Source organism: Schistocerca nitens, chromosome 1, assembly GCF_023898315.1.
Source record: "Schistocerca nitens isolate TAMUIC-IGC-003100 chromosome 1, iqSchNite1.1, whole genome shotgun sequence".
NCBI lineage: Eukaryota > Metazoa > Arthropoda > Insecta > Orthoptera > Acrididae > Schistocerca > Schistocerca nitens.
The window spans coordinates 211,022,877-211,094,965 of NC_064614.1; positions in this window are offsets into that span (position 1 = coordinate 211,022,877).

A 72,089-nucleotide genomic window follows, 5' to 3' on the forward strand; every position below is an offset into this window, starting at 1 on the left:
AAAATATTTTTAGTGAACTTGTATGCAGCCTCGCTGATAACAGATACCGCGCTACCGGCATCACACACAGTACTAACATTGTGATTGGTAATTTTGATTGTTATAAGAAGGTGAGCAGATGGTTTAGTCTGTGTCTCCTTTTCTTCTAATAGAATGTCCCTAATGTCCTCAAAGTCCACGAAATTTATTGTTATGGCGGCGGGTGGGTTTTTCAAACAACTGCTTTCGCCAGCTGCCGGAGGTACAAGTCACTGTTTACCTCACTTGATGCTCTGGTTATCGTTTGGCCTGGAAAAACATACGTCAACGATCTGTAATTGTCTCACTTGGTTGAATTGTCCTGCATTTTTCCACTGCTGCTTATTGTTTTGATTGTATTGACCCGATGTCTGATACAAGTTTGAACGGTTTTGGCTGTGCCAGGAGTTACCTTTGTTTGAATGATTACATTGCTGACTGCATACATGCCTTTTACCGTTGTATTGTTTGTCATTATACTTATTGTCATTACCGTACTGATTTTGATTAAATTACCGGTGGTCTGGAATCTGAAAATGTTGACGATTTTGATAGCTGTTTTGATTCTTGTTATGGTATTCTCGGTTGTATCTGAATTTCTTTTCTTGTGAAACCTATTGTATGACCCGTAGTTTCTGCTATGATTACGAGAAAACACGTTGTCATAACTGTCACACTTTTATGCTGCTTCTTTGACAGTCAATTTACTGTCACTGTCAAGCTCTAATTCTTGTAATAAATTAACAAATTCCTCAATGTTGTTTTTAAATCTGCTCGCAGTGATACTATGGCTTAAATTATCAAAACAGATTCTGATCAATTCAGGGGGCTGGGTGTATCTAGTGCGTCTGAGTATGTCTTGAACGTATAGCATGAGGTTGGAAAGATATGAGTGTTCGGAGTTTTGAAAATTTTACCTACATCCCTTGCACAACGTTGGTAAATGTGGTACACGCATGATAGGGTGCAGGCACACTTTGCTACTAAAATAAGAGAACATATAACTTGCTAGTGTGCTCCAAGAATGATAGTTCTAACAGGGCCTGTCCCTTGGCCTCTAAGATCACGTGACATGAATCCTCTTTATTTTCTCCCTCTGCAGTCATCTCAGAGGGAAGTGTATGGTATTCCCATTGATACAGTGTACTGTATACGACTTCGTGTGTTGTTGTTGTTGTTGTCATCAGTCCAGTGACTGGTTTGATGCAGCTCTCCATGCAACTCTATCCTGTGCTAGCCTCTTCATCTCGAGTAACTACCGCAACCTACGTCCCTCTGAATTTCCTTAGTGTATTCATCTCTTGGTCTCCCTCTACAACTTCTACTTTTCACGTTCACCTCAAATACTAAATTGGTGATCCCTTGATGCCTCAGAACGTGTCCTACCAACCGATCCCTACTTCTAGTCAAGTTGTACCACAAATTTCTCTTCTCCATAATTCTATTCAGGATCTCCTCATTAGTTATGTTATCTGCCCATCTAATCTTCAGCATTCTTCTGTAGCTCCACATTTCGAAAGCTTATATTCTCTTCTTGTCTAAACTGTTTATCGTCCATGTTTCACTTCCATACATAGCTACACTCCATACGACTTCATACACAATGGACTACAGAGTTGTGTCACAACTGTCATTGTACGAAAGCTGGACAGGAACAGAAACGATTAGCAAACAAGTTAACACAGCAAACATAAGATCTGCTTAACTTGTATTTCTCTAAACGTACGAACAGTCATTACAAGTAATAAAGCAAGAAATAGAGTTCAGCTATACAATAGCAACAAGGATGAGGCTCTCTGAACCAAGGTATGAACGATGGTGTCGGAGCCGCGACTAGGTGGCATCTGAATAGTGTCACATCGTAAGAGGCTCCAGGTGGGAGTGGGATGTGTGGCTGCCACCGTCCATCATATATCGTGTTGGCAGAGGGCGATCGTGATATGGAGCTGCTGGAGGCGTGGGCCAGCGGGTGCGCACTACTGCGTACACCAGATCCCGCACAACAGCTGTCGGCATCTGACGGAAACATGTGATTCCGTTGCCAACTTGGATGCCCATGGGGTGGTACTGATGCATGATGTCACAAGGTTGATGAACTGCAGCAACGACTTTTACACTTTTGTCAACATTTACAAGATCATCCAGGGGTACTTGAAAAAATTTATAACTCACTACAGAGACGAGTGCAGAATTGGACCCAAACGTGGACACAGTGAGTGAAACAATACGCTGTTTAAGTAAGCCACCGATAAAACATCAAATACTTTTATCATAACTATGATTTTTTGTTGGATCAATGGCGCCCAAGAACCTCATATTTGCAACTACCTTGTTTGTAGATACATGAGTAATAGAAAGTTTTTACTTCCGATTCCATATACTTTCAGACACATTAGGTTTAGCTATTAATTGTGGTATCCCCTGTGCATGAGCGTCAAACTGATACTCTTTTTGTAACAATGCTATAGTATGTCAAACAACATTTTTGTAAATAAACGAAAATTTTAACTTTCTAACAATTAAATCACGGGATTTGGTTCCCAACTGTGTTTTACATTTCTAGTTTGTAACAGGTCTGATAGTGGATGGACCCTTTGTCGGCCTCTACAGTTAAGGAGTCAGCTCAGGTGATTGCTGTGCGGGGGACCAGGATTCGATTCCCAGCACTGTGAGAATGATTCGTTGGTGGGGTGATTGGTAAGGGTGCATTCAGCCCTCTGAGACGAACTGAGGAGCTACTTGACTGATTATTAGCGGTTCCACATTCAAGAAATCGGACAACGACCGAGGGAGTGGTGTGGTGAACATATGCCACTCCATACCGCATCCGATGACGTCACTGGAAGGTTACGACACGGTCGTCGGTCGGAACTGTATGTTCTCTTCATCAGTCGTATCAGCACAAATGTTGTAGAGAGGGTCACACTTAAAATCGTTATGCCTCTCGTACCAGTTAATCATCTCTAGTTGAATGTCTTGTGAGGTGGCAAAATTGCCTCGACATTTGGCTACACTGCATTTTATCGGAAATATGAATGCAGCTATGTGTTTTTGCATCAGTTGTGGTGAGAAGCTCGTATCGTTGAGTTGTTACAGAAATGGAGCAGTTTGCATTAGACCAGTGAACTGATATTGTGCAGTGTTACATGAAGTCAGGCGCCGTCAAGAGGTGTGAAGAAATGTTTCAGGAAAAGTATCCTCGTAAGAAACTTCCCACGACCAGGGCTGTAGGATCTGTGCAGAATGTGCAGGCGAATAGGTGACCGAGAGCCTTGAAACTATAGACACAATTCGCTTGGACATTACAAGAAGTCCCCGCAAGTCTGTGAGGAGGTTATTGCAGCGGATTGGTGAATCTCGTACATCACGTCATCGTGTGCCAAAAGATATGAAATTAAAAGCCTATCGTGCGAGTGGGGTGCAGGAGTTGAAATTTGAGGATTAGGAAAAAAAGTGGACTATTGTAACTGCTCTTAACATCAGTTGCTAATTATTACTTTGGCTCCCTTACTTTCGTGTCAGATGAGACCAGGTTTCATTTTTTAGTTTATGTAAACTCCCAAAATTTCAGATACTGCTTGCAGGACAACCCACGTATTCTGCATGAAGAACTTCTCCACTCAGAGGAGATAGGTGTTTGGTGTTTGTTATCTGGCATGCGCATTATTGTCCCCATATTTTTAAATTACACTTTAAACAGTGCCAGATATCTTTGACTCTTTCTATGCACAATTAACAGATGCGGAGAAGCTGTATGGAGTAGTACAATAAGATGGAGAAAAGGCTCGCACATCCAACCAGAGTATGGCGCACATCACCAACATATTCCCTTGAAGACGGACTTGTCAATAGAGGCCTCTGGCCCACGGGAGGCACGCTGAAAAGCTAAGTGTATACTGAAAATTCTCGCACGTTAGGCGATCTTAAACGGAACATTACTAGAGACATGAAGAACATCATGCCCGCACAATTAAAGCATGTTGCTTCTACCGTCATCACACGAAGTCAACGATACCTCGATGCCAACGTCACCTCTTCCAGCACCTCTTATAAGCAGATAAGTACATGTTTTGTAACGTTACTATTATTTGTTCTTTCTTAGTTAGTTCATTGTTACGTGCATCCCAGGGCTGAGGCGTACCGACTTGATTTGGGACGCTCTGTATATAAAATCTATCTGTAAATCGCATAAACTCTGTTCTTTGTACTTCGGTGTAAACAGTTATATTACATGAGTGTAATGGGAACTTGTGGAACTAGTCCAGCTTAGTAACTGACATATGAGGGAATGAATCTAAAGACCGAAGCGCCGCCACTATGTGTAGGTAGGAGTGGTATTATTCCACGTTTGATGATGACGCGCGTAGGGCCTCTAAGCACTAATATTTTTACAGCAGTACGGCAAAAAAAGCCTCTCAAGGAGCGATATCATTTTTTTTTAAAATCAGAAATGGTGCCAAGTGAAGACAATTTATATTGTTACTAGTATAGATTCCATTTCGGAAAGGAACAGTACATGCAGGAAACGCCGAATACGTAAAATGTTAAAACGCTGTTCAGTTCACTTTATTTAGCGCGAGATGCTTTACTGAAAACTACTAATCTGCAACTTCCAATAATTATGGACACAGAACAATTACTCTTTCTGGAACGAGACGTCATAGGTGGTATTGCTCGTGATTGATAACATACCGATAGTTCCAGTCAATATAGAACAGCGAATAAGAAACAAAAGTACTTGCATTGTTTTGGAAAATTCGTTTGTTGAACCTTGAGAGCGTTGCTTTGGCGACGTGGATTGCAAAGTATTTCCAGCATGACGGAATCCCCTCACCCCCACATTTTACCAGACGATTGAGGAGACCTCTCATCGGCACTGACCCTAATCGCTGGATTGGTCGTGGAAGCAGAACTATCTGGCCCCCAAGATCGCCAGACCTTACGCCACTAAATTTTTATTTATACGGATGGATGGAGTCTGAGGTGTACAAACTAAAGATTAATAGGCGATATGGACTGCTGGGTCGCTTCACGGACACTGCTGCCTTCATTGGGGAACTTGCAGAGGTAATCAGACAAGCAAAACAGCATGTTCTTCCAAAGAGTGCACGAAAGTCAGTGAAGTTGAGGGTGGGATATCCGAACATTTATTGTGAACTGTACAAGATCTGTATTTGTAGCGTGTACGGTAATGCTTTGAGATGAAACTGTTAAAAATACCAATTTTCAATTTTTATTTTTTAAAACGAGTGTGGTAATGTTTACTAACTGTTGTATGTGTGTACATGTGTACACTTGGCAACATAAATTAAAGTTGTTCCGTCTCGGAAACCATTTTCAATAGGGCATATGTACGTATGAAGTTTTTTGCTTCCAATGATCGTTGCTGTCATATCCCTGGTCCTTCTGGGACACCCTGTGTACGTGTAAATATACTCCCCCGCATCACATCGTTGTCTCGCTCTTTTCTTATGTTGTGGAATCCTGCTAACAACTTCAATGATGCGTCGACCATCCATTCAAGAGCCTACACGTCCTTCCTACTTCCATTTAATCCTACAATTTATCTTTCTCCGCCAGCATTTTTCTTGATCCATTCATTCTTTTTATTGTGTTTACAGATAAAATACGACTTCTCTTTGCCAATAGCCGAAATATAATGAGGTGATAAAGTTCATGGAATGGCGATATGCACATGTAAAGATGGCGGTAGCATCGCACACACAAGACACAAAAGGGCAGTACATTGGTGGTGCTGTCATTTGTACTCAAATGATTCTTGTGAAAAAGTGTCCGACGTGATTATGGCTCCACGACGTGAGTTAAGAGACTTCGAAAGCGGAATGGTAGTTGGAGCTAGACACATGGAACATCCCATTTCGGAAATCATCAGAAAATCCTTTAGAGGCATTACCTTTCACCACGGACAACGCAGAACCCTACCGCCTTCACTCAAAGACCGAGAGCAGCGGTGTTTGCGTAGAGTTGTCAGTGCTAACAGACAACCAAGCGAACGCCTTTGTTAACAGCATGACATGGCATGAAGCGCCTCTCCTGGGCTCGGGACAGTATCGGCTGAACCAGAGACTACTGGGGAACCGCAACCTGTTCGGATGAGTCCAGATTTCAGTTGGCAAAAGCTGATGGTAAGGTTCGAGTGTGGCGCAGACCCCACAAAACTTTGGACCCATACCATCAACAAGGCACTGTGCAAGCTGCTAATGTCTCCATAACGGTGTGGGCTGCGTTCCCATGGAACGGAGTGGATCCTCTGGTCCAAATGCACCTATCAGTGATTGGAAATGGTTATGTTCAGCTACTTGGAGATCATGTACAGCCGTTCGTAGACTTCATGTTCCCAGACCCATTGATTTCACAGCGTATCTCTTGAAACAGGAATACTAAAGCATTACATGTAAGCTTGGATGCCACTGCAGTGCTGCCATCGGTTTCCCTCCAAATATATGAAACTCTTCCATGGAAGGATCAGCGCGTCTTGATGCTGGATGACAACCTTGATTTCATCATTCTTGTTAAATATGATTGAAGCATAAAGTATATGCGAGAAGTATTCCTCGCGTATAATTCGCTCATCATACTCTACTGGACTGGTTGAGTGAGAAATTCACTGCCAGGTTTCAAGCCAACTGATTTAAGAAACTCATAGTTCGGCACGTGTTATCACTTTGCGGTTAGGCAGCGAAGTGGCGTGCTGTGGATTGCTCTCACTGATTTTATACAGTACGCCCGGCCTGCCTTAGATAGAATCGTACAATGATTTCCTCACCGCAAAAGTCAACAAGTTGTTTATTCTGGTCCACAATACGCAACTCCAAAATGTCCAATGTCTGAACTGTCACTGGAAGGTATACTGCATTGGTGCGAGTCTCAACAATCTTATACCTGTTGCAGATGAGGGAAAGAATCTGTAGAGTACGAATCAGACTGTCGTTAAGATAGAAATTCGGCCCCGTGTTAAACTCGACACAGATTGTACAGACAGGCAGAATGTCCACAGTGTGATCTGTCTTGTAAAATTTACTAGGATACTTTTTAAAAACATGTCCTTTTCTGAAACGCTATAGGTGCCCTATTGAACCTTTCTTGTTAAAGTCAGTCGTTGCCTTCACAGTCCTTATTTCAGATTTAAGTGTACTGATGATAGCACGTAGCTCAATACCTTTTCCAGACTCTTTTAAGACTTTATTTAAACAGTCAGTATCGTATCCCCCAAGTTCTATTTCCACAATGTCATTTTCACCATTAATATCCAGATGCAGTTTGTTGTTAGCCTCGGTGCTACTTGGGATGCTGTTGTACGTCTCCAGTCCAATCAATGCAATACTCCATTCACCACTGCTCAAATAAATTGGCGGGAAGTTATTTGCACGCAATACAGATGATCGTTCTTTTAAGTCAAAGTGTACGACATTGCATTTGAAACTCAACTGCTGAAGGAATATGTAAAGCTCCTTCTTATATATTCTTCTTCTTTGTAAAAGTCAAGAGAAACATGATGCGTAGATTATCACAGAGGTATTTATTGAAGCCCTGAGTAGTTTTTCTGGGAGTTGCAGGTCATCAACTTAAGTAGACCAGTATTTGTGAATGACCGATCGGGTAGGGATGTTAAGGGACTCTTTCTTTATCCATGAACAGACCAAGTCCGTTCCTGTACTATTTCAAGCACAGTGCATGGGGCGATGGCTATGGCTTCCATGATGCAGCTAAGTCTCCTTGCTTCTTCTAACTGCGCTTGGGAATTCTGCGCGTTCTTGACTGTTCGAACAATAGTTGAAGCACCACCAGCGAGGGACCCTACCTCCGAGAGAGCGGAGAGCGCAGGGACGAGAAGAAAACCACCAGAAGTCTTGGATATTGGTAGCATTCGAGGTGCTTTAACCGATCCTATTCTTCTTTCCGCTCCTTTCTCCTTCACAGCGTTTTTAGCTGCATACATCGCTGTCAGGACACGAGTCTAGAATACCACCACCTTCTCTTGTGGGTGTCCTAGCACACATGTTATGTAACTGCTGTGGTTTGGACTGCTCACCCCATTATACAGTAAATCAGTAGCATCAATACAACTATTTTGTGCTCCAGGAAAACCATGCCATTTGACTAACGCACTATTTCCTCCACGTCTTACGACTCTCTCCACGAGACATACATGTGGCTCTGGCTTTTCTGCAACTCTTCGGTGTAGAAATAATCTTAAATTTCTTCGCCATTACTATCTTTCAAGATATAAGTTCTAGAATCCGTTCTTTGCACGTTGGAAACAGTAAATACCTCTGTTGACTAGTTTGGCGGGTATAATTTCTCAAACGCTGTCTTGTGTTTTGAGATATGTACTAAATCGCATACATTAAATATCTGTTGAGGGGATCCAGCATTTTAAAACGACAGTACACTGTATCAATATATACACTGAAGAGGCAAAGAAACTAGTACACCAACGTAAAATCGTGTAGGGCCCCTGCGAGCACACAGAAGTGCCGCCACACAACATGGCATGGACTCGACTAATATGTGAACTAGTGTTGGAAGGAAATGACACCAGGAATCCTGCAGAGCTGTCCATAAACCCGTAAAAGTACGTCGGGGTTGAGATATCTTCTGAATAGCTGGTTGTAAGGCATCCCAGATATGCCCAATAATGTTCATGTCTAGCGTGTTAGATGGCCAGCGGAAATGTTTAAACTCGGATGAGTGTTTCTGGATCCACTCTGTAACAGTTCTGGACGTGTAGGATGTCGCATTGTCCTGCTGGTATTGTGGAAAAGCACAATGGACGTGAATGGATGTTGGTGATCAGACAGGATAATTACATATGTGTCACCTGTCAGAGTCATATCTAGACATATCGGGGGTCCTGTATCACTCCAACTGCACATGCCCCATATCACTACAGAGCCTCCACAGCTTGAAAAGTCCCCTGTTGACTTGTAGGGTCGATGGATTCATGAGGCTGTCTCTATACCCATACATTTCCATTCTCTCGAAACAATTTGAAATGAGACTCGTCCGACCAGGCTACATGTTTCCAGTCATCAACAGTCCAATATCAGTGTTGATGGGCCCAGGCAAGGCGTAAAGCTTTGTGTCATGCAGTCATCAAGGTTACATGAGTGGGCCTTGGCTCCGTATCGATAGTTTCATTGAATGGTTCACACGCTGACACATGTTGATAGCCCAGCATTGAAATCTTCAGCAATTTGCGAAAGGGTTGCACTTCTGCTTGCCCCCTTTCTATCAGCAATTTATCGTAGATCTCTGGAAGAACGTAAAGTACCTAGCGACTGGAAGAAAGCGCAGGTCGTTCCCATTTTCAAGAAGGGTCAAAAATCAGATGCGAATAATTATAGGCCTATTTCGCTTACGTCAATCTGTTGTAGAATAATGGAACATGTTTTATGTTCTCGTATTATGACGTTCTTAGATAATACAAATCTCCTTCATCATAACCAACATGGATTCCGCAAACAGAGATCATGTGAAACTCAGCTCGCCCTATTTGTCCAAGAAATTCACAGTGCCGTAGACACTGGCGAGCAGATTGATGCCGTATTCCTGGACTTCAGGAAGGCATTTGATACGGTTCCGCACTTACGTTTAGTGAAAAAAATACGAGCTTACGGAATATCGGACCAGGTTTGTGATTGGATTCAGGATTTCCTAGAAGAAAGAACACAACATGTCATTCTTAACGGTTCAAAATCTGCAGATGTAGAGGTAATTTCGGGAGTACCGCAAGGAAGCGTGATAGGACCTTTATTGTTTACAATATACATAAATGACTTAGTTGACAACATCGGTAGCTCCGTGAGGCTATTTGCAGATGACACGGTTGTCTACAAGAAAGTAGCAACTTCAGAAGACTCGTACGTACTCCAGGAAGACCTGCAGAGGATTAATGAATGGTGCGACAGCTGGCAGCTTTCCCTAAACGTAGATAAATGTAATATAATGCGCATACACAGGGGCAGAAATCCATTCCAGTACGATTATGCCATAGGTGGTAAATCATTGGAAGCGGTAACGACCGTAAAATACTTAGGAGTTACTATCCGGAGCGATCTGAAGTGGAATGATCACATAAAACAAATAGTGGGAAAAGCAGGCGCCAGGTTGAGATTCATAGGAAGAATTCTAAGAAAATGTGACTCATCGACGAAAGAAGTAGCTTACAAAACGCTTGTTCGTCCGATTCTTGAGTATTGCTCATCAGTATGGGACCCTTACCAGGTTGGATTAATAGAAGAGATAGACATGATCCAGCGAAAAGCAGCGCGATTCGTCATGGGGGCATTTAGTCAGCGCGAGAGCGTTACGGAGATGCTGAACAAGCTCCAGTGGCGGACACTTCAAGAAAGGCGTTACGCAATACGGAGAGGTTTATTATCGAAATTACGAGAGAGCACATTCCGGGAAGAGATGGGCAACATATTACTACCGCTCACATATATCTCGCGTAATGATCACAACGAAAAGATCCGAGAAATTAGAGCAAATACGGAGACTTACAAGCAGTCGTTCTTCCCACGCACAATTCGTGAATGGAACAGGGAAGGGGGGATCAGATAGTGGTACAATAAGTACCCTCCGCCACACACCGTAAGGTGGCTCGCGGAGTATAGATGTAGATGTAGATGTCACACTGAACGGTTCTCTTCAGTCGACGTTGGTCCCATTCTTGCAGGATATATTTCTCGTCGCAGCGATGTTGGAGCTTTGTTGTTTTAACGGATTCCTGATATTCAAGCTACACTCGTGAAATGGTCGTACAGGAAAATTCTCACTACATCGCTACATGAGAAGCTGGGTCCCATCGCTTGTGCGCCGAGTATAACACCACGTTCAGAATCACTTAAATCTTGCTAACTTGCTATTGTAGCAGCAGTAACCAATCTAACAACTGCCCCAGGCACTTGTTGTGTTACATCAGGTGTTGTCGACCTTAGTGCCATTTTCTGTCTGTTTACATTCTCTATATTTGAATATGCCTATACCAGTTTCTTTGGCGCTTCAGTGTATATATCCATTAAACGTAACTGCATCATTCAGTTGACAGTGACTGGTGAGAAGGTGTTGGAGGCAATTGTCTGCTACTGGTTGAATATACACTCCTGGAAATTGAAATAAGAACACCGTGAATTCATTGTCCCAGGAAGGGGAAACTTTATTGACACATTCCTGGGGTCAGATACATCACATGATCACACTGACAGAACCACAGGCACATAGACACAGGCAACAGAGCATGCACAATGTCGGCACTAGTACAGTGTATATTCACCTTTCGCAGCAATGCAGGCTGCTATTCTCCCATGGAGACGATCGTAGAGATGCTGGATGTAGTCCTGTGGAACGGCTTGCCATGCCATTTCCACCTGGCACCTCTGTTGGACCAGCGTTCGTGCTGGACGTGCAGACCGCGTGAGACGACGCTTCATCCAGTCCCAAACATGCTCAATGGGGGACAGATCCGGAGATCTTGCTGGCCAGGGTAGTTGACTTACATCTTCTAAAGCATGTTGGGTGGCACGGGATACATGCGGACGTGCATTGTCCTGTTGGAACAGCAAGTTCCCTTGCCGGTCTAGGAATGGTAGAACGATGGGTTCGATGACGGTTTGGATGTACCGTACACTATTCAGTGTCCCCTCGACGATCACCAGTGGTGTATGGCCAGTGTAGGAGATCGCTCCCCACACCATGATGCCGGGTGTTGGCCCTGTGTGCCTCGGTCGTATGCAGTCCTGATTGTGGCGCTCACCTGCACGGCGCCAAACACGCATAAGACCATCATTGGCACCAAGGCAGAAGCGACTCTCATCGCTGAAGACGACACGTCTCCATTCGTCCCTCCATTCACGCCTGTCGCGACACCACTGGAGGCGGGCTGCACGATGTTGGGGCGTGAGCGGAAGACGGCCTAACGGTGTGCGGGACCGTAGCCCAGCTTCATGGAGACGGTTGCGAATGGTCCTCGCCGATACCCCAGGAGCAACAGTGTCCCTAATTTGCTGGGAAGTGGCGGTGCAGTCCCCTACGGCACTGCGTAGGATCCTACGGTCTTGGCGTGCATCCGTGCGTCGCTGCGGTCCGGTCCCAGGTCGACGGGCACGTGCACCTTCCGCCGACCACTGGCGACAACATCGATGTACTGTGGAGACCTCACGCCCCACGTGTTGAGCAATTCGGCGGTACGTCCACCCGGCCTCCCGCATGCCCACTATACGCCCTCGCTCAAAGTCCGTCAACTGCACATACGGTTCACGTCCACGCTGTCGCGGCATGCTACCAGTGTTAAAGACTGCGATGGAGCTCCGTATGCCACGGCAAACTGGCTGACACTGACGGCGGCGGTGCACAAATGCTGCGCAGCTAGCGCCATTCGACGGCCAACACCGCGGTTCCTGATGTGTCCGCTGTGCCGTGCGTGTGATCATTGCTTGTACAGCCCTCTCGCAGTGTCCGGAGCAAGTATGGTGGGTCTGACACACCGGTGTCAATGTGTTCTTTTTTCCATTTCCAGGAGTGTAGGTGAAGCATTGAAAATAATGATATTAACAAGTGTAATACTTGGACTGTAATGAGAGCAGTAGGAAATAAAACACAGTTTGAGATTATATGTACACATTATTTATGTAAATATCGTACATTGGTTGCAATATTTCACAAAAATCATCAGACTCCTTCTTTATCTTCTTTGCACCTGTACAATATTTCCCAAATAAAGTTTATTGATATGCAATAAAATCCACACATATCTCCTTCAAACCAATGGGCACTTCAAACTGATTTTTCACACATACATATAACCTTTCTCTCTTTTGGCTCTATATTGATGCAGAAACCAAGGTATGGCTCAAAATCATCATCAGGTATACTATGCAAACGTACAAAGCTTACAACATCATTTCGTGCCGATTGTATGCTTGGCAACCTCCAGCTCAGTCTCCCCAGTGCAAGGCATAGTGCAGCAGTCACATCATGTAAGTTCCTAACTGTAGCATGGAGTACATAAACACACTTGTGACCCAATTTCACACATAGTGCACAGTCATCATGCACTGTTGTAATAGGTAGTTCCACACCAGTATGGTAAATTTCTGGTGCGCTACTAGTTGGATAATACTCTGTGGTCATCTGCTGATTGACGTAGCACTCTGCATAACATATTTTGTGCCAGTCCAATTTATAAGTAGGCACTTTATCACCTTTCTATGCATTTTCAATTTCTATCATCACATGTGAGCAACAGTCACGATGTGCTTCTATACCCACATTTACACATTTTTCTCCATATGGAGTTAAATTTTATGTAGAACTGAAAAGTGTGGGCAAACTTGGTACTTTCTTATCCACAGCATCTGTACTCTGTCACTGCACTGCCACAGGGATGTTCTAGTGGGATGGGTCAATTGTTGGCGACCAGTACTGTCCTCTATGTTGCTGTTTAGGACCACCAGCACCACTCGAGGCGTTAGGAACAACCGGGTGTCCTCATCACACAATTCAGTGAATGGGACACGCAATAACAGTTCCTTGTCCTGCTCCAGCAAATGGACTGTGTCTGGAATCTTCTTATCCACAGCATCTGCACTATGTCCCTGCACCTCCAGAGGGATGCTCTGGTGATGTGGGTCATATGTCGGTGTCCAGTACTGGCCTCCATCTTGCTGGTTAGAAGCATCAGCAGCATTTGAGGTGTCAGGAACAGGCCGGGCAATACTTATCATCCATTTCGATGAGTGGGATGGACGATAATAGCTCCTTGTCCTGCTCCAGCATGTGAGAAATATGCACTAAAGGATCCCACTAGTCGTTACAGGTTTGGACATACCAAAGGTTTCTACTGCTGCAGGTCTAGAGATCAGTGCAGGACTCATCAAGATGGCACTGAGGTTGCTGTGGGCTCAGATGTCACAGAGATCGAAATGTTGGAAGCGTCACACATAGCACAAGACATGAAACAACCAATAATGATGCTAACTGGAGACAAAGATGTAATATGTAATACTTACTTTTCTGCTTCTTCCTGTTCTTCAAGGTTGTACTGGATCTCAACTAGTGTTGCTGACATTTCATGGTTCCTTTGCTGCTGTTGGCTGACTGAGTGAGACTGAGACTGTGGAGCTGCTGGGTCCACATTATATCTTCTCTGATGATGTCAGAAGATACCGCAGTCCTAGTGACTGAAGCCTATTATGTGATCACATTCAGCATTCCTATTGGTTTCCACCCTTTTTCTGGACTGTCACCTTGGATTACATCATGGGAGGGAGGGGAGGAGATGGGGAGTTGAGAGGGAAGTGGGGGAGGGCCAACAGTGACCTCTAGTGATGGTGTTGTGAAGTAGGCCAGTTGCTCTCCAAACCTCAAGGTAAACACCCAGAGGTTGGTATTCCCGCCAATAAATTTCAATTTCCAGACATTTATTGAATTTCCTACCACAATTTCAGTTTCCTGCTGTTTCCAGGGATTAAGAGGGGAGTGGTAGTAGCAGAGGGACACATGGCGGCTGAGGAACGCCCATGACATCATCAGGGAGTGGGGGTAAGTAATTGATCAATTAATTATTTTGCATAATTAATATGATGTAAATTATATACCAAAATTAACCCAGAATTGGCTTTGTCCTACAACTAACGCGTTTGTGAAGAGGCGCAACGCACTTTCGGCCCAAATATTTGAATGAAACCCGAAACAACTGCTCAAAAAACAGTCATGTGGAGGCAAGTGAAAGTGGAAAAAAAATGTTCAAATGTGTGTGAAATCTTATGGGACTTAACTGCTAAGGTCATGAGTCCCTAAGCTTACACACTACTTAACCTAAATCATCCTAAGGACAAACACACACACCCATGCCTGAGGGAGGACTCGAACCTCCGCTGGGACCAGCCGCACAATCCATGACTGCAGCGCCCTAGACCGCTCGGCTAATCCCGCGCAGCGGAAAAATGACTAAAGAACACATGAAACGTTTTCTAATTTCAGTCCTTGGCGTACATGTAACAAGTGAAAAGAGCCTATTGCTGTGTGATTCCTGGTCAGCTCATGCGGATCGTACCCTTCTAGATGCAAGCTTTCCAAACAAAGATATTATGCTGAAGATATTGCCACCGAAAAGAATAAAGTATTGACAACGTATTGATGTTTACTTCTTTCGGCAATATAAGCTTTATATCAGAAGGATTGCCGATTTTTTTAGACTACAATGCGCCAAACTTCAAGTGAAGATACAAGATTGTTATTTCATCATCAAATTTTACTCTTTGATTTACAATCATTTTTCTGCACCAAAGTATATGCCTATGTTGTTGTGTGCTTGGTGAAAGGCAGGTATGACATTTAACTACCCATAACATCATTTGAAATTTTAATTACTGTGGTTTTCGATACTGAACTGCTAGGTTGTGAAAGTGATTTTGTATGAGAAGAAGTGGCTTTAGTGAGGTGTTGTAAAGCCACAACGAAGCATAGCCAAGGCGCAGCAGTTGAATAAGTGAACGCTCATGCCATCTGTTGGATAGTTGCACAAACAAAAGCACAGGTGCTTCCGACTGGCGGCAGTCAAATGAAATAGCGCTACGAGTAAGACAGTATCTGAATAGTGCTGCACTTGGATGACGAAATAAAGAAGCTTTAAACTAGGATAATATTATTACGCATAGTAAAAATATTAATTTAATATTAGTTATATATATATAATGATTGTAACTGAATAGGGTAATGTTATGGTATGTCAATTTGTAAATAGAGAACTTGGCATAGAGCAAATTAATGTTTAAATGTGAGGGAAATCCCCGAGAACGCGGACAATGCAGGTTGGCGCGTGAGTTTGGCAGTAGAGAGAGATGTGTTCTGGAACGGTTCAGATGCAGAACAGAGATTACGCGGCGCGAAAGTGACGGTTTTAGTACGGTACGGTAACGTTGCTTATAGACAGTTAAAAGTGAGCTTACAACAAACACGAGCTGTATTTCTGGTGTGTAAGCAAATCAAATCGACAATAAGGCTTGCAGGATGCAACTTTTCGACGGAGACGGCTTGTGTGCAATATAGTTGCAGTTCCCGCTCAAAAAGCACATGGCACGCCTTGTGGAAGTCTGCGTAATTTACGACGGACTGCAGCGGCCAGCAGCAAGGTATGAAGTGACCAGTGTCTGCAGCTAATGTTGCAATGTGATATTACTACCATATGAGATCCACTGATGAGCTCACGCCAGCACAAGCAACGAACTAGTAGTTATCGTACGACAGTGTTTTGATGAACAGTGCATTTTATACCGCCGCCATAACAAGTACATTTACCCGTAGCGAACCAGTTTATGTATTTATCAAGTCAAGTTCTCTACAGTGTAATGTCTGAGTGAAATAATAAGTTTATGATGCAAAGTGCATTCCATGAGTGTCATCAATTATTTACAGAAAATAGTTCATTATTATCCCAGATCCATTACTGTGTGTGCAGCAATACCAGTAAAAAGGCTATATTACGTGAGTATCGGCGTATTAATGCAACAAGAGGATATAATCGGAGTTAACGCCGAAAATTTCCAACAAACGCCGGATTATACAACTGACAGAAGACGCCAGGTACTGTTCCACATTAATTACTGTTCAACTCGATGTGGTGGCTTTTCAGTACATTATCAACGTAAAAACTCATACAGTTTCATTAGAACAAAATGATTCTAAAGTAATGTTTTTAACATCTCTAGTAACCATCAGTTCTATAGTGTTCACTGATTATTTAATTAAAGAACTGATTGCCACCACAGCAGTCATTGTACCTTCAGTACAATGCAAATTCAGTAACATTAAAATCATTACTGACAGTTGGTGTAGATCAATCTAACTTACAGCAAGTTCAAGTGTTTATCATATGTGTGTGTATATTGTGTTACGTAAATGTTGTTCGCCTGCTAGGCGTGATTAACGTACACCAACCAGTTAGTGCATTCTGTTCAGTCACTTCAGAGAGGTTATTTTTGTTAATGAAAATCAGAATTCATTTAACATTCGATCTCTTGTACGCCCCCGCCAATATTTATTCAGTAATTCCGTTTAGTAGTCTGAACTACATAGCAAAGCTATTCAGGCGTATTACACGCGATAGCCGCTTTCCAGCCGTCCGATGCCGCATGGTCTAAAAATATTACAGTACATTCGGATAGAGGCATCGCAGTGTGCACATTGTTCTCTTCCATTTTTTTTTTAATCAGTTCGTCGGAATCCCGCATCTGAACTACGAGGGATAACACGGAGTGAACATTAATGAAGCCGACAACCTGCATGGACGGATTCCTAATTGTAGATGGAGGAAAAAAAAATTCGCATGAACATGCGTCCGGAAATGGACGGTGTGCGTGCAATGACAAGTCTTCCCCCAACGCAGTACAGAGCTGCATCGCATCCAGGTCACAACAGATGTTCAAAGGGGCTTCAATGGGGTGCAACGCTGGTGCTCACACATAACTGTCCTGCAGGATACACATAAAAGTACTTTGGCTTACACCATGTTGGTGGGACACTTGCACGGAGCTTGTATTAGGGTTCGCCTCAATATCATGTTGAAGGTGTTGTTCAAAATCTGGTGTTCGCACAATCCGCCGCCTCCCTGCACGTTTATCTGAAAGGAACCATACAACCATACAACCGTCCAAGGAGGGCTTAAATGTGTGATGGTGTTGGTGACTGTGAGGGCATTGTTTTGGTATATCCGTGCTGCCTCCCTGCACGTTTATCTGAAAAGAACCATACAACCATACAACCGTCCACGGAGGGGTTAAATGTGTGATGGTGTTGGTGACTGTGAGGGCATTGTTTTGGTGCAGCCGTGCTGCCTCTCGACTGTTTGCATCTGCCTGGCAGTACACAAACACCGTCTCCACTTGTTCCCGCAAGACACAAGGAACACACGGCGCGTGGTCAGAGGAACTCTCATTCATCAGCGCCATCTAGCGTGGCAACGATGTATTTCCGGACACGTGTTCATAGGGCCTTTTTTCCTCCATTTCCAATCAGGAACCCGTCCCTGCTGTTTGTCGGCTTTATTAATGTTCACCATGTAAAATAATTATCAGGTGTGTGGGATATGTGTGTTTTGCGCTGTTATAATTACTTTAAGCAGAAGGTTTTTGGGACTGTTGATTAAAAAGTAACAGAACGCAGCATGCCATTCTCAATGGAGAGAAGTCTTCCGAAGTGATTTCAGGTGTGCCGCAGGGGAGTGTCGTACGGCCGTTGCTATTCACAATATACATAAATGACCTTGTGGATGACATCGGAAGTTCACTGAGGCTTTTTGCGGATGATGCTGTGGTATATCGAGAGGTTGTAACAATGGAAAATTGTACAGAAATGCAGGAGGATCTGCAACGAATTGACACATGGTGCAGAGAATGACAATTGAATCTGAATGTAGACAAGTGTAATGTGCTGCGAATACATAGAAAGAAAGTTCCTTTATAATTAAGCTACAATATTAGCAGTTCAGCAAGTCTAAGCAGTTAATTCCACAAATTATCTGGGAGTACGCATTAGGAGTGATTTAAAATGGAATGATCATATAAAGTTGATTGTCGGTAAAGCAGATGCCAGACTGAGATTCATTGGAAGAATCCTAAGGAAATGCAATCCGAAAACAAAGGAAGTAGGTTACAGTACGCTTGTTCGCCCACTGCTTGAATATTGCTCAGCAGTGTGGGATCCGTACCAGATATGGTTGATAGAAGAGATAGAGAAGATCCAACGGAGAGCAGCGGGCTTCGTTACAGGATCATTTAGTAATCGCTAAAGCGTTACGGAGATGATAAATAAACTCCAGTGGAAGACTTTGCAGGAGAGACGCTCAGCAGCTCGGTATGGGCTTTTGGTGAAGTTTCGAGAATATACCTTCACCGAGGAGTCAAGCAGTATATTGCTCCCTCCTACGTATATCTCGCGAAGAGACCATGAGGATAAAATCAGAGAGATTAGAGCCCACACAGAGGCATACCGACAATCCTTCTTTCCACGAACAATACGAGACTGTAATAGAAGGGAGAACTGATAGAGGTACTCAAGATACCCTCCGCCACACACCGTCAGGTGGCTTGCGGAGTATGGATGTAGATGTAGATGTAGATACACTGACCAAGTGAATTACGTATAATTTCTCTCCTATGCTAATTGTATCTCGTTACTTTGTTTCTCTTTATTAAAATGTCACTTGTGGCAGATCGCAAAGTTTTACATGGAAATGAGAAGACCACTGTTCTTTTCACGATGGAGTATTGTCATATGCATGGTTGCGTGAGGTTCTGAACGTTCGAGGTCAAAGAGGTCCCTTGTCAGTAATACTGAGCTTCTGATTGCTAGCGCTATTGTAATGAAGGGGCAGAGCGTTACAAATTTTGACAACACGCTCATCGTGGTGCAAAAACGTATTAGATACAGCGTCGCTTTTTGTTCACCAGCTAGCGGTAGATCACCACGGGATTCCTAGTTGTTGGAGATGAACGTAAACTCCGTTTTAGAGCCTTCACATTAACTCTCACCATCAGCCAGTTAAGACCCCTCGTCTGCCGCTGTAGTAAGAGCCCTTTCCGAGGAGAGTGTGAAGATCTGGCTGGTGTAAAGTGCAGTGGAGCCGAATACGCGAGGCACATGGTGTGCTGATCGCGCGCGTGCTGGCCCGGAGCTAATACTGCGCTTTAATGTGGGCTGGGATTAGAGCAGTTTGTACAAGTTACCGCCGCTCCGGGCGACTAAGCCCCGCTCTGCTAATCACAATAATGGCCCTGCGAGCTGCTGCGGCTCTGCGGCGTCTGCTGCGCTCTCTCCCACACGACGTCTATGCGGTGCTGGGGCCGCGGAATCGGGCGACGGAACTTGTCACGGAAATCACGCCCACGTGTCAGTTCGTAATATGCGCTATCGGCTGCTAATTTGCGGTCGCTATTCCAATCTTCTTCGACATTACTGGCACCGCTGATAAGCCCCTGAATAATTACTGGTCTCGGTTAAGTATAAAATTATTCGCACCTTCAGGTTATCGAATGATCTCACTATAAAACATGCAGTGTTGGGGCTCTTGTAACTGGTTGGTTGGTCGAGTCTGGGGTAGGACCAAACAGCGACGTCATCGGTCCCATAAGATTAGGAAAGGACTGGAATGAAAGGCGGCCATGCTTTTTCAAAGGAACCAGCCCAGCATTTACCTGAAGCTATTTAGGGAAATCACGGAAGACCTCAATCAGGAGGCCGTACGGGGGTTTGAACTGTCGTCCTTCCGATTAGGAGTCCAGTGGGCTAACCACTGAGCCACATCGCTCGGTCCTTATAATTGTATTGATATTCCGACTTATCACGTCCTCAGCTGTAGTTTAATAAATTACTGAATGTACACGTACTACGAGGACTACATCTTTTCATGGTATGATCGGTCGCGAAATGGAAACCACAGCGAAAATGTTTTACACTGCCAGAAAAGACGAAGTCGAGTCTGATCTGATGACGGCATTGCCACCTGTAGTAAATGGAAAGGAGCGTTTGGTGTCATTGGCCGGGAGGCCCTTACGGGGCAGGTTCGGCCGCCTTGGTGCATGTCTTATTGTATTCGACGCCACATGGAGCGACCTGCGCGCCGGATGGAGGTGAAATTATGATGAAAACAACACAACATCCAGTCTCTGAGCGGAGAAAATCCCCGACCCAGCCGGTAATCGAACACGGGCCCCTTAGGACGGCAGTACGTCACGCTGACCATTCAGCTATCGGGGCGGAGACCCACCTGTAGTAGTTCCAACGTTCTCGGCCAACAGATAGCGTGGTAACGTAGTTACCAGAGTGCCGTCTGTGTCTAACCTGTAGTAGGGAACGCTCACAGGCAAAAGGCTCAGTGTGGTGCAAACGTGTGAAACAAGCAGGCAACCGTACCAGGGAGAAGCACTCATGCTTCGTACAGCCAACTGAGGGAGTTTGCAAGAAGTCAAATTGTGGTCTTCCGAGTGGCAGGATGGTCCTTTCGTGGAATTACCTCACAAGTTGGACGTGCCGCGTCAGTTGTGGAAAGTTGTTGGTATCAGTGGTCACGAGAACGTTCTCACATCGATAGGTGAGGTTCTGGCAGCACAGACGTCCGCCAAGGAAGTCGAATTGTAAGGGCAGATCGCACAGCTGCCACATCAATATAAGAGGGCTTGTGTCTACTCGAATTGTTACGAACAGGTTATTAGCAGTGGGACTACGTGCACGGACACCTCTACCCCTCTTCAACTCACTACACAGCATGGATGTGCACGGCTCGACTGAAGCCTTCAGAGGATCACTTGGAAGATCGAATAGCGCGCCGTGGTGTTCCGCGACGAAAGCAGATTCTGGCTGCACACTAGTGACGGTCGTTTGGGCGTACGATGTGGACCTGGTGAGGGCCGTCTCGCAGAGTGCATTCCTCGAAGACGCACTGGCTCCATCCCAGACCTTACGGTCTGGGGTGCGATAAGCCACACCTCATGTTCACCTTTGGTATTTCTGGAGGGGACGCTAACATGCACTTGCTACGTGCAGGACACTGCCAGATCTGTTCTTTTGCCGTCCGTGCAACAGGAAGGTGAAGTGTTGTTCCAGCCACAATGCCCGTGAAACTGGACGTGCTCTGCAAGGCGTGCAGCAACTTCCGTAGTCAGCACTGTCTCCGGGCTGGTCTCCAGTTGAGCCCGTGTGAGTTATGGTTGGAGGAGAAGTGACACATGTGACTCGTCAACCAACATAACTTACAGAACTACACGAACAAGTCGAACAAGGGTGGAATCACGTATCCCTGGACAGTATTCGCCATCTCTATGATCGACTTGATGCTAGGGTCAACGACTGCATTGAACTCGTGGAGGCTAGCCACCTACTAAAATGGGTGTATCAGCGTGGGCCAATACCTGGTACCTCAGAATCACCTTTGTTGCTGATTGGTAAACGTAAGTTTTATGTACTCGATATGCACTTTCGCAGCTATAAATCTCGAGTGAATTGTAAACCTCTGAAAGGGTGTACTATTCTTTTTCGGTGGTGTATTTACACCATTTAGCTGCACCTTCCATCTACCTTCTCTACATATTCGCCGCTCCAAGTTAGGCATTTGTCGTAGCTCTGTACCAACTTCCCAATACCCTACTCATAGAAGGCAGCAGCCTGATCTTTCCGCCAATTCCCTACCCCGTTCTCCAACTTTCTGTGTGTGCAAAAATGCTGTCCGCATAGCCAGAGGGTTCACGTGAGCAAAGCGATGAACATCAGAGGAAACCAAATTCGAGCTGCAGGTGGATGCTCACACACTTTGCATCATAAACGCTTCGGGAGCGTCTTTGTTGCAGCTGCAGTGTGTGGCCGAGCATTTTCCGGAAGGAGGACAATGCCTGCTGAAGACTTCGCTTGTTCTCACCTGCCCTTCGTAGTCCATGTTCCCGAATCGCCTGATCCACTCGCTGAACAAGATCATCAGTTCACGCTCGCTGCCTTCCCCGCCCCCCTGCGTCACGAAACTGTATCACTACCGCACTTTTCTGTCATGCATAACAGTTACGTTCTGTGGGCCGTATGAAATCAGGCAGAGCCCTTCTACATCAAAAACTCGAACAATAGCACACACTACACACTCCGTGGGAGACTATTGCTATAGGCACGTTTAAGTCTTCACTGTGCACTCAGAACTGCAAACTTACGCGATCGACAACCATACAGACGACACTGTGCAACATATCTGCTCAAAGCTTTATCGGATTTTCACTTTGGTTTTAATATCGTGGCCGATCGGGATTTGGAAAAAAGGGGGAGGGGGGCGCTCATATTTTTCTGCTGTATGGCAGAAAATTGTGATACATAATTGTGGCAAAATGTTCCTCATTTATAAAAATATCTTGAATGTCAATTCCTCTAAAAACACTAATGAGTGAGATTACGAGTATAATATCTGTAGTAACAGCGCGCTAGCGCGCCCACACACATATACACACAAACACACACACATACTCACACCAACTAGACAACCGGTAATCTGTTGTCAGCTCTCCATGATGGATACCTACAGGTTGGGAGGAAACAAACTTGTCACAAAAAATTAGTCCGGATTTAATCAATAAAACTCTTGTGAAACACAATTTGCGTAATTCGTAAACCACATCTGCAAACAGTAGCGGAGATGAGCAGGTGGATTCCGTCTTCACAGATTTTTGACAGTCGTTCGACATGTCAGCTGTTAATCAAGATACCATCATACATCGCACTTACGTAACTAGCTCGATGAATATTTGACTAACTCGAAATGTGATTTGAGAACGCGAATAATCCCCGTCTGTACAACCGAAATTATTGCAGTAGATTAATCAGCTACGGTTGACAATGGAGCATTGTATTTTTCATCGAAAACATGATTCGCAGTGTTGATTGCTACTTGCAAGGAATTCAGAGTCATTATACTCTTAATACCTGAAAATTTGTCTTATAAATATCTGGAACGTTCTTTTTATTCCAATGATGGTTTGTAATTTCTAGAGAGTATTAACTGCCTTTGGAAACTTATTTAAGGTCCAACAAAAAGGAATGTTTTAAGAAATGGTAACAATCATTTCATAAGACTTCATGCATACGTGACATCATTCGGACGTCACACGCGGTATTGAAAACAGCAGGCACTGCTATCGACTTTCACTGGCGTTCTTTGAAGGGTGCTTTTGTAGTTGAAAATTTCTGTATAATAGCTCGCGTGTTATGAGAGTATGTCCTTTCAAGGCAACGGCACACAAAAGTTTTATACAAACAATTCTTGGTACGTTTTGTATAAATAAAGTCACACAATGACGTATCAACAGTTAAAGGTTTCCCGAGATCCTAACATACAGCATAAGGCGTGAAACTCCGTCAGTCCATCGTGGTGTAGAGGTTATGAATGTGCAGTAATGAAATGTAGAGGACTGGGTTCGCTTCCGGCCGTTTCAAAATATTTCATCGCATTCGCATTTCTGAAAGATTCTGGGAATTCCTTATTAATTTAATATACGTATGTTTTGTGGGCCCCTACCACCACGGCACAGCGCGTCCCCGGGTTGCGGATAGGGGATACGGCCTTCAGATATGAAGGGTAGCTGCGAATACAAAAAAATAAGCAGTCGCGGACAGCCGGTGGGGAGCAGGCGATGGCGTGATGAACCATCCCTGTTTCTTCTTCTCTTACCATCAAATCTATTCATCAAGAATCAGCAACAATAATACATTAATAGGCATGGGTCCCTTTGAAGTAAAATATTCCGGAGGTAAACTAGGCCCCCATTCGGATCTCCGGGCGGAACCTACTTCGAAGAGATTCAGGCCGAAAGGAACTTTCAGGTTGGGAACATGGAACTTAAAAGTTTGAACAGGCCAGGAACATTTCAGACATTATTAGACGAATTAGATAGATACGATGTAGAAATTACAGCTATTCAAGAAACTCGGTGGCAGGGGGAGGGTAGCAGAAAGAGGGGTAACTATACATTTTTCTATGGAGGTGCGGAAGCTCTCAGTTTCGGAACAGGTATCGCAGTACAGAGAAAAGTGCTTCACGCAATCATAGATATAAGGTTCATTAGTGACCGACTATCAGTTATAGTGTTGTCCGGCAGGTGGAATAGACTAGTAGTAATTAATGTACACGCACCAACTGAGGACACTGAAGAGGTTGTTAAAGACGGCTTTTATGAAGAACTAGATCAACTGTGGGATGAGTTCTCCTCGTATGATACAAAATTAATCATAGGTGATTTTAATGCGAAGATAGGGAAGGAGGAAGCATTCCGGCCTACTTCTGGGAAGGAAAGTTTGCACAACATTTCAGATGATAATGGCACAAGGGTGGTTAATTTTGCTGTTTCAAAAGACATGATTGTTGAGAGCACATATTTCAAAAGGAAGGACATTCATAAAGCAACTTGGGTCTCTCCGGATGGACACACCCGAAACCAAATTGATCATTTTCTTGTAGATCGGAGATGGCACACTAGTATAGAAAATGTTAGGACTTTCAGGGGAGCAGACTGCGATTCTGATCATTTTCTTGTAGTTGCCAAAGTTCACCAACGGCTATCTACAGCAACATGAAGGTGTCACAATGCAGAACGTGTTAGGTTCGACACTGACAAGCTAAATGATGAAAACTTTAGAAGGAGGTACATGATAGAAATTTCAAATAGGTTTGATGCTCTCAGGACACACGAAGATCAAGACGAGGATGTAAAAAAACAGTGGATCAGTGTGAGGAATAATATCAAAGAGGCAGCGAAGGCCACAATACGTACAATTAAGAAGAACAGCAGGAAACAGTGGTTTGATGAGGAATGCAAGAAATTGGTAGAGGAAAGGAGAAGAGCGCGATTAGATTGGGATAGAATGGGAGACAGAAAACGAGAGGAGTTCTTGAACTTGAGAAGGGAAGTTGGTCGTAGGCTACGGGCAAAGAAGAGGGATTATTTGAACAATCAAATTACAAAAATTGAAACAAACAATAAAACAAAAAACATTAGGGAACTTTACCTAGACATAAGGGGGTATAGGAAGGGCTTCAAGGCTAGGACAAATGCACTTCGAGGGGATGCTGGGGGAATACTGACAGACCCCAGTGCTATATTAAGTAGATGGAGGGCGTATTTTGAGCATCTATTAAATATACACCAGGAAGCAGGAAATGAGCAGGCGTACGAAATACATACAGCAGAACCCCAGATACCTGAGCCACCGTTAAAGGAAGTAAGAGATGCAATCAACAAATTGAAAAACCATAAAGCACCAGGATCAGATTGCATAACTGCAGAATTAGTTAAAAATGGGGGACAGAAATTGGTGGAAGTAGTTCACAAAGTGATAACAAAAGTATGGAAGTCAGAGATGATACCTGAAGACTGGCAGGAGTCGATTCTGAACCCAGTTTTTAAGAAAGGTGACAAAATGGATTGTAGTAATTATAGAGGTATATCGCTATTACCAGTATGTTCCAAAATTTTCTCGAATATTCTGCTAAGCAGGCTTACACCATATGCAGATGAAATTGTGGGGCTTTAGGAGGAACAGATCAACTATAGACCAAATATTCACCCTGCGTCAAATTGTGGAAAAGAAATGGGAATACAATACACCAGTTCATAATCTTTTCATAGATTTTACAAAAGCATATGATTCAGTATTGCTGTCAAAATTGTACAGAATTCTTTTGGAACTTGGAATACCAAAGAAGTATGTTAGACTTACAGAAGCGAGTTTGAAAAACACAAAAGGTAGAGTACGCTTGGGGAAATTGGAGTCAGAAGAATTTGTAATAAAGAACGGACTTAAGCAGGAAGATGCCCTGTCTCCGCTACTTTTTAATTTAGTCCTAGAATATATTGTACGAATGGCAGCAGATAATTCAGAGGGTGTGGAGCTAAATGGAAATATTAAGATATTAGTTATGCAGATGATCTAAACATCATTAGCGATAGGAAAGAATCTGTAACAGCAAATGCGAATGCGTTAATCAAGGCTAGTGAAGATGTAGGTCTAAGGATAAGTGAAGACAAAACTAAATACCTGGGTACTACTAGAATGCCAACAGCAGTAGATCAGGAAATGTTAAGAGTTGGAGACATGCAGTTTGAAAAAGTGAACACATTTAAGTATCTAGGCGTGGACATCACTTCGAGAAATGAGATTGAATCCGAACTGAAGAAGAGATTACGGGCGGGAAATGCGTGCTACTTCTCACTGAATAAATTACTTTTATCACGGATATTGTCTAGGAATTTTAGGATTAGAATATACAAAACTATTATTATACCATTTATGCTGTATGGGTGTGAGACTTGGTCTCCCACTGTGCAAAATGAAAAGCCGTTTCGAGTATTGGAAAACAAAATTTTGTCGAAAATTTTCGGAGCAAAAAGGGATGACATTAGCGGAGAGTGGCGAAAACTGCATAACGAAGAGGTTCACGAACTCTATTCAAGCCCTGATATAATCAGTATTATTAAATCACGTAGGATGCGATGGGCGGGTCACGTAGCTCGAATGGATGAGGGCAGGGCAGCGCGCAGAGTACTGGTAGGGCACCTAAAAGGAAAACGTCCTGTGGGGAGACCGAGGCGTAGATGGGAGGACAATGTGAAGGCTGGTTTGAGGAGCCTAGGTATTGAAGGTGAATGGAAGGAAATAGCCCAAGACAAGGACAGATGGCGAAAATACTTTGCTGCGGTAACGGACTCTCGAGTCTGGTATGACCAGTGAGTAAGTAAGTATGTTTTGTAATATTTGATGTTACATACATATAAGAGTGGTCTCCAGGAATGAGTTGTCACTGTTAATAATTTACAAATGAAGCATGAAACTCGCAAATGCGAGTAAATATTGAAAGCGCGCTGATCAGCTGGTAAAACAAACTACCAGTACATTAAAAGGCACAGAAAAGATCGACGCATTTTCAAAAGAATTAAAAAGTAACGTAATCTGAGTCACCTGGAAAGCGTGAAAGAGAACTTACGAGCTAGTTCTTTCCTGACACTTCTTGCCCAAACAAGAATGTCTTGAATCAAAGTACATCTTTAAAACAACCAGTACGACATTTTTCGTGATTTTACTACAGCAAAATGTACGAATGCCGAAACGTTTTTGAGAGATCCTCAATGTGCTAGTATTTTGAAACAGCATTTATTCATAAAACCTAAGTTAAATGAGCTGCCGCGTTAATACGTCTGTTAGAATGGCTATCCACGCTTTTTATTCACAGAGCAACTAAAATTCCCATCATCGACTTTCTTCTCCGAGCGCGAAAATATTTTTTGACACCGACCTACATAGGGAGAAACGATCACCACGATAAAATAAGGGAAATCAGAGCTCGTACAGAGAGAAATAGGTGTTCGTTCTTTCCGCGAGCTGTACGAGATTGGAATAATGGAGAATTGTGAATGTGGTCCGATAAACCCTCTGCCAGGTACTTAAATGTGATTTTCAGAGTATCCATGTAGATGTAGATGTACATGTACATGTAGATGTAGACAAAAACAGAACCCCTGAACGAGCTGAACACCGTAACGAAAAGCGAGTTTCAGAAGTGTTTGCAAGATTGGAAAAAGCGTTGGCACAACCGTATTGTCTAAGGGGGATTGCTTTAAAGGTACAAAGTTGATGTTGATCAAATAAAGATTCCTTAAGAAAAACAAAAATTCCCATTACTTTTTGATCACCCCTCGAATATAGTTAGCAGTTGTGGGTCATACAACTTGTCTCTCTTTTACCACAATAACTAGAAAGGTCTTCATATCATTTTCGAACCCGGGAGGAAACGTAATTTTTTCGATAATCAGAAGAAATTTTATCTCAAGAAAGTTCTATTTTTCTGAGGATGATGACAGCTTTTGATGGGTTGCTGGCACCTTCACAAAAAGAAAAGCACTTCACTAGTTTTTCTTAGACATAGGGGAAATTAAGTTTTCGCAGTTTTTATTAATCTCTCATCTCAAACAAGCATTCTGTGAAAATATACTGTAATATGATAATGTGTATAAATGAGCTCTAAATATGTAAGTAATGAGCCTGCGTCAATAAAGTAAAATTATGCTGAGTTTGTTTACCGACTACGTATTACAGATATCTGCTGGAGATGGGACGTACTGTTTTGTATGTTATCGGGTATTTACTCCGCTGAATTATTATTTTTATGCAACGATCGTGGCTGTATCAGTAGCCCTCTGCTAAATGCATGGCTCTTTGTTTATTGCAGTTGCTTGATTCTGCGTTTTTCATTTGCAATGGACTTTTGTTGGTTTGATGGGTTTAAAACTGACGAGCCAATTTTGGCTGAATATAAAGCCAATGCTTTTCAAATTAAATAATGCGTGTCAAACAGTGTACGCCAGAGTAAACTTAAATATAATGTGAATTTATTGGCAGCCACGATCTCTTAAAATCAAATGTGACAATGGAACTGAAATGCGGCTTCTGTCAACATACAGAGAAGCGGTTACGTTTCATAGCATATTCACTGTGTTTCCAATTTATTAAAGGAAAAAAATGAATCTAATTTGGATATAAATACTATCATAATGGTATGAAACAAAGTATAATCACTCTTCAGTGTTCTTAGTTCACTTTAGTGTCAAGTTTTGAGTGAGGGTGAAGTTTGAAAAATATGCTGAAAGACATCGACACTGTTTCGTATAATAAAGCACCGTCTTGGTTGCAAACTACATAAACTGATCACGTTTGTTAATGTAAGTACTAACACGCAAGAGTATGTTATATTACAGGAAGATACATTTAAATGCGCACTCTAGATTTAGTTCGTTGCTGATATCGGAGTGAGGATTATTTTCAGGGAATGGTGTCTAATATACGGTATCAGGGAATGAGATTCGTAATAGTGAGCTTAGCCTAGGCTTTAAAATCTGGTCGGCGGCGAGGTCAGTCGACACGTACTAAGATTCGTTAAGGAGGCGTCTCGCGCCAACGGAACTACACAGCAGTATTCAAAACTGTGGGATGGTGATGGATTAAAATACACCGAATCAAACGCAAACCATTTTTTGCCAGTGGATAAATAAATGGCAAAATTATCCTGGGGTAAACTAAATGAAGAAATTTAAATCAGTCACTAGTTCTTAATCACAATTTTATTGGACCATTTTTATTATTAAGATGAAGCAGAAGTGACGATATATAAGACAAGGGGATGTCCTCTGACACCTGGGTAATGTCTTCTCCTCCATCACCTTTAGCGGGCGGTAAAACTGCACGACTTAATACCCCAGCTTCATTGCTTGTATGATCTGTCGTCGTGTGACCTTTTCTGTTAACTAGCTTGAAAATGGCGAAGTGGGAAGGTATATTCAAAATTCACTACTGAAACACTGATTAATAATTGCACCAAACGAGTTTTGTTTTATTTATTTGAAACATTATCAGTACTCTGGAATGACACAATTTAACAATTTTGATTTCCTTTTTCTACTTCTACAAACAATTTATTGCAAAAGATATTGAAGCTAGTAAAAAAAAAATTCTGATTTTTGCTTACATCCGAAAAAAATGGCGTAAGAAAAGATCACACTTCAATATCTTTTGCAACGAACTGTTTATGTGTCTAGGGAGCAGATCAACGCTGTAAATATGTTTCATTGCAGACCAATGACAAGACGCTTAGTGAATTTTAGAACATGATTTTTGCTCGCGTATCATGTCATTTCTGGAAACCCAGAATCTACTCTGTAAGGATCAACATGGATTCCGGAAACAGCGATCGCGTGAGACCCAACTCGCTTTATTTATTCATGACATCCAGAAAATATTAGATACAGGCTCACTGGTAGATGCCATTTTCCTTGACTTGCGCAAGGCGTTCGATACAGTTTCGCACTGTCGCCTGATAAACAAAGTAAGAGCATACGGAATATCACAGCAGCTGTGTGGCTGGAATGGAGAGTTGTTAGCAAACAGAACACAGCACGTTGTTCTCAATGGAGAGACGTCTACAGACTTTAAAGTAACCTCTGGCGTGCCACAGGGGAGTATTATGGGACCATTGCTTTTCACAATATATGTAAATGACCTAGTAGATAGTGTCGGAAGTTCCATGCGGCTTTTCGTGGATGATGCTGTAGTATATAGAGAAGTTGCAGCATTAGAAAATTGCAGCGAAATGCAGGAAGATCTGCAGTGGATAGGCACTTGGTGCAGGGAGTGGTAACTGACCCTTAACATAGACAAATGTAATGTATTTGCGAATACATAGAAAGAAGGATCCTTTATTGTATGATTATATGATAGCGGAACAAACACTGGTAGCAGTTGCTTCTGTAAAATATCTGGGAGTATGCGTGCGGAACGATTTGAAGTGGAATGATCATATAAAATTAATTGCTTATAATGTGGGAGCCAGGTTGAGATTCAATGGGAGAGTCCCTAGGAAATGTAGTCCATCAACAAAGGAGGTAGCTCACAAAACACTCGTTCAACCTATACTTGACTATTGCTCATCAGTGTGGGATCCGTACCAGGTCGGGTTGACGGAGGAGATAGAGAAGATCCAAAGAAGAGCAGCGCATTTCATAACAGGGTTATTTGGTAAGCGTGATAGCGTTACGGAGATGTTAGCAAACTCAAGTGGCAGACTCTGCAAGAGAGGCGCTCTGCATCGCGGTGTAGCTTTGTGTCCAGGTTTCGAGAGGGTGCGTTTCTGGATGAGGTATCGAATATATTGTTTCCCCCTACTTATTCCTCCCGAGGAGATCGCGAATGTAAAATCAGGGAGATTCGAACGTGCACGGAGGCTTTCCGGCAGTCGTTCTTCCCGCGAACCATACGCGACTGGAACAGGAAAGGGAGGCAATGACAGTGGCACGCAAAGTGCCCTCCGCCACACACCGTTGGGTGGCTTGCGGAGTGTAAATGTGGATGTAGATGTAGATGTAGAATAATAATACGGTTTTTTTTGCTAGTGGCATGGACGCATTTAAATACCTTTAATAATTGTGAACTGATTACAAACACTATGCCCACACAAATTAATATAAATACACACACACACACACATCTGGACCTTCAGTGTTTTGCATTTTTCGAAATCTCTGTCTGTGCATTATATGACCAATTGAAACCTTTCACTGTCATCAGATGTTTTCCACGGAACCACTGCAGTTCGTTTACCCTCATTTTGTTACAGTACGTTATATTTTACCTTAGAGCATATCCTATTATGTGGTACAGCAGAGTGAAGAAAAGTTTTACATGGTACTATGGTTGCACCACAAAATGTCCGCTGTTATAGAGGCGACAGGCACTATAAGTGGAACGTGCACCGGCCAAGCAACATGACTAGCTTAGTCCTTGAGGCAAATATCAGTTGTAAGAGGTATGCGCTGTCTGCGATATGCAAGGTATAAGAGAATCGCTGACCAGAGAGCACTGTTGACTGAGTACGAACTGTGTAGCTGTAGCAGTAAGTTGTTGCTAGCGAGCAGTCTGGTGTATCGTGTTGGCTGGGCCGGTGGCGGTGCAGCGATGCCGGAGCCTGAGTATTATTGTATAAGGTAAAAAGCAGCCTCGCGCATATCTAGTAATGTATCTGAACTGTCATCCAAATGTTTTAAAAAAATGTCCTAATAATAATTTTTGTAATATAAAGTAATTTAAAAAAAAAGCATTCATTTCAAAAAAATCTGTTGCTTCCTTTCACAAATCAGAAGTGTATAGGCCAGCATTGCACGGAGCTGTGCCGGAAAAATGTTAAGTAAGAGCAGATATATTCGCCGTTTTTATTGAGGTAAGAATTTTTGCTTTTTATTCAGAATGATCTTAGGCCTACAGGGCCACGACGCAGCACTGCTGTCGTCCTAAAATTTACCAGGTTTCTGAATTTTTTTTTATGAGGTTTAAGAATTTTTCTGTTTCGTGCTTACATTAAATGAGAAAAGAATTTTGTTGGTACATTAAATGTGAATGCATTTCTGTGCGGAGGTTATAAATGGGAACCAATTTTGTTCTGAGGTTACACTAAATTAGAATCACATTCATTATTCATATTTAAATTTATTTAATTATTACGTGTGGGGAGGTTACACTTGGCGACATCCGGCCAGGATCGTATTTCTTTGTGAATTTCTGAGAAGTAGTCATATATCTGCTCTTATTTACTTAAATGTAGTTTGCATCTGGCGCAACGCATTTACTAATTTATCACTCTTGCTTTCACAGATCATCTGAAATTTATTGCTCTTTGTTGTAATCGTGTTTGTTCCATTTTTTTGCTTCGTCTTTATTTCATTTTGTGTTTAATTTTGATTAGTGAAAATGCCGCGAAAAACTGTTATTAGTACATCGCGATGTGCAATGGGTCAAATAGTCGACTCGAATAATTTGACCGATAATACTTGCGACATTCAGTGTAATAATGATGATCCCCTAATTACAGATAATCAGTGCCTGCCGCCCACTAGTAATGATTTTGATCCAAATTGTGTCCACAGTAAATTTAACGACACTTGATGACGCGGCACGTTCCGTTACAATGATCGCTGTCCAGTTTGACACGCCTAATTTGCAAAATTTACGTAGCGAACAGATAATTGTTTCTATCTAAAGTGAACAATATACACAAAACACGTCAAGTTTATTTGATTCCCAGGTAGTGACCCACAGAGCACATCCGATTGGCAAACCTTTTAGAGAATCACAGAATGACCAAATGTTTACACAAAACGTGACAATTGCAGGTACGCCATCAAACAGCACAGAGAATAGAGTAGGTAATATTGGCTGGGATCAAGTAATGGCATTATTACTACAAATCAATGAAAGTTTTGACAACCATTTGAAACAACTTAATGAATCGTACAAACAACGTAATGAAAAACTCAAACAACTAATTAATGAAAGTTTCAAACAGCGGAATAAAATACTAGATAACCATTTCAAACAGGCGAACGAAAAACACGACAACCTTAACGAACAGAACAAACAACTTAGTGAACAGATTACAGCCGTTGCTGCGCAATGTCATGATACTAAAGAACAATTATGTGACGAAATTGAGGCTTGTGCTAAGAACAGTAGTGAAGAAATTAGATCTGTTGCACAAGAATTAAATAATACACATGCAGCCACAACAGAATCACTTAGAGATGAAATTAATGTAGTCACTGAACAATGTTCTGAAAACGCAACACAGTCACGCGACGAGTTTAAATTAATATCAGCAAAAGTTTCACGCATTCTGGATGCGGAGGTCGATAAAAAATGTGAGCAACAGATCAGCCAAATTGACGAACGTTTTAAAGTGACAGAAATGAAAAATGTTTCAGTCATTAACGCGTCGCAGCATACGCCACGTTCCGAACATTTGTCATACTCACACAGCCAGTATAACTTAAGTAATTTACAGAGACCACGCGACTTCGAATCCGAAGAGACACAGATAAACAGATTATCATTCAATCCTGAACCTGTTGACACATTCAGAGACGATAACGTTGATTATAAGCAATTTTTATCTGTAAAAAAATCTAAGGTATTTAAAAATGACAGAACACTAATACATCCTTTGGACTGGATACGACAATTTGTTTTCGTATTTTCATCAGCTTGGCCTGTAGTGCAGAAACCAGAATTGGCATGCATACGACAATTTACTTTTGAATTTTCACCGCCATTGCCTGTAACGCAGAAACTAAAATTTATTTGCAGCGCATAATTAACCACGGGGGATTCATTACGCTTCGATGAATATGTGCACAGGGCCCCGAGCCGTAGTAGTGCTATTTCATCTTTAGTTTTCTGCACTGCTGCCTTCTCTTCTACTATCCTTTATATCTATCAAAACAGCTCTTCAACTATCGATCTATCTAGTATTAGGAATGTGTAAAGAAAATCTGATATGACAAATTTTACCGAAAGTGACAATTTTCATTAGACACTCCAGAACTATCACCGTAATTTTAATAACAAAATTTTAATCATCAGTATGTACAAAATTTTCAGCAGTCGCAAACACATTTTTGGTAACAATACAGGTTTTTCTCCGCAACAGCATCAAAACCAGCCGGTTAGCATACCTAACCAACGATGTAATGTGCAAGGTCAACCACGCTTTAATGTTTCGCCACCTACACATATAGCGTCGGCTCCACCAAATAGTAACGCACAGCAACAAAGAAATAACTACGTACAGAAAACACACCATTTCAACTCATATCGCAATGCACCGTATAGGAATGACTATCATGACAGACGTAAAAGTAATGAGCATAATTTTCAGCGTACGTTTAATAACAGTCGGTCTTACCAACAACAAAATCATCCGCAACAACAAATTATCATGAATGAACCAGACAGTAGATATCATCCCGAACGTAATACGTCAGGACGAAATAACAAAGTTCAAATGGTTCTGAGCACTATGGGACTCAACTGCTGAGGTCATTAGTCCCCTAGAACTTAGAACTAGTTAAACCTAACTAACCTAAGGACGTCACAAACATCCATGCCCGAGGCAGGATTCGAACCTGCGACCGTAGCGGTCTCGCGGTTGCAGGCTGCAGCGCCTTTAACCTCACGGCCACTACGGCCGGCACGAAATAACAGAACAGTACAAATAGTGGAAATGCCACAGCATCCTCCCGAAAATAATAGCACGTCAGATAGAATTTGACTAGATACAGTACAGGTTGCATCTTCCAGTAACGCAAACAATGCTTTTGACACACAGAAATTTGTTCACGAAAAAGTTATTACTTTTGACGACATCCGAGACACTCTTTTGCAGGAAAGACCAGTTATTCAAAAAAACCATTTCACACTCTGTCATTGAAGTAAAGATTGGATCATCCAAATTTTCAGCAGTAATCGACTCTGGATCACCTATGTCAGTTATAAATGAGGAAACTTTCAACGAATGTAATAAAGAGAATACCTATCCTACGCTACCATTAGGCAAAACTAAAGTAAAAGGAGCAGCATCTGGTAAAGGAGTAGATGTAAAATTACAGACACATTTATCATTTCTGAATTGCAGGTCATACATTTCACTCAAATTTTTTGATTGTTCCCTTATTGACGACAGATGTTATTTTAGGTACGAATTTTCTGGCACAACACGACGCAATTATTAACTTTCGAAACTCATATTTAATGTTAAAGGATGAAAATGTACAACTGGCTTTAGAATTTCAGCACTTTTTATCTGCAGAAGAACAAACAATTAATCGTACAGAGGTCATTTCCGCATCACGTAACATAGACTGTCATTGCACATTGTTCACAGATACGTACGTACACAACTATAACACTCCAGACGAAGCCGACTATGACGTTATACAGATGATTTCTGATAAAGATAAACAGAGCAGTGCAAATACAGACGACGAACGCACGCAACTACGCAAAATTCTTTTACAGCAAGCTCCAGTTTTTGACAACGTTCCTGGTACTATGTCCGGTTTTATGTATGAATTTCAAGTTAAACAGCACGACACATTTAAAGCCAAACATTATCCCATTCCGTATATTCACAGAGAACAAGTTAAGAAAGAATTGCAAGCTATGCTTGACCAAGGAATTATTGAACCGGCAGTTAGTCCGTACATAAACCCGCTCCATATTGTTAAGAAAAAGGATGGTTCACTTCGCCTCGTACTTGATTCGCGTCACATCAACGACATTATTATTAATGAAACAGATCGCCCACAGACACTAGAAGAACTTCTACAGAAATTTCATGGTACTGCTATTTATTCCACATTAGATTTGAAATCGGGCTTTTGGAAAATTCAACTCCACCCGGACTGCAGAAAGTACACAGCTTTTCTCTGTTTTGGTGACTGTTATCAATTTTGTAAATTACCGTTCGGTTTAACTATTTCTTCAGCAGCATTTATTCGCGGTTTGAATACTATACTTCCGACAGAACTTAAAGACAGAATCACAACGTACGTAGACGACATTCTTATTGCAGAAGCTAACTGGTCTGAACACAATCTGATTCTTGAACAACTGTTACGAACTTTTCGTGCACAAGGACTCACAGTTAATCTTAGTAAATCGCATTTTGGCAAAATTTCTATAAAATTTCTTGGACATGTAATTTCAGCAGAAGGCACTGCGCCTGACCCGGAAAAACGTCAAGCTTTACGTGACATTACTGTTCCTACGACGAAGAAACAACTACGCAGCTTTTTGGGTTTAATTAACTTTTCCGAAAAATTTATTCATTACTCTGCTTTAGACCTCCCTAGATTATGTCAATTGACAGGTAAAAACACTATTTGGTCCTGGGATAGGCAAGCACATTCTGAATTTGTGATCCTGAAACAAGCTTTGTTGAATGCACCACTTTTATCACATCCAGATCTTACTAGAAATTTTTCCATTGCCACCGACAGTTCTAACACCGCTTTAGGCGTACACATTTTTCAGGAAATTGAGGAAGATGGCACTACAGTAATTAAAAACATCGCCTTTGCGAGTCGCATTCTGTCACCTGCTGAACGCAATTCTTCTGTTACAGAACTTGAAACATTATGTGTTGTATGGGCATTTACGAGATTTCGGCATTTTCTTTATGGAAGACATACGATCGTTTACACAGATCACAGATCATAGAGCTATACAGTTTTTACTTTCCGCAAAATTTACACACGACAGGTTAAGCAGATGGAAACTTTATTTGCAGGAATTTAATTTTACAATTGTTCACATTCCCGGTACGCAAAATATTGTAGCAGACGCACTATCCCGTTCTCTCAACAACAATCAGCAAGACATCGCAACCAACTTCTGCAAAGCAAATTTCAGCGTCATGTATGTTCAACAAGTTGCATTTGAAAATTTCATTTCGTCGTCATTACGAGACATAGCGCAAGAGCAGAGTAAAGACGTGTGGAAAGAAATTAAACACCTTTGGCAAGATAGGAATAATGTTACCATTAGAAACCATACACTGTACGGAATAATATTCTGTTTCGCCGCTCTCACCCTGACAGCAACAATTGGTTATTTTGTATTCCTGACGAGCTTGTTAACAAATTAATTTGGTATAGTCATTTAAGTTACGCACATTATGGGGCCAGAAAATGTTTTCTTACACTGAGACAGAACTGTTATTTTGCCAACATGGAGAAGCGTATTCGACGAGTTTTAGCGTCATGTAAAATCTGCCAGAAAGCTAAGTCAGATACGACTTCACATATTCCTCCATTACATCCCATTGTACCTGTTAAATTGAGACACATGGCTGCTGTAGACATTTTTGGTCCGATTCCCAGAACTATTAGAGGTTTTTGCTACATCTTTGTCGCTGTTGAACTCACTTCAAAATTTGTTACCTTCACTCCGTTGCGCAAAGCTACTGCTGAAACAGTTTCGAAAGCATTTGTAAAACATTATCTATTCCATGTAGGGCATGTATTGAAAGTAATTTCCTACAATGGATCACAGTTTCGATCTGCCATATGGACACGTATGTTACGAGCTAGAAACATTTCTCCGATCTATATATCCAGATACCATGCTTCTTCGAACACTTGTGAACGACTAATGAAAGAAATTGGTAAACCATGTAGAATATACTACCATAAAAAGCACATTGATTGGGACACACACGTACTCTCATTCCAAGATATAATTAATTCCATACCAAATGAATCTACTATGCTATCTCCGACTGTTATACTGAAAAATGTTGAACCACCTAACCAAATTAAAGAATTAGTAACCTTTCCTACATCTCGTCGAGTACGACACCATGAAATAATTGACATTGCGCTGAACAACATCAAACGTGCCGCAGAGCGCCGGAGAAGACAGCAAAAACAGGTTTGTACACGCCGTGACTTTCACATTGGACATAAGATATTAGTACGCACACATTATTTATCTAACAGAAGAAAGAGTAGATGTAGTAAATTTGAGCTTCTATACGCAGGTCCATATCGAATTCGCAGCATTCTTCACTCCAATGTAGTACACGTCGAAACTCTGAGAACCAGAAAAGGTAAAGGCAATCACCATGCCTCCAATATTAAACCCTTTATTGAATGAACATACTTTATCATTTATCACACTGTAATGCGATTTTCTGATTTTTATATGACCAATGATGCAATTATATTTATATGAACACTTACTGATGATTATCGTATTTTTTCTTGGCAAGTGTCCGGCAAGGTAAGCTTAGCAGGTCACTTTTCTTGTCGTTACACATCAGACCGTGCACATTTTTCCAGATAAGCTTACATATTTTATGACTAATTATGCAATTCTATCTAGTGACATATTAATTTTATCAAATTCTTTCTCCATTAAAGTCTTCAACTCTCGCCTCTATCAACTACACAACATACAAGCTGAACAAAGAAAGGCATTTCTTGTCGTTACACATGAGTCCGTGCACATTTTCCATTCTTCATGTATTTATGATTGTTTTCCTGTTTTGTTAGTATGCACTATGAAATGTTTAAGATGTAACAAACACCAATAGACTTTGACATTTTGCCTTATGATATCTCAACATCGTGACAATTTTACATTTTTTTTGCTACTACATTATGATATTCTGTGTACATTTTTGCACCTGAACACTGTCTATGTTTTTGACATATTACGTTTTCTGTCATGCTATGATGTATGCTTAATTATATCACTAGAAACCAGTTTTTATTTAATGGGTATATGATTTAAATGCAAGACATTAATCATTGTTCATCATTTTCAGAAAGCAATAAAGTGTAAATGAAATAAATGAAACAAACCACAGTGGATTACTATGAAATGTGAATTTCACCTTCGGAATGAACGAAAGACGATGCAATACCTCGTCACGAAGAGTAAATGGATCAGAATTAACAAGCATTAACAAGAATATACTATCCACATCGTATGATAGAGGTCTTAACTAATTTTTCCTTTCAGAATACGAGGCGACTGATGCGGGCTGTCAGACAGAACTACACATCTTAGTTTTAGTGATGAAATATGCTAGAAATAAGAAACTCTATACTATGAATAGCCGTATGAAGTAAATGGTAATTTGAATAATGAATAGTGCAGTGTCTTTTTTTCAGATGATAATGAATGATGATGAATAGTGATGAAGAATATGGTACTATGAATAATGAAGTTTTTCTTTGCAGGTGATGATAGTAATGAAGTTATGCTAATATGAATAATGAAGTTTTTCTTTGCAGGTGATGATAGTGATGAATTTTATATGGCCACTTAACGCACCACTTTTAAGTTTTTCTTTGCAGATGAGAATAATGACGAAGTTTATATATTTACTGTTAGTTAAGAAATGCTATGTAGTTATTTAAGTATTTGTTGCAGTATGTCTTATGTCGCATGGTATAATGACTTAATGTTTTGGAAAGGACAGCTAGAGTACATACATGTTGAGTACACGTTTCATTACCTGTTAATTCGAAGTTCACTACTTTTGAGCATAATATGCGTTTCTTCTTTCAGCTTAATAATCCATTTTGAAATTTTTCTAGGAGAAGTTATTCATGAAATTAATGTGCTATAAGCAATCGGTCATTAAACCTGTTCTAGTACTTGCATTTTTTACCCATTTGTGTGTGTCATTCATGAATGTGATCACATATACTCTACTTGTTTCATAACCTTGCTACAGCTGACTCATGACGAATGACGTTACCTATCCTCATTTGCAGCAATAAATCAAGAGCAAATATTGTTATGTCCCAGCAATTAATTATCGATCCCAACGCAATGCATTGCTAGCACAAAAAAATGTATTACCAGTGCCAAATAATGCCACCAGTTTCAGAGAGTTCTGAGTATTACTGAATGATGTTTTCTAATCACAGACCTTGAGTAACAGTTACAGTGTGTTACATTTTAAATATGTCATGTGTCACTTGAATGATGAGTTCTGAGTAATAGTTAATGATATTTTGTAATAATGCATACATGCTATGCCAATAATTTCTGCAAATAATATTTTTTGTTATACTCTATAAATGCTATGCTAATAATTAACTCTCATTTTGAATGATGACTTCTGATGATTTGAGTCCCAATAATTATTTTAAATATGTCGAATGTCACTTGAATGATGAAAAATGTTTTGTAATATTCAATACTTGCTATATGTTTAGTAACTGGCCAATGAATGCCACTGTTTCTTATATTTTAAATTTGTATTATGTCACTTACATGCTATTATATATGAATACCAGTAGATTGATGCTACACTCATTAGCTCCCGTTTGAATGATGACTTCTGATGATTTGTAACTGGCCAATGAGTGCCAATAATTATTTTAAATTGTCGTATGTCACTTGAATGATGAAAAATGTTTTGTAATATTCAATACTTGCTATATTTTTAGTAACTGGCCAATGAATGCCACTGTTTCTTATATTTGTATTATGTCACTTACATACTATATATATGAATACTAGTAGCTTGATGCTACACTCATTAGCTCCTGTTTTGAAGGATGACTTCTGATGGTTTGTAACTGGCCAGTGAGTGCCAATGTTCACTATAATCAGATGACTTATGAACATTATTCTGTAATACTTCATACATAGCACAGAAATGTTCAGTAACTAGGCGATGAGTGCCACCAATTACTCAAATCAGTTGATAGACTAGTGTAATTCTCAATGATGACTGGCATAAGACTTAATGTCCTTCACCTTCTGACCTAATTGCCACAAATTACTGCAATATCCGTTTGTCCTGTCTATCCTCATGATCATGGAGCACAATATTTGGTTTTTGCACTAATTCTACGTTGGTGTACCTTACAAGAACGTGGTGTTGACACGATATGCTGTCCATCACCTTGAACGATGGAGATGTTATTATGGTCCCACTGTTTGGTGTACCTAATTTATTACCAACATGATAACATTGAATATTAATACGACATTTCAGTGTCTTGGCTACACTGATAAATACTTCAGATTGTCTCACTTGGTGTTGTGCTTCTGTAAAAAGATATGGACTTTCAGTGCACCTACGTGCAACCTACTGTGCTACAACCATGATGCAATCCTTCCCTTTCCTATCCTAGTTCTTGTAAAATGGTAAAAAAAATTTTTAAAAAATATACATTGCATGTGCACTTTATGTCATTTGTTAATACGTTTTGTACTCATTGTGTATACATTTTGTCATTGCTTGATATGTTCTGTACTACAGTGCGTGTGCACTTTATGTCATTTGTTAATATGATTTGTACTTATTGCGTATACATTTTGTCATTGCTTGATATGTTCTGTATTACAGTGTGTGTGCACTTGTGTCATTTGTTAATATGTTTTGTACTCATTGCGTATACATTTTGTCATTGCTTGATATGTTCTGTATTACAGTGTGTGTGCACTTGTGTCATTTGTTAATATGTTTTGTACTCATTGCGTATACATTTTGTCATTGCTTGATATGTTCTGTACTCAGTACATGTGCACTATATTTCATTCCATGTTCTGCACTTATATGTATGTATATATTCTGTGACTGTAAACTTAGTTAATTAAGAAAAATTTGTCGCTCATGGCAAGTCCAATTGACTCACCATCGCTGCCAAATTTTTGCCCCCCCCACTGGAGGGTTATGTAAGAGGTATGCGCTGCCTGCGATATGCAAGGTATAAGAGAATCGCTGACCAGAGAGCAGTGTCGACTGAGTATGAACTGTGTAGCTGTAGCAGTAAGTTGTTGCTAGTCGCTAGTCTGCTCTGGTCTGGTGTATCGTGTTGGCTGGACAGGTTGCGGTGCAGCGATGCCGGAGCCTCAGTATTATTGTATAAGGTAAAAAGCAGTCTCGTGCATATCTAGTAATGTATCTGAACAGTCATCCAAATGTTTAAAATAAATGTCCTAATAATAATTTTTGTAATAAATAGTAATTTTTAAAAAAAAGCATTCATTTCAAAAAAATCAGTTGCTTCCTTTCACAAATCAGAAATGTAATGGCTGGCATTGCACGGAGCTGTGCAGGATAAATGTTAAGTAAGAGCAGTTATATTCGCCGTTTTTATTGAGGTAAGAATTTTTGCTTTTTATTCAGAATAATCTCACAGGGCCACAACGCAACACTGCTGTCGTCCTAAAATTTACCAGGTTACTGAATTTATTTTTTTATTATGAGGTTTAAGAATTTTCCTGTTTCGCGCTTACATTAAATGAGAAAAGAATTTTGTGGGTACATTAAATGTGAATGCATTTCTGTACGGAGATTATAAATGGGAACCAATTTTGTTCTAAGGTTACACTAAATTAGAATCACATTCATTATTCATATTTAAATTCATTTAATTATTACGTGTGTGGAGGTTACACAGTCGTCTCATTGTTAGACGGTAACGTCTGAGAAAGACGTTGATCTAAGATGGAGGAAGAGAAGCCAATAATGGCTTGTCTGTTTTATGTTGGTCAAATATCCGAAAAGATCGACAGATTCCTATGGAAACTGGCGTCCAGTGTATTTAAATTCGTTCCACTAAGATAAAAGTTTTCTTCGTAAACACGGTGGTATAATAAGGGGATGTGACGCTACGGGCTCACCGTCTACATTGCTTTGAAGCCGATGCCGTCATGTTAGTAGACGCGAAAACATTAGCAGAATACTGTTTAAAACTGCTTATTGTTCCTAATTTCTGTCGCGTCTACGCAACACTTGTTTGAAATAATAAATATTACAGCGCTTTGGTGAACATTGCAATCTGAGGAAGGCACTGTCGGTTGTTTTCCTGGTCTTAAAGGCATATTTGATCCAGTAATACGAGGGCTATTCAGAAAGCAAGGAACGATAGATCGCGAAATGGAAACCACAGTGAAAATCAAAACTGTTTTATTTGCAACGTCTAGGTACACCCTCCAGCAACTTCTCTACACAGTTGCTGCTCAGTCTTAGAAATCTGTCATAGTGTTGTACCAAATTTTCAATTGCCTCGTTATAGAAGAGAGCTGCCAGTGCTTTTCGACAATTTTCTGCTTTGGACTGCAACTTGTTGTCTGAGTCAAAATAATGTCTTCATAGCCAGCGGATCATTTGAGCAGAGATGAACATCAGGGGTAGCCAATTACGGGATGTATTGTGGGTGATCAAAAACTTCCCACCGAAAACGCTGCAGGAGCATCTTCATTGTCGTGTAGAACGAACCGCACGACAGTTATGTTATGTAGATTGCATATCTTCAGGCGAAATCTTTCGCCAGGCTGTCATACTTGGCAGGAGACACTAATTTCTAGCGATATTTACGTTCTCACTGTGAGCTCAGAACTCCAAAGAGCGACATGATGCGTACTAAACACAGTGCCCAACACATCTGTGCAATGCTTCATCAGATTTTCACTGTATTTTCCATTTCGCGACCGATCGTTCCTTACTTTCAGAATAACTCTCGTACAATGTATTTGGGCTTCGTTACGCATTTCGAATAACAAAGAAGAGAAGTATGCCATGTGAAGAGTCTTCTTTCGTAATCCAGCATTTCCTTAATACGGAAAGAGGGAACTGATGTTAAATCTGTGTTCTCTTCCCGAAAATGAGGAGGACATATTTTGCTATGTCTGGACGATCTGCAGTATTTCTTTCTTATAGCATTCAACCAAAGCGCTTTTCGAGCTGTATTGATAGGAAATCTGAGGTCAAATTACAGAAATAAAACCACTAAAGAAAACATAACCAGAGAAAATAAATGCATGTTGTAACACTCCGATTTTATGTATCCCACTCGATCGGGATCAGATAGCAGCCCAAATATATATTAATTAATGTGACCGTGTACCTAATGGGGCTGGCAATCAAATATGACTGCTACGGAGTTGTTACATTCAATTTTTGTCCTTCTCAAATGCTGTAATAACGAAATGTCTGGTGACAAGAAGAACGCCAACACAGCTTCAGTAATCAAGACCTATATTCGTCTCAAAAACACAAGAAAAAGGAGACAGCCACTGCCTTCGTCATACATATTTAATTACGGCTAATCTCAGCACAGGCCTCTTCGTTATTCATTATTGTCACACGCAAATTCAATCACTGTAATCCAACACTGCCATCCAACACTGCAATCCAAATAATGCCGGCGCGGTAGACGAGAAACCAAATAAATATCGTCACCAAAAATATCACTGATCACTCTCGTAATTAAACTTCTTCACTTTCCCGTATTTTTCTAACACAAAGGGGTTAAACCGCGGCGATGGCCACTCCCTTTGTCGGTAAGCCTTGTATCATAGCAACCGGCCTCCGCACGGCTCGGCCCGCCACCCGGAACTGCCTCAACTCTACACTTGCTCTCGTAACCCGACACTATCGATTGTTTGCCCTGTCGACCTGTGCCGAGTGCAAACTTACAGTAAGGGCCTACGGACCCCTTACATCCCCGCCCTCGAAAACTTCTTTGGAGCCACAGGCGTAAAAGAATCGGCAAGGGAATTAAACATTCCTACATTTGAACAAAACACACAGTGTAAATAATTAATGAAATTACAATTCACCAAAATAATCCCTCGACTCCGGTAGTGGGCTGCCTCCACAATAATTTCTACAAAAGGTTATTACATCTCATAAACATGGCATTGTCCAAATTAAAATTTTTATATCAACCAGCAATAGTCCTCTATAGTCAAATATTGAATGAAACACACAACATACAATCAAAAATTATTACTTGAACACATGACATATGAATTACTATACTACAAATTAGTTGTCAAGGTTTTATACCCATTCTCAGGTAATCGTCGATATGAAATATGCAGTTCTAGTTATAATACATCAGAAAATATAATGCAAATAAACCTTTTCCTTTTTCAAATGTCCGTTTAACAACTAAATGTCCTAAATATATCTTACTAGGTTTATTCGGGTCCTTGTAGCTCTCACTCTTAACCGGACCTCACCTGGAGTGTCATTCAGTTTTTCGGTCTCTCCACCTCTTCCTCTATAATCAGACGAATGATTAAAATGATTCCTTGGGTCATTACTTCCCTCTCGGTTTTGATCATTAGCTTGATTGTGTTCTTGTGATCGAACAGATTCCAACTGTTCCAGTATCTCCATCAAGGCCTCCCTATCTTTAATCAGGCTCCCGGATACAGTTTCTTGCATTCTCCGGCCCATTCTTCTTTTTATCGCTGATATCATTACGTCATCACTCAGGGGTTGTTCCAAGGTCTCGTTCAATTCCCACAATTGTTCGGCAAACTCTCTCAACGTTCCTCTCCATGTACTAAGTGACTTGCGGTGGAGTAGGTCCTCAATTGCTGCACACTGATGACTTTTGGACCAGTATTTCTTCAAGAATTCCTCTTCAAACTGATCATAACTAGTAGTCCCTTCTTTCTTCCTGACTCCCCAAGTGAAGGCCTCACCTTCCATTCTATCTATTGCAAATTGAATCTTGTCTGAGTCTTTAAGATGTGCTGGGAAAACTCCTTTTAACCATTTCATAAATATCATTGGGTGCAGCCCTCCTTTCGGTCTAAATTTCTGCCCTGTATTATTTTGGACGTACCGATTATCACTGCTCATCGAGGTAACGACTCTACCTCCCCAATGGTTACAGTGGCATTGCTAATTCGTTTATCAATTTCTTCTGTCTTGCTCTCCAATTGCTGCACTCCCTGTTGTAATTGCCTGACCTCCATTGCAACCCTCTCGTTATCCTCTTCTCGTTGCACGGCTATAGCATTTCTCAGATTGACAGCCAGTTGGTTTTGCCTATCTCCTGTCCCCTTAACTGCATCATTGCATTTTTTCTGCATCTGCGTCACCTCGGCGATTCGATGATTGCAATTTGTTTCCACTTCGTTGATTCTTTCTCCCAATTCGGCTTTCGTTTCTTCAATATTGTTAACTTTCCTCCCATCTTCTCCACGTCTCCCTGGGCTTGGTCTATGCTCCTCTGTAGCTTCCTCTCTCTCGTCGATGTCCATCTTCATTCGTTCTTGTAACTCCTGCATTTCCTTCTTCAGATTACATACCATGTTCATTTGCGATGTTTTGATCTCTTGTAAACCTTTCTCTAATGATTCTCGGAATCTTCTTCCCTCTTCTCTAGTTTCTTGTGAATCTTCCTTTAGTGATTTTATTGTTTCTTGTAAACCCCTCTCTAATGATTCTCTGAGACCTTTCTCTAATGATTCTCGGGATATTCTTCCCTCTTCCCTAGTTTCTTGTAAATCTTTCCTTAATGATGCGTTAGTCTCCTTTATCAAGTCTACCAACATCGACCACTTATCTGCATCCTCTGAAACTGACTTATTTCTCATCGTTTGTCCCGGTGTCTTGGGATAACTGGTTGAATGTGCTAATGGGCTATCTAATGACACTCCATAATCACTGATTCCCGAATCCTCTCTGTCTTCCTGTCCTATCCATTTCCTTTCAACTACTGCCTCACAAACCTGCTTATCTTCAGTAGACATGTTTGGTTTATTTTTAATGCACAGGCAAGTAATACAAAATAACCTCTAGTAACCCAAAACACTCCTAATTACTATGAAACTAATCAAACAGTACCTGCAGTATTGTCAGTTAATCCAAAATTGATACAATACATATGAATACCGAACATAACAACTCTCAAAACCTAATAACTTCAAATATCAAGGGCCTACGGACCCCTTACAATGTGTACAATAGAAAATACTGTTTGAACGTGTCCACTTATGAATGTGATTCCTTTACACTTTAGACCACTGGTGGACAACCGGCGACCTGCGGGGCCTCAACCAGCCAGCTATTGGTTCCAATCCGGCCTGTGGAAGAAATTCCGGATGAACTTCAATGAAAGTTTTGAGGGCTAATTTGTTGGCACATCGAGACAAGGGTGCTCTCGTTTCGATGCTTTATTAACATTAAATTCACGGACACTACTACAGTTTTGGCATTATGCTCTGGGAGCGTTGCTGTCGCGTCATGACAATGCGGTCCGCGAAGTTAACTAAGTACGTGAATCAAGCCCGCGACTCACCTAAGGTTTCCCAAGCCTGCTTTAAAATATAATCATAATGACTAGTATACATGTAAGTGACGCAAGCTGGCATTTCGTACCGAAACACTTCCACCAGAAACTAATGTTTGGGGCTGCTAACGCGGCGGATGTCGTAAGTCTGTGAAGTCATGGCAACACCTCGTATTATACTGATCTGGAATTCAAAATTAAATACCTGGCAGAGGATTCATCGAATCACCTTTAAGCTGCTTCTGTACCGCTCCTCTTCGAACAGCGTGCGGGAAAAACAAACACTTAAATCTTTCCATTTGAGCTCTTAATTCTCTCACTTTATTACAACGGTAATATCTCCCTTTGTAGATGGGTGTCAACCGCTCTGAGGAGAAAGCTGGTGATTGAATTTCATGAGAAGGTCTTGCCGCAGTGAAAAACACCTTTGTTTTAATGGCTGCCACAACAATTCGTGCATCATATCCCTGGCATTCTTTCCCCTAGTTCGCGATAATACAAACGAGCTGCCCTTCTCTGAACTTTTTCGATGTCCTCCGTCAACCCTATCTGATGCGAATCCCTCATCGCATGAGAATAGTCCAGCAGAGGGCGGAGAATTGTAATGTAAGCAGTCTCTTTAGTCCGTTACATTTTATAACTGTTCTGCCAATAAATTTCGTCTTTGGTTTGCTTCATCCATAACATTACCTACGTGATCGTTCCAATTTAAGATGTTCCTTATTTTAACCCCTAAGTAATTAGTTGATTTTGCAACCTTTAGATTCGTGTGATTTATTGAGTAACTGAAATTAGCGGACTCTATTTAGCGCTCGTGTGGATGACTTCACTCTTATCATTGTTCAGATTCAGTTGCCACTTTTCCTGCGATGAAGATGTCTAAATCATTTTGCATTTCGTTTTGATCATCTGATGACATTGCATGATTGTAAATGACAGAATCGTTTGCGAACAATCCAAGAGGACTACTCAGATTGTCTCCTAAATAGTTTACGATGAGGAGCTACAGAGGGCCTATATAACACTTCTTTGGGGAACGCCAGATATTAGTTCTATTTTACTCGATGACTTTCCGTCAGTTTTTACGAACTGTGACATTTCTGACAGGAAATCATGAATCCAGTCACACAACTGAGACGACGCTCCATAGGCAAACAATTTAATTATAAGTAGCTTGTGAAGATCAGTGTCAAAAGCCTTTCGGAAATTTAAAAATATGGAAGCAGTTTGACGTCCCCTGTCGATAGCATTCATTACTTCATGAGTTTTACTAGAACCATATTTTCTATATCCGTATTGACTATGTGTCAATAAATCGTTTTCTTCCAGGTAATTGACAAGGTTCGAGCGCCGTGCATGATCCCAAATTCTACTGCAAATCGACGTTACTGATATGCATCTGTAATTCAGTAGACGAGTCCTATTTCCTTTTTTGGATATTGGTATGACTTACGCAACTTTCCAGTCTCTGAATACGGATCTGGCTCTGAGGACTATGGGACTTAACATCTATGGTCATCAGTCCCCTAGAACTTAGAACTACTTAAACCTAACTAACCTAAGGACATCACACAACACCCAGTCATCACGAGGCAGAGAAAATCCCTGACCCCGCCGGGAATCGAACCCGGGAACCCGGGCGTGGGAAGCGAGAACGCTACCGCACGACCACGAGCTGCGGACTAATACGGATCTTTCTACGATCGAGCGGCTATATATGACTGCTAAGTGTGGAGCTATTGTATCAGTATATTGTACAAGGGACCTGACTGGTATAAAATATGGAGTGGAAGCCTTGCCTTTCTTAAGTATTTGAAGGTGCTTCGCTACACCAAGGATATTTACTTCTAAGTTACTCATGTTGGCAGTTGTTCCTGACTCGAATTCTAGAATATTTACTTCGTCTTCTTTTGTGAAGGATTTTCAGAAAACCGTGTTTAGTAACTGTGCTTCAGCGGCGCTGACATCAATAACATCACCTTTGTTATCGCGCAGTGAAGATATTTATTGCGTCTTGCCGTGGGTGTACTTTACATGGTCCAGAATGTCTTTGGGTTTTCTGTCATATTTCAAGACAGAGTTTCGTTGTGAAAACCATTAAAGGCAGGTCGCACTGATGTTCGCGCTAAATTTCGAGTTTCTGTAAAACTTCACCAATCTTGAGGGTTTTGCGTTCTTTTAAATTTGGGATGGTTTTTCCGTTGCTTCTTCAACAGTGTTCTGACCTGTTTTGTGCTCCGTGGCCGATCAATACAATTTCTTGTTAATTTGTTTTTTATATATCTCTCCTTTAAATTTAAATCATATCTGATATACGTTTACATAGTCTAATTCGAAGCACTGTAGACTCTCTCTTAGGAATGCGGCAAGGGAATTTTTGTCTGCTTTTTTAAATATATGTATTTCGCGTTTATTTTTGGTGGGTTTGGATGTTATGGTATTCAGACTAGTGACAAGAACCTTGTGCTCACTAATCCCTGTATCTGTCATGATGCTCCTTATTTGGTCAGGATTATTTGTTGGTAAGTGGTCAAGCATGTTTTCGCAACCATTTACATTACTAGTGGGCTCTTGAACTAGTTGTTCAAAATAATTTTCTGAGAAGGAATTCAGTAGGTTTTCGGACGACGTTTTATGCCTACCACCAACTATAAACGTGTATTTTCACCAACGTATCGAGGGTAGATTCGAGTCATCACCAACTATAATGGATAGTTACGACTAGATATTTTACGGCAGACGCTGTCTCCAGCTGTTTGTCATCAGTAGCTCTACAGTACTGGATTTATTTTCCTATGTATGCGCAGTATGTTTACGTTCAGAGTTAAATGCCAGAGCCTGTACCAACCATCAGTTCTCTGCAGGTCGTTCTTACTATATATATTCTGGCGTTGCTACTTTGGTATAGACAACTGCATCATCTGCGAATAGCCTAAAAGAGCATCCGAGCCATTCTACTAGATCAATTACATGTATTGAAACGGAACTGGTTGTCACGTTCCCTTATTCAGCGTACGTTTTAGCAAAAATTGAAATATTTAGGAAAATACTCTTACGCACTGACCGAGTTTGTTTTTAGTGTCTGGCTGAGCGGTTCTAGGCGGTTCAGTCTGGAACCGAGCGACCGCTACGATCGCAGGTTAGAATCCTGCCTCGGGCATGGATGTGTGTGATGTCCTTAGGTTAGTTAGGTTTAAGTAGTTCTAAGTTCTAGGGGCCTGATGACCTCGGATGTTAAGTCCCATATTGCTGAGAGCCATTTTTGTAGTGTCTTTGCTGAACTTGTTCTGGGCGACCTATAGTAACTGATTCTGATAAGCATGGGTTTAGGTATAATTGTGTGCCTGCATAAAATTCAATTGAAGCCAGTTCAGCGCTCTCCTCTCCCTTTGGATAATTACGTGCGAAAGTGAATCATGTTAACTAGAGATACCAGTTGTGAATATGTATTTTCCAACAGACACACGGCTAGTTATTGAAATGCCATCGGTATTGAAAAAAATATCAATTAACTTATACCCTTGACTGATTATTTCCCCCCTTCATCAAAAAGAATAGGTAAAAGTCAGTACCACAGTTGAATGCTGGGTCATAAAAGTAAATAATGGCTCTATGCTCCCTCTTAAACCCTGCACAGGTGTCTTCTGTAGTGGTTAAAGAAAAAGAGTTATCCTTTGCGCTAAAATTTTTACCGGTTGGTTAAACCTTCCCGCCAGAAATTATTAATTCCGGGCAATAACTCGCAGGGCCTGTAATTTCGTGGACCACACGAATTTGTTAAGCCGTTAGTACAGAAGGTAGTTTCCATGAGCTGCAGGACGTGACGAGCAACGGTAATGTTCCTACCAGTTCGACTTTTAACTTTAACTATACTACAGCTAGTAGGAAGGTTACGTTCCAATATTGTAAACAGCAACGGTTCTATCACACTTCCTGTGTTACTCTGGATATTACCAAAACATATGTGGATTTTGTTCCGTTGTTACTGACGTCTGGTTTCAACAGCTTTCTGTTCCCAATATGATCTGTGCATTATAGCCTTCAGTAAGCGACACTAATTCTGGGACCTTTCCTTGGATGCTCCTGCAGTTTCCTAAAATCGTATTAATCTTTTCTTTCTCTGATCTGCGAGGACCAAGATCCTCTGAGGTCACTGTGGCTGATGTAACAGGCAAATCGTCTTTGACCCCGAGGGAGGGGTTGTCTAACCTAAAAAAGCCCCATGTGCACGCCACACGTACTCTGCTACCCTAGTAGCCACTTCCTGGGTGTAGTGCAAGCCTGACCTATTACGGGGAACCCTACAATTCTGCACCCGATTGCGGAGGTCGCATCCGATACCATCGGAGAGTCGTCTGAGCCTCTGGTTTAGACCTTCCACTCTGCTCCACACCGCGATCAGCCCTGGGTTCGATGCTACAAATAGGCAGCTTAGCCTGTGCCCGCGTGTTTTGATAGTTGCCTTCACCAAATCAGCCAGCCGCCGGAAGGAGCCGAGGATGGCCTCAGAACCCAAGCGGCAGGCGTCATTCGCGCCGACATGTGCCACTATATACAGGGTTATTACAAATGATTGAAGCGATTTCACAGCTCTACAATAACTTTATTATTTGAGATATTTTCACAATGCTTTGCACACACATACAAAAACTCAAAAAGTTTTTTTAGGCATTCACAAATGTTTGATATGTGCCCCTTTAGTGATTCGGCAGACATCAAGCCGATAATCAATTTCCTCCCACACTCGGCGCAGCATGTCCCCATCAATGAGTTCGAAAGCATCGTTGATGCGAGCTCGCAGTTCTGGCACGTTTCTTGGTAGAGGAGGTTTAAACACTGAATCTTTCACATAACCCCACAGAAAGAAATCGCATGGGGTTAAGTCGGGAGAGCGTGGAGGCCATGACATGAATTGCTGATCATGATCTCCACCACGACCGATCCGTCGGTTTTCCAATCTCCTGTTTAAGGAATGCCGAACATCATGATGGAAGTGCGGTGGAGCACCATCCTGTTGAAAGATGAAGTCGGCGCTGTCGGTCTCCAGTTGTGGCATGAGCCAATTTTCGAGCATGTCCAGATACACGTGTCCTGTAACGTTTTTTTCGCAGAAGAAACTTTAAACCGTGAGATTGCACAAAACACGTTAACTTTTGGTGAATTGCGAATTTGCTGCACGAATGCGTGAGGATTCTCTACCGCCCAGATTCGCACATTGTGTCTGTTCACTTCACCATTAAGAAAAAATGTTGCTTCATCACTGAAAACAAGTTTCGCACTGAACGCATCCTCTTCCATGAGCTGTTGCAACCGCGCCGAAAATTCAAAGCGTTTGACTTTGTCATCGGGTGTCAGGGCTTGTAGCAATTGTAAACGGTAAGGCTTCTGCTTTAGCCTTTTCCGTAAGATTTTCCAAACCGTCGGCTGTGGTACGTTTAGCTCACTGCTTGCTTTATTCGTCGACTTCAGCGGGCTACGCGTGAAACTTGCCCACACGCGTTCAACCGTTTCTTCGCTCACTGCAGGCCGACCCGTTGATTTCCCCTTACAGAGGCATCCAGAAGCTTTAAACTGCGCATACCATCGCCGAATGGAGTTAGCAGTTGGTGGATCTTTGTTGAACTTCGTCCTGAAGCGTCGTTGCACTGTTATGACTGACTGATGTGAGTGCATTTCAAGCACGACATACGCTTTCTCGGCTCCTGTCGCCATTTTGTCTCACTGCGCTCTCGAGCGCTCTGACGGCAGAAATCTGAAGTGCGGCTTCAGCCGAACAAAACTTTATGAGTTTTTCTACGTATCTGTAGTGTGTCGTGACCATATGTCAATGAATGGAGCTACAGTGAATTTATGAAATCGCTTCAATCATTTGTAATAGCCCTGTACAGCCGGTAGCACCCAGTGCTCTCGATAGCCGCCGGCAGGGCCTCCTCCACATCACGGATGAGACCTCCCGGCAAACATACCGAACGCACACTGGAATTCTTTCCCGTCTTGCCTGCTATCTCCCTGAGGGGCTCCTTCACCCGCCTAACATTGGAGTTCTCAATGACAAGCATACCCACCCTCTGTACTTGTCCAGACTGGACAGGAAAATCGACCGGTGGCCCAACAGGAGAGGCACCCCTGCTGGTTCAGAGTTATCAACAACACTGGGTAGCACCTCGTACCTGTTGCCTAGACGTAGGGAGCCAGCCGCACGGCCTGCTCCCTCTTTCACCTTCCGCCCAGTTACACGCGAACCACCCACTGTCTGCCATCCACTATGGAGTGAGGGCGGACCGGTCAGATATTGCGTATCAAAAGCCGCAGCGACGTCCTGGTCACCAAGGGATTCCCGTGGCACCAAACGTGTCACAGGTCTCGTTATTGGCGCCCCGACGTCACCGCAACTTTGAGCGTTAGCTAGAAGCTCGTCGACGGTAGCCAATGCAGCTTCTAGCTGTCTACGGACAGCAGTCAACTCTCCTTGTGTCGGCTCAGAAAAAGCCCTAGCCATATCGTACTGTGAATAAAATAGATATAACGTCTCAAATGGCACTACTGAGTTTTAAATGTATACCAAGTATAGCACAGGAGAATAGAATAACACTAAAAATTGCTGTGCACATTTCTCACTGTACTCTGAGACTGCAAGCTATTAAACAGAAATAAATTTCTCTACTGAAGTTGATATATTTGCAGATACCTTTTATTAGAAACCCTGTTTACCGAAACGTTACTACTACTACAACTACGTGATCAGGCCCAGTGGACCGCACGCATCTACAAGTTTCCTCCTCCACTGTATTCTGTCCATTGCTGCTATCCGCCATTCGTCCACATCTATTGACATTTGTTTTAAACCTTCATGGAGTCCATCCCTCCGACGCTTCTTGGGTCTCCCTGGCGGTCTCTTTGCTGTAGGTGTGAAATCCAGGAGCTTCCTAGGCCATCTGTGATCCTCCATCCGGGCCACATGACCAGCCCACTGCATTCGTTTGGCTTTGACAGCTCCTGCTATGTTGGGCTGCTGGTATAGTTCTTCAAGCTCTTGGTTGTATCTGATCCTCCATTCCCCTGTATCTGCATCCAGAACCGGACCGAAGATCTTCCGAAGCACTTTTCTCTCAAAGACAAGGAGCTTATGGAAGTCCTGTTTCCGGATACTCCATGTCTCGCAGCCATATAGAACAACAGGCTGGATCAGGGTTTTGTATAGTCGAATCTTGAACTGTCTGGAGAGAGATTTGGACCGAAGCAGTTGTGCTAGGCTGTGGTAAGATCGGTTTCCTGCTTGTATTCTGGCATTGATCTCTGCTTCACATGACGAGTTCTCAGTGAAAAGTGCCCCTAGGTATTTGAATTCTTGCACTCTCTTGTAGGAATGGTCCCCAACCTGCAGTGATTGTAGATGATCAGCAGTGTGACAATGACCACGCGTCATAACGAGGTACTCTGTCTTAGCTTCGTTTATGTTTAGCCCAAATTTGCTGGCAGCCTCCTTTAGTGCTTTGGTCATTTGCTCCAACTCCTCTTCCGATCTAGAGAGTAAACAGATGTCGTCTGCATAGGCTAAGTATGCCAGTCTCTTTCCTTCGATTTCAATCCCTTCGTTCTCTTGGAAGGTCTCGCGTATGATCTTCTCGAGGGCAAAGTTACTGCACGTGATAAATATTCGAACTAGAATGCACTGATCTAAACTGTATGCTAAATCTAAGGGCGGTCCGATGGGGAGTTTCCCTTGTGAGTATCTATGGCCGAACGATCTCTTTTTGTCTGGCGTGGCGGCAATTATGTTTATGGGGCATTGCCTTGAGTTGTGATTAAAAATCAGAGAACTGCATTAGGTAACTGAAAATGGTCACTTCCATATAAATTAAACGGTTTAAGCGACTGATGACAGTGAGCTGATTAACGTTACATCAATATTTACTTCATCTGCAGGCTATTAGTTATAGCTGGTAGTAATAGTACATTTTTAGGTTGTTCAGTACCAACAATTGGACATGTCACAAGTAAGCCATTAATGCTTATTTTCCCCTGGGCAGCAGGTCAGATGTTATGGGTGGACGCTTTGACACAAAACTGTTATTCTATATAGACAGGCGTAGTGCACCTAGTGGTACGATTATAGCCATACAGAAAACATCAAATAGTAAACTGTGTGATGTACTTGTTTGAAGACCGTTCAGATGCAGAGAAAAAACAACTAACACAGTAAAGTGGGTCCATACTAAAGTACTAATGATCACGCTCTCTGCACTTACACCCCTGACACCCAGTACAGCAGAAGAGAAGAGGTAAGAGATGAAGTGTGTGAGTGACCTAAAGTCACGGAAAGGCTTGTCACATATGAAGATGTGCCATATATGGCACCTTAATGTTGCGTCAACATGCACGGAATGGTGAGTGTGTAGACGCGGCATCTTACAAGGGAACATCCCCATCGCACCCCCCTCAGATTTAGTTATAGGTTGGAACAGTGGATAGGCCTTGAAAAACTGAACACAGATCAATCGAGAAAACAGGAAGAAGCTGTGTGGAACTACGAAAAAAATAAGCAAAATATACAAACTGAGTAGTCCTTGCGCAACATAGGCAACAACTAGGAGATTGAGAATTCAGGAGCACCGTTGTCCCGTGGTTAGCGTGAGCAGCTGCGGAAGGAGAGGTCCTTGGTTCAAGTCGTCCCTCGAGTGAAAAATTTTCTGTCTTTATTTTCTCAAAGGTATGATCTGTCCGTTCGTTCATTGACATCTCTGTTCACTGTAATAAGTTTAGTGTCTGTGTTTTGAGACCGTACCGCGAAACCGTGCGATTAGTAGACGAATGGACGTGCCTCTCCAATGGGAACCGAAAACAATTGATCGCAAGGTCATAGGTCAACCGATTCCTCCACAGGAAAATACGTCTGATATATTCCATACGATACTGGTGATTGCATGTGCGTCACATGACACTAATATGTTGTCGACCCACCTAACTTGTACACTTGGCGAATGGGTAAAAAGATTCTTCTATCTTGCCCGATTTAGGTTTTCTTGTGGATGTGATTATCACTCCCAAAAAAGTGATCGCATCGGACGGACAGACGGACTGATAAAAATTGTCTGAAAACAAAAATTTAAAATTTTCACTCGAGGGAATACTTGAACCAAGGACCTCTCGTTCCGCAGCTGCTCACGCTAACCACAGGACCACGGCACTGCTGACCGCACATGACCCTTGTAGTTGCAAAAAAAATGGCTCTGAGCACTATGGGACTCAACTGCTGTGGTCATCAGTCCCCTAGAACTTAGAACTACTTAAACCTAACTAACCTAAGGACATCACACACATCCATGCCCGAGGCAGGATTCGAACCTGCGACCGTAGCAGTCGCACGGTTCCGGACTGCGCGCCTAGAACCGCGAGACCACCGCGGCCGGCCTTGTAGTTGCATATCATGAACATGGACTACTCAGTTTGTCTATTTTGCTTATTTTTTCATAGTTCCACACAACTTCTTCCTGTTTTCTCGATTGATCTGTGTTCAGTTTTTCAAGGCCTATCCACTCTGCCAACTTATAACTAAATCTGAGGGGGGTGCGATGGGGAGGTTCCCTTGTTAGTAGTGTGTTATACACACATGCGTGATGGTCATGGCAGCATGTAGCGGGTCAGGATTCTAGAGTGGACGTTAAATATCGCAGAGACAATATTTCCAAACCTCTATACCGCTGCACAAGACTGCCAGAAGTGTTTGACGAACAGACGGCACGTCGCCTTCGCACAGTCATATGGTCCGATCGACGTTCTGCTGTGAGCCAGACCACCACCAGTTTGAATTTGGGACGTCACCAGCTTCTTTCTGCACGGACAGTACCGAGATAGCTGCACTATGTGGTCTTTAGCATCCAGCGACAGACATCACGCCCACTTGCTTCCTCATGACTTTTGTTCATTAGGTGTACTACTAAAAGAAGATACTAGTAAGATTTCCCTCCTTTTTTGAGTATTTAAATGACTTTATTAATATCTCATGGTCTACGTTAGCTTCTTTCATTCATAGACATAATAACAAATCAAACATAAATCAGTACAGATAAAATTACTTGATCGGACATTATTCTTTTCTGTAGTCACACGATCTGAATAGCACAAAGTCATTTAAAAAGAAATACACCCTTCGTACTGCGAGCTTTTCTAAAATACTCTTCACCGTGAAACAGACATATTCTTCTTACTACATCTGTCAGCGTCACCATCTGTGTGCTTGCAGGTGTAACGCAGTCCCTGCTGTATGTGTAAGGAAATATGGCATCTTTTGAGTCTTCCGCAGCAGCTTGGCTGATTGAAATGTTGTTGGTTTGCAAACCGCGTCGATTGAGATAAGATTCTAGAGCTTTGGATAGCCACGTCGGCTTGCATCTTAGGAGGCGTTCTCCAGAGGTATAGGTTGAAACTGGTGTTCTGCACCACAGCGGAGTTCCACGGATATTACACCTCTTGGTAGTACACTGCTGAATGTATACAGTATTCTCTGCGAAAGGGACAGTATTTGCGCTGTTCAAACGACCCGCACAGACGAGTTTACCAGTGCAGGACATTGCTTAGAGAATGGCCACAGAATGGCGTTTGAGTGAGCGAGACCTTATCTCACGCATATTTTGATTCTGTTATAAATGAAGCAGCTGAGGTTCGATTACTGTGAAGTAAATTCGAAGAAGAACAGAGGTAAATCATTAGTAGGGCATGGGGCGACCTTTCGACAGAGAACGAAAACAAAGGGAAATGCTTAACTGGTAAAGCTCGGCGGGAGCGCAGGCCCCAAATATGGTGTCGACACCTGGCAGTTGCTGACGTCATCGCAACCGTGGCTCTCTGCTTAACACGCCATCTTGGTCAAGCGTTAATTCGGCACGGGTCTGGAACGTTTTGGACGTTGCTGTCTCGCTTATGTAAGCAGACACCTTCCTTGTTCCGGCAGTCAAAAGTTTTTAACTGCTGAGGAAGATTGTAAGATGACCGTCTCCTGAGACACGTCAGATGCAATCTCACGTTCTCATTAACACATAAATGATCAATTTTTAATAAGCAAATTAATATCTGAATTTGCGTTGAATGTGTAAATTAATATACATGAATTGGGTCCTGGGCTTAGATCCTCCCTTATTTAATTTCTTTAATGTAAAAGTAGCATGATAAACGTTAATTGGTCAGAAAAGTAATGAGCTCGTCGTACTACCACAAGAGAAACACATGTTGCTCCTGTGAACCCTCGTGCTGTGTTGACGTGATCAGTGTGTGACACGCAGGTGGAGACCATGTGGTAAAGGGAATGCTAGCGGTTGTTTCGAACGTTGCAGTCTGGAGGAAAGGTAAGGCAGCTACAGTCAGTCGGGAGCAGCGACTGGAACGAGGATGATGCAGGAATGACTGAATTTAAGGAATGTGAAATCATGGCACAAGAAACGCGCGAGTATTACGACTGAATTGAAGCGAAAGTAGTGCGTTGGTTTCAGTGACCGCCGAAGTGTGTACTGTGATTGACAAAGATGGTGCAATCGCTACTACTTTTGTACAATAACAGTGGCTGATTACGATTCGTAACTTAAAAACGAATGGAATTTTGGGGTTCTTATTTAACGCGTTCACCTTCGGATAAATATCTTGACAAAAAATTTCAGTGACGCCATGATGACGGGAGCGAAGCACTCAACCAACATTCGATTGAGTGAGACGGGCAAAACTGAGCACATTATTCTCATGTCACGCAAACCCTCGCTTCTGGCATAGAGGACGTATCAAGACACACTTTATACATGAAGACATCGAGATTCAGTACTGAAGAACAGACATTGTATGTCCAGGAGTTACGACATATTCGCAATAATGCATCACAGGATCCAAGATATAATCCTTTTGTTATAAACCAAGTGATGGATCACAATAATTTTGTTAATTCTACTTGATTTCGGTCAACTATGACAATCTTCAGATCTGAATGAATCCAGTACGTTACATAATTTTTGTCATTGTTTTTGTAGATGGAACAGACACATTACTCAGCCGTACAAGCTTCATAATGTAATCTAATAGTATCCGTGGCCTCCAGAAAAATATTTGGCCTTTTGAAGAAGTTTGTATGGCTGATTAATGTAACTCTATCATCTATATACGCCATGACACGAATTATGTGACGCACCGTATTCACTCAGGTCTGAAGAAGGTCATGGCTGACTAAAAGTAATTTTGTGATAAATGACTGTATTTATAACAAAAAAAGTCTTGGCATGTTGTAGAACCTGTTATTAGCAATAAGCAAACAGATTACAGCAATGCACAGTCAGATTACAGCAAAATAAAGCCGTTGTGCAACAAGAGGGTTAAACGACAATTGCATGGCTATAAGCCATAAAATAGACATTTTTATACTACAGACAGTACTGTAGTTAATTTATTCTTGGCTTTCGCAGCCAGAATAAAACTAGCTTATTAATTCAGTAAAAATAGTAGTCGGCGTCTACTTGTTAGATGGTGGCGACTGCTGTCGGAAGCTCGACAATCTTATCTCAACTGGCGCATCTTAAAAACTGTGGATGTTTATTCCAGGTATGTAAGCGATAGATAATATACAGGGTATTCAGGTATATTACATTCATTAATGCTGCCACAGGAGAGAAGGGAGTGTTGGGCAAACAGAGAATTAATTTACACGAATGATTAAACTTAGCAGAACTGGCGTCGAACCATCGCCAGATACGTATAAAGTAAGTGGACAGTCCGTTGTTGTCCGCGAGTACCCACGGCTAGAGACTGAGTTCCCCGTGTGACACTCTGTGGCCGGAGAACAGGGTGATGGAACATCATAGCTCGACGGCGAAGTTTGCGACGAGCGGCAGGTGGTCGGAGGGGTGCCTGTGGCTGGGCAGAGGCCCCAGCAGCGCGGCGTGCCGGCGCGTGGGCAGGCTGTAGCGCGCCACCAGCTCGAGGCTGCCCGCGGCCGCGGCGGCGCTGTACAGGATGAAGTCGGGGCAGCAGGCGCGGCCGGCCGCCGGCAGGTGCGACACCTCGGCGCCGTCGCTGGCCGGCCGGCCGTGCCGGTACGCCGACCGCAGCAGCAGCTCGTGCCGCTGCTCGCGCACCGGCCGCACCAGCCGCGTCACCTGCACACACACACACACACACACACCACTGCAGTCCGAAACTAACTCGTAAAGAATTGGCCAGGTTCGAGTAGGACTCGCGCACTGAGGGTTCCGTACAAACGGTGAAAGGTATGTGCTGAGATTCGATCAGGATAGAGCCAGTGAAAAATCTCGATAGTTCCCAACCGCAAGGTTGGACGAGTAGTACATCTTCGAGTAGTAAGATCTTTGACAGCTAACAGCTAGGTGCACGCGGTAAAAATTTGAGTAGTGGTGAGGAGATGCTCAGAGACAGCAGACGTGTTTCGAGTCGGAGGAGGCAGCCGGGTCGTGACAGCATCAAAGTAAGAATTGGCGCTACGCACATAATAAGCTATATATTGAGCGAAACTCGGCACATACCTGGGGAAACTAGAAAGAATAATTAATAAAATAGGTTTTCTTTGGTTAAATAATTTCTAAAAGCTAGATAGAAATCCCATTCTTGATGCAATAAGCGTTTTGTGAAACTTTCTCATAAATCCATGCTATAGAAGATTTTTTTAGTTTTTCACATGTGCCTTAAAAGTTTGAACAGTAAATATTTTTTAGATAAAATTAGAGTTTCATCTGACACCTTATGTCGTTCCCCGCATCCTGTGCTTGCATTGAACCAAAAGGTACATTAAAGTAAAGTTCCCATGAGTAAAGCTAATAATTTCATTTATCAGAGTAAAATAATCTATATGCCATTGCACAGTTGGTAAATTATTCAGATCAGGACAGAATTTTTATTAAGTAACAAACAGGGCCAAAATGAGTAAAGTTATCTAGAATGACAATTTTATGCCATTGCACTACGACTGAGTTGAATATATGTTTTATTATCGGCTAAATGGGAAGGAGTGCATGAGCTAAGTCGACAAACGCAGTCAGATGCAGGTTGGTGACTTTCATTTATTTTTACCACTAAACTTTCATGCAGTCAGATGTGTATTTTGAGTATTAATTTTCCAACAATATTTTCATGCAGTCAGATAAAGTTCAGTTCAGTTAAATACGCAGTCAGATGCAAGTTTTATTAAACACCAAAGCAGTCGCATGCAGTTCAGTCTAGTTTAAATAGAGAATTTTTATTAACAACGCTTTCAACGGAAGTCCGGGAGAGTTAGGCCACTGTGTGAGACGGACCAGTGGCGTATTTCGCCAATGCGCCGCTGGAGAGCAGCACCCGCTACTTGCGGGTAGAGAGCTTGTATACAGACAGAGTGGCCATAGGTGAAGTTGTCCATGATTGGTTGATTAGTTTTGGCAGAAAAATGGCGCCAAACGTCTCTCGAGCCTCCTATGTTTGCCGTGCTTTTGAGATGAATTGAACTTCAGAGGACTTTTGGAAACGATTAAAAGGTATTTGAATTATTGAGAGACTTGTTATGCGCTGTGCATGCATGTTCGATTTAGTTGTATATCGTTTTTAGTACGTAATTAGCGTTTGCGATCTTAAATGCGAGTTGAAATAATGAAGCGTTTTGTGATGAAGTCGGTAGGCCTACATATTTGAAGTAAACACGTTAGTAATTGTACAGTATTGTGTTTGACATCTGTAATTCGTTCTGCAGACGTTCGTAAACGATGGCAGCTTGTGCTGCATTTGGTTGTTCCAATAGAGGCGAAGGTAGATTTCGCATGTTAGCATTTCCACGCAATGAAGAAAGACGAAAGCAGTGGGCAGTCGCAGTCAACAGGGCTGACATAAATCAAACAGGAGCCTTGTGGAAACCAACCAAGTACTCTTATCTATGCGAAGTAAGTCGTTTTTGCTTTTTACTACATATAAAACAACTTGCAATATACATAGTTAACTTTGAAAACAGACCTGTAAATTGGCTGTGTGAAAATTATTATAACACATTATTCTTATAAACAAAGGCATTTAAGGAATGATTTCGCCATATTGTCTTGTGCTTTTGATTCGGTGAGTGTGTACTCCACTACTGGCCATTCAGAAGTCCCGCCCGCAGTTTGGCACAAAAATGGCCGCCGTATAGTCCGGTTGCCCACTCTCTCCCTATACACGCTCTCTACTTGTGGGTAAACTCTTTTGTAAACAAACACGGTACAGAAGTGATGCTGTCATTCTTGTGTTAGGCCTGGAGAAAAATCACATTCTCTGTTCTCGTAAGGCCAAGAGTATTTCGTGTAGTTACGTAATTTTAATATTTAGGTGTAGTACGCATACTATTGATGCGATTTTTTAAAATTATTTATTTATTTTTAATGCGAGCTTAACAAGTGTGTAGGTATGAATCTAATCTACAACGACTACGCAGTTCTCTACATGCCGACAGAAGTCACGTTGATCCATCTGTCCCAGACAATCGCGAGAGATGAAGCACTTGTTTTAATGTGAGACAGCTGGAACACAAATTTAGCCTTAACGTACGTACGTAATCCCACTGTAGATGGGAGGCCGGCCGGGGTGGCCGAGCGGTTCTAGGCGCTACATTCTGGAATCGCGCGACCGCTACGGTCGCAGGTTCGAATCCTGCCTCGGGCATGGATGTGTGTGACGTCCTCAGGTTAGTTAGGTTTAAGTAGTTCTAAGTTCTAGGGGACTGATGACCTCAGCAGTTAAGTCCCGTAGTGCTCAGAGCCATTGGAACCATTTTTTGTAGATGGGAGCAGTCGCAGACTATACCTTGTAAGACGTATGCGTTGCTGGCGATGGGAGAGGCATGACAGAGTCTCTGACCAGAGAGTAGTATGTCGTTAGTTGTTGCTTGTCGCTAGTCTGCGCTTGCTTGCGCATGTCGACAGTAGTCTTGAGTAGTCTGCGTGAGTCGGCGCGTGCGTGCGCGTGTCGGCAGTCTGCTCGGGACTCTGGTCAGGACTCTGGAGGATGAGTATTGTTGTAGAAGGTAAAGAAGCAGCCTTGCGCATATCTAGTAATGTATATTAATTGTCATTTAATTTCTTTCAATAAAAATGCCACAATAATAATTGTTATAATATAAAGTAACTCTTTTAAAGATAAGCATTCATTTCAATTTAAAGAATATTTCCAATGCATGATCATTCCTTCCAAGAATAAAAAAAAATATACGCCAGCATTGCACGAAGCTGTGTCGAAAAATTTCTACATAAGAGCAGATATATTTGCAGTTTTTATTGAGGTAATAATTTTTGCTTTTTTATTCAGAATACAGGGCCGAAGGGCAGCGCTGCTGTCCTCATAAAATTTACCAGGTTATTATTTTTTTTATTATTTTGGTGTTTAGGAATTTTTCTGTTTCGAACTTAACATTAAATGAGAAAAGAATTTTGTGGGAACATTAAATGTGAATGCATTTCTGCACGGAGACTATAAATGGGAACTAATTTTGTTCACAGGTTACAATATTAATAACAAATTCATTTAATTATTATTTTTGTGGGGACGTTACACTTGGTTCGTGGTTTCCATATAAAATATTTTTCTGTGGGGAGGTTACACTTGGCGACATCCGGCCAGGATCGTATTTCTTTGTGAATCTTCTGAGAAGTAGTCATATATTTGCTCTTATTTACTTAAATGTAGCTTGCATCTGGCGCAACGCATTTACTAATTTGTCAGACTTTCTTTCACAGATCATCGTCAATTTGTTGCTCTTTGTTGTAATTGTGTTTGTTGCATTTTGCATTGTCCTTGTTTCATTTGTGCTTAATTTTGATTAGTGAAAATGCCGCGAAAAACTGTTAACAGTACATCGCGATGTGTAATGAGCGGAATAACGGACTCTAATAATTTGACCGATAATATTTGCGACACTCAGTGTAATGATGACAATCCTCCATTTACAGACAATCAGTGCGAACCGACCACTAATATCGATTTTGATCCTAGTGATGAGCAAATAAATTCAATTGTGTCGTCTGTTAATTTAACGACAATGGATGACGCGGCACGTTCCATTACAATGAACGCTGCCCAGCTTGACACACCCGGTTCGCAAAATTTACGTAATGAACAGAGAAATTTTTCTAACGAAAATGAACAGTATACTCAAAGTAGGACAGATTTATTTGATTCCGAGGTAGCGACTAACAGTGCACAACCGATTGGGAAATCTTTTCGAGAATCACAGAATGACCAAATGGTTACACAAACCGTGACAATTGCATGTACGCCATCAAACAGCACAGAGAATAGAGTAGGTAATATTGGCTTGGATCAAATTATGGCAATATTGCTACAACAGAATGAAAATTCCAAACAACAGAATGAAAGACAAGACAACAATCACAAACAACTTAGTGAAAATCTAAAACAACAACTTAATGAAAATAATGAAAATCTCAAACAACAACTTAATGAAAAACTAGACAACAATTCCAAACAGTTGAATGAAAAAAGAGACAACAATTGCAGACAGCTTAGTGAACAGATTACAGCCGTCGCCGCGCAATGTCATGATATTAAAGAACAATTACGTGAAGAAATTAAGGCTTGTGCTATGAAAAGTAGTGAAGAAATTAGATCTGTTGCACAAGAACTAAGTAATATACAAGCAGCCACAACAGAATCACTTAGACACGAAATTAGTGCAGTCGCTAAACAATGCTCTGAAAACAGAACACAGTTACGGGAGGAGTTTAAATAAATGTCAGCAGAACATTCACGCACACTGGATGCAAAAGCAGATGCGAAATTCGACCAACAGAACAGTCAAATTGACGAACGTTTTAATCACCACCTACAAAACAGTGAAACGCGTTACCGTAAATTCATACAGGAACAAAATAAAGTTAAAGGACAAGTCATGGAAACAATTACCGCACAGAGACAGGAAGATAAACGTAAATTGTTTACGAAAGCAAAAACACGCGTATACAACAATATTGCTACAGTATCAGACGAAATTAATACTATCAAACACTTGAACACAGAATTGCGTAATGAAATTTCCGATCTTAAAACAAAAGCAGACTTTCAGACAGTGACCGACAGACTTGAACAATTAGAACTAATACAGGATCCCGATGTCATCAAAAAGCAGACGTTACAAAATTGAATGAAACCGCATGTAAAATACAAAAACAGATTAATGCTTGTGACACTAAAAACGATGATCAGGTAAAAATACTGACTGAAAAATATGATGAATTGGCCAGTCGTATTGACGTTATTGAAAGTAATAATGACAGCAAATCAGACGATACTTCACCGATTTCGTTTAATCAAACACCTGAATTCCAAAGTTTACAGCAGACGATCAGTGAGATAGATTCGTCGAATAATACATTACGTAGAAAATTGTCAACTTTACAGCAAGAAGTGACAGAGATGAAAAATGTTTCAGTCAATAACACGTCACAGCATACGGCACATTCCGAACATTTGTCACACTCACACAGCCAGTATAATTTAGGTAATTTACAGAGAGTACGTGACTTAGATTCCGAACAATCACAGACAAACAGATTCTCATTCAATCCTGAACCTGTTCACACATTCAGAGACGATAACGTTGATTACGAGCAATTTTTATCCGTAAAAAAATCCAAGGTATTTAAAAATGACAGAGTACAGGTACATGCTTTGAACTGGATACGACAACTTATTTTTGTACTTTCACCAGCTTGGCCTGTAATGCAGAAACTAGAATTAGCATGGATACAGCAATTTGCTTTTGAACTTTCACCGGCATTGACTGTAACGCAGAAACTAAAATTTATTTGTAGCGCGTAATTGACCTCAGGGGATTCATTACGCTTTAATGAATATGTGCCGTAGCGTGCACAGGGCCCCGAGCCGTAGTAGTGCTATTTCTTCTTTAGTTTTCTGCACTGCTGCCTTTTCTTCTACTATCCTTTATATCTATTAAAACAGCTCTTCAACTATCGCTCTATCTAGGATTAAGAATGAGTAAAGAAAACCCGATAAGACAAGTTTTACCGAAAGTGACAATTTTTCATTAGACACTCCTGAATTGACAACTACCAGCGTAATTTTAATATCAGAGAAAATTTTAATCATCAGTATCGTCAAAATTATCACCAACAGGAACCACATTTTGGTAACAATAGAGGTTTTTCCCAACAACAGCAACAAAACCAACCGGTTAGCATACCTAAGCAACAATGTAATGTACAAGGTCATCCAAGCTTTAATGTTTTGCCGCGTGCACGTATAGCATCGGCTCCGGCAAATAGTAACGCACAGCAACAAGGGAATCAGTACGTACAGAAAACACACCATTTCAATTCCTATCGCAGTGCACCGTATAGAAATGACTATCACGACAGACATAAAAATAATTAGCACAATTTTCAGCGTACATTTAGTAACAGTCGGTCTTACCAACAGGAAAATCATCCGCAACAACAGATTATCATGAATGAACCAGACAGTAGATGTCATCCCGAACGTAATACGTCAGGAAGAAATAACAGAACAGTACAAATAGTGGAAAAGCCGCAGCATCCTCCTGCAAATAATAGCACGTCAGATAGAATTTGACTAGATACAGTACAGGTTGCATCTTCGAGCAACGTAAGCAGTATTTCAGATACACAGAATCTTGTTCACGAAAATGTTATTTGAAACATGCCTTATTGAATGCACCACTTTTATCACACCCAGATCTTACTAGAAATTTTTCCATTGCCACCGACAGTTCTAACACCGCTATAGGCGTACACATTTTTCAGGAAATTGAAGAAGATGGTAGTACAGTAACTAAAAAACATCACTTTTGCAAGTTGCATTCTGTCACCTGCTGAACGCAATTATTCTGTCACAAAACTTGAAACATTATGTGTTGTATGGGCATTTACCAGATTTAGGCATTTTTCTTTATGGAAGACATACTACCGTTTACACAGACCATAGAGCGATACAGTTTTTACTTTCGGCTAAATTTACACACGACAGATTAAGTAGATGGAAACTTTATTTGCAGGAATTTAATTTTACAATTGTTCACATTTCCGGTACACAAAATATTGTAGCAGACGCACTATCCCGTTCTCTTAGCAACAATCAGCAAGACATCGCAACCAACTTCTGCAAAGCAAATTTCAGCGTCATGTACATTCAACAAGTTGCATTTGAGAATTTCATTTCGTCGCCATTACAAGACATAGCACAAGAGCAGAGTAAAGACAACGTGTGGAAAGAAATTAAACACCTTTGGCAAGATAGGAATAATGTTACCATTAGAAACCATACACTGTACGGAATAATATTCTGTTTCGCCGCTCTCACCCTGACAGCAACAATTGGTTATTTTCTATTCCTGACGAGCTTGTTAACAAATTAATTTGGTGTAGTCATTTAAGTTACGCACATTATGGGGCCAGAAAATGTTTTCTTACACTGAGACAGAACTGTTATTTTGCCAACATGGAGAAGCGTATTCGACGAGTTTTAGCGTCATGTAAAATCTGCCAGAAAGCTAAGTCAGATACGACTTCACATATTCTTCCATTACATCCCATTGTACCTGTTAAATTGAGACACATGGCCGCTGTAGACATTTTTGGTCCGATTCCCAGAACTAATAGAGGTTTTTGCTACATCTTTGTCGCTGTTGAACTCACTTCAAAATTTGTTACCTTCACTCCGTTACGCAAAGCTACTGCTAAAACTGTTTCGAAAGAATTTGTAAAACATTTTTTATTTCATGTAGGGCATGTGTTGAAAGTAATTTTAGACAATGGATCACAGTTTCGATCTGCTACATGGACATGTATGTTGCGAGCTAGAAACATTTCTCCGATCTATATATCCAGGTTCCATGCTTCTTCGAACCCTTGTGAACGATTAATGAAAGAAATTGGTAAACTATGTAGAATATACTGCCATAAAAAACATATTGTTTGGGACACATACATACTCTCATTCCAGGATGTACTCGTAATTCCATACCAAATGAATCTACTATGCTATCTCCAACTGTTATACTGAAAAATGTTGAACCACCTAACAAAATTAATGAATTAGTAAACTTTCCTACATCTCGTCGACTACGACACCATGAAATAATTGACATTGCGCTGAACAACATCAAACGTGCCGCAGAGCGCTGGAGAAGACAGCAAAAGCAGGTTTGTACACGCCGTGACTTTCACATTGGACAGAAGATATTAGTACGTACACACTATTTATCCAACAAAGGAAAGAGTAGATGCAGTAAATTTGAGCTTCTATACGCAGGTCCATATCGAATTCGCAGCATTCCTCACCCCAATGTAGTACACGCCGAAACTTTGAGAACCAGAAAAGCCAAAGGGAACCACCACGTCTCCAACGTCAAACCTTTCATTGAATAAACATACTTTATGATTTATCACACTGTAACGCCATTTCCTAATTTTTTTTTTATGACCACTTATGCAATTATATTCACATGAACACTTACTGATGATTATCGTATTTTTTCTTGGCAAGTGCCCGGCAAGGTAAGGTTAGCAGGTCGCTTTTCTTGTCGTTACACATCAGACCGTGCATATTTTTCCAGATGAACTTACATATTTTATGACCACTTATGCAATTATACACTCCTGGAAATTGAAATAAGAACACCGTGAATTCATTGTTCCAGGAAGGGGAAACTTTATTGACACATTCCTGGGGTCACATACATCACATGATCACACTGACAGAACCACAGGCACATAGACACAGGCAACAGAGCATGCACAATGTCGGCACTAGTACAGTGTATATCCACCTTTCGCAGCAATGCAGGCTGCTATTCTCCCATGGAGACGATCGTAGAGATGCTGGATGTAGTCCTGTGGAACGGCTTGCCATGCCATTTCCACCTGGCGCCTCAGTTGGACCAGCGTTCGTGCTGGACGTGCAGACCGCGTGAGACGACGCTTCATCCAGTCCCAAACATGCTCAATGGGGGACAGATCCGGAGATCTTGCTGGCCAGGGTAGTTGACTTACACCTTCTAGAGCACGTTGGGTGGCACGGGATACATGCGGACGTGCATTGTCCTGTTGGAACAGCAAGTTCCCTTGCCGGTCTAGGAATGGTAGAACGATGGGTTCGATGACGGTTTGGATGTACCGTGCACTATTCAGTGTCCCCTCGACGATCACCAGTGGTGTACGGCCAGTGTAGGAGATCGCTCCCCACACCATGATGCCGGGTGTTGGCCCTGTGTGCCTCGGTCGTATGCAGTCCTGATTGTGGCGCTCACCTGCACGGCGCCAAACACGCATAAGACCATCATTGGCACCAAGGCAGAAGCGACTCTCATCGCTGAAGACGACACGTCTCCATTCGTCCCTCCATTCACGCCTGTCGCGATACCACTGGAGGCGGGCTGCACGATGTTGGGGCGTGAGCGGAAGACGGCCTAACGGTGTGCGGGACCGTAGCCCAGCTTCATGGAGACGGTTGCGAATGGTCCTCGCCGATACCCCAGGAGCAACAGTGTCCCTAATTTGCTGGGAAGTGGCGGTGCGGTCCCCTACGGCACTGCGTAGGATCCTACGGTCTTGGCGTGCATCCGTGCGTCGCTGCGGTCCGGTCCCAGGTCGACGGGCACGTGCACCTTCCGCCGACCACTGGCGACAACATCGATGTACTGTGGAGACCTCACGCCCCACGTGTTGAGAAATTCGGCGGTACGTCCACCCGGCCTCCCGCATGCCCACTATACGCCCTCGCTCAAAGTCCGTCAACTGCACATACGGTTCACGTCCACGCTGTCGCGGCATGCTACCAGTGTTAAAGACTGCGATGGAGCTCCGTATACCACGGCAAACTGGCTGACACTGACGGCGGCGGTGCACAAATGCTGCGCAGCTAGCGCCATTCGACGGCCAACACCGCTGTTCCTGGTGTGTCCGCTGTGCCGTGCGTGTGATCATTGCTTGTACAGCCCTCTCGCAGTGTCCGGAGCAAGTATGGTGGGTCTGACACACCGGTGTCAATGTGTTCTTTTTTTCCATTTCCAGGAGTGTATTTACGTGACTACTTACTGATGATTATCGTATTTTTTCTTGGCAAGTGCCCTGCAAGGTAAGGTAAGTGTTGTCGTTACACATCAGACCATGCACATTTTTCCAGATAAACTTACGTATCTTATGAATAATTATGCAATTCTGTCTAGTGACATATGAATTTTATTAAATTCTCTCTCCATTAAAGTCTACAATTCTCGCCTCTATTAACTACAACATACAAGCTGAACACAAGGAAAGTCTTTTCTTGTCGTTATATATCAGACCGTATACATATTTTCCATTTTTCATGTATGTATGATTGTTTTCCTGTTTTGTTTGTATGCTCTATCAAATATTTAAGATATAACAAACACCAGTTGACTTTAACATTTTGCCTTATGATAGCTCAACATCATGACTATTTTACATTTTTTTTTGCTGCTACATTGTGATACTCTGTGTACATTTTTTGCACCTGCACAATGTCTATGTTTTGACATATTACGTTTTCTGTCATGCTATGCTGTATGATCAATTATGTTACTATAAACCAGTTTTTATTTAGTGGGTATATGATTTAAATGCAAGACATTAATCTTTGTTCATCATTTTCAGAAAGCAATAACGTGTAAAAGAAATAAATTAAACAGAAATGGGAATTTCACCTTCGGAATGAATGAAAGAAGATGCAATACCTCGTCACGAAGAGTAAATGGATCAGAATTAACAAGCATTAACAAGAATATGTAGTTATTTAAGTATTTGTTGCAGTTCGTTTTGACAGTATGTCTTATGTTGCATGGTATGATGACTGAAGGTTTTGGAAAGGAAAGCTAGAGAACATATATATTTTATACACATTTCACTACCTGTTAATTCGAAGTTCACTACTTTTCAGCATAATATGCGTTTCTTCTTTCAGTTTAATAATCCATTTGTATTTATTGCAGGAGAAATTATTCATAAAATTAATGTGCTATAAGCAGTTGGTCATTAAACCTGTGTAATTCATAAATGTGATCACATATACTCTATTTGTTTCATAAACTTGCTACAGCTGACTCATGACAAATGACGTTACACATCTTCATTTGCAGCAACAACTCAAAAGCAAATATTGTTATGCCCTAGTAATTAATTATCGATCTCAATGCAATGCATTACTAGCACAAAAAAGGAGAGTTCTGAGTAATTCTGAACAATGTTTTCTAGTCACAGACCTTGACTAATAGTTACAGTATGTTTCATTTTCAATATGTTCTATGTTACTTGAATGATCAGTTCTGAGTAATACTGAATAATGTTTTCTAGTCACAGACCTTGAATAATAGTTACAGTATGTTAAATTTTCAATATGTTCTATGTCACTTGAATGATCAGTTCTGAGTAATACTGAATAATGTTTTCTAGTCACAGACCTTGAATAATAGTTACAGTATGTTACATTTTCAATATGTCCTATGTCACTGGAATGATTAGTTCTGAGTAATAGTGAATGATATTTTGTAATAATGCATAAATACTATGCCAATAATTTCTGTAAATA